Source organism: Micropterus salmoides, unplaced genomic scaffold, assembly GCF_014851395.1.
Source record: "Micropterus salmoides isolate LMB-PRFRI ecotype aquatic unplaced genomic scaffold, ASM1485139v1 Ms_hic_scaffold_2, whole genome shotgun sequence".
In the NCBI taxonomy this organism is placed as follows: Eukaryota; Metazoa; Chordata; class Actinopteri; order Centrarchiformes; family Centrarchidae; genus Micropterus; species Micropterus salmoides.
The window spans coordinates 46,305,234-46,361,311 of NW_024041150.1; the positions used below are offsets into that span (position 1 = coordinate 46,305,234).

At 40.2% G+C, this 56,078-nt stretch overlaps 3 protein-coding genes across 4 annotated transcripts in view; 2 read left to right on the forward strand and 1 right to left on the reverse strand.

Moving 5' to 3' along the window:
* Positions 1-4,016: 4,016 nt before the first annotated feature.
* LOC119911456 lies at positions 4,017-8,068 on the forward strand. 2 transcript variants are annotated; one of them, XM_038730341.1, is made up of 2 exons: positions 4,017-5,020; positions 7,211-8,068. In XM_038730341.1, the coding sequence occupies exons 1-2, from the start codon at positions 4,238-4,240 to the stop codon at positions 7,298-7,300; spliced, it is 873 nt and encodes a 290-aa protein (XP_038586269.1). In that variant the 5' UTR covers positions 4,017-4,237; the 3' UTR covers positions 7,301-8,068. The 2 variants fall into 2 exon arrangements, with proteins under 2 accessions (XP_038586269.1, XP_038586268.1); XM_038730340.1 differs by lacking the exon at positions 7,211-8,068 and adding an exon at positions 6,063-6,400.
* A 12,007-nt stretch (positions 8,069-20,075) lies between these two features.
* LOC119912009 lies at positions 20,076-23,693 on the reverse strand. Its single transcript, XM_038730983.1, has 3 exons — positions 23,513-23,693; positions 21,321-22,630; positions 20,076-20,109 (listed from the first exon to the last, which is right to left on the reverse strand). Exons 1-3 carry the CDS (start codon positions 23,585-23,587, stop codon positions 20,076-20,078), a joined length of 1,419 nt encoding a protein of 472 aa, XP_038586911.1. The 5' UTR covers positions 23,588-23,693.
* Positions 23,694-49,514: 25,821 nt separating this feature from the next.
* LOC119912010 (RLA class II histocompatibility antigen, DP alpha-1 chain-like) overlaps positions 49,515-56,078 on the forward strand; it is a gene marked incomplete in the record, with an annotated part of 12,679 nt that continues 6,115 nt past the window's right edge. Inside the window, 3 exon segments of the mRNA XM_038730984.1 lie at positions 49,515-49,578; positions 50,191-50,541; positions 50,624-50,637. Of these exon segments, the coding sequence (XP_038586912.1) occupies positions 49,515-49,578; positions 50,191-50,541; positions 50,624-50,637 (429 nt within the window).

Sequence of the window (56,078 nt, forward strand, 5' to 3'; positions counted from 1 at the left end):
CACATAAAACACGTAACATGAAAGGCACATCACAGGGCAAGTATTAAACTCTTTTAAATAGGTCAGATCCACACAGCTCAAAAGAAATATATATATATATCTGACTGGAAGCCATAATATTTATATATTTAATATAGCTAGGTCCAGATATCACTAGATAGTGTGCTTTTGTATTTTATATGGTTTCTTGACTTTACTGTATTTCAGGTCTTCTTACCACTGGATAGAGTTGGGTTGATTTCTGTTTTTACTATTCTGGTGCGGTTTAGAATCTCAAACCAGTTTAATTTGAAGTAACCGGTGGAACCAGCTCTTCTGTTTATTTCTTGTCATCGTTCAGTGTCACTTTGGAGAGCATCTGCTGCGTTCAATGTGACACCTAAAGGTTCGGTCTGGTGTTTGGCTGAATATCAAACCAGTTTGAACCGACCCACTCCTACCACTGGATCATGTCCTAGTGTGACCAGAGTATTAACAATGGCATCTTTATATCCGTCTTCTAGTCTAGAGAAGAGCAGTAGCTGGAACTTTCACTTACGGTTGTCCAATAAATCCATCTAAATTGGGCTACCTTTGTTCCATGTTCCATTTATTTTTTACACAAGTGCAAGTTCAAACGTACTGTACCCACTGGAGGATAATTTGATGTTTTCTTTTAACTTGATTTTAGACCCTTCTGACAGCATCCATCTTTTCTGTGCCCAGCATGTGTTTCTTCCACGTCTGCAGAGGATCTCGATGTCTTCGGGGTGGGGAGGGATAATCGCCCTCTGAGAACAGAGCAGAATCTGTCCCTGCAACAACTGTGGATGAAGGGGCTCCTCCTGAATCCTGTTGATGCTCCAGACCTGACAGAGGTACTAATTATTATTATTACAGTTGCTTCATTTAATTCAAATATTTTAAACACAACCATTGTGTTTAAAATATCTGTAGAACACTGTAAAGAAATCCCTGAAAAGTTACTCCATGATAAAGCTTTCATGGTGAATTACATTACTGATGAAACGTTGGTGCAAGATAATGTAAAGTTCATTTTGTAGCGTCATTATTTTATGTAATTTATAAAAACTGACTTTATGTGGTTTCCAATCATCAGTATCAAATTAATGAAAGTGATAACAGAACTCATTCTTTCCAAATTCACATTGCAGAGAGAGTTTACTAATATCAAAGTGCTTAAAATGGTTTAAAAGCTGAACAACAGCTTAGGTCGCATTGAATAAAACACAAAAGAGATGATACTGTATTGATACTGGCATCAGCATAGTATCCGCTCTGTTCACATTAGTCTTCTTTATACTTTTATAAATTTACTTTCATGTTCCCTGATTTATAAATGACTTTCTTTTTATTTTATTATTATTCTTATTATTTTCATTTCAACACTGCCAGCGAGCAAGACGTGAGCAGACCTGGAGTGATTCTTCCGTCCACTGAATGTCCTCTCTGAGCAGGACAGGACAGGCTTAACAAACACTATTGATGTTACAGGGACCATCAGAGTCCTATGGACGAGACATTTATTTGGCTGTATTGAACTATGTGCTAAATCTTGTACCCTAGATGCAAAGATGTTGTTTCAAAAACCAGCCTAACACAAATGTGTTACACAAAGTGTACACTGAACTTGTTCTAAATGTTTATTGTTGCTGACAGCAGTGAAGCTACATGGTACAAACATTATTTAACTGCTTCCCAGAGTGCTGGGCTGCAACTTGTGAGTGAGACAACATGATGCCAATTAGCCAGACATGAGATGTAAACTAATTACTTTTATGAAATCTTGTTGCAAGATTACCTTCTTAACCTTAATATGTTGGCATGAAATGCTCAACAGTACTGCTATTAAACAATAACTTAATGTTTACTCTCGACTTTCCAAATATGGACTTTGGAACACCGTATTACTAAGAAATGTGTTTCATTAATCAGAACATAAGTAAAACTGCGGAAGAGGATTAGGGCCACGTGTGAATTTTTTTTTTTAATTCTGAGATTAAAGTCAGAATTCTGAGATTAAAGTCAGAATTCTGAGATTAAAATCAGAAGTATGAGATTAAAGTCAGAAGTATGAGATTAAAGTCAGAATTATGAGATTAAAGTCAGAAGTATGAGTTTAAAGTCAGAAGTATGAGTTTAAAGTCAGAATTCTGAGTTTAAAGTCAGAAGTATGAGTTTAAAGTCAGAATTCTGAGTTTAAAGTCAGAAGTATGAGATTAAAGTCAGAAGTATGAGTTTAAAGTCAGAAGTATGAGATTAAAGTCAGAATTCTGAGTTTAAAGTCAGAAGTATGAGATTAAAGTCAGAATTCTGAGATTAAAGTCAGAAGTATGAGATTAAAGTCAGAAGTATGAGATTAAAGTCAGAAGTATGAGATTAAAGTCAGAATTCTGAGTTTAAAGTCAGAAGTATGAGATTAAAGTCAGAAGTATGAGATTAAAGTCAGAATTCTGAGTTTAAAGTCAGAAGTATGAGATTAAAGTCAGAAGTATGAGATTAAAGTCAGAATTCTGAGATTAAAGTCAGAATTCTGAGATTAAAGTCAGAAGTATGAGTTTAAAGTCAGAAGTATGAGATTAAAGTCAGAATTCTGAGATTAAAGTCAGAAGTATGGGATTAAAGTCAGAAGTATGAGATTAAAGTCAGAAGTATGAGATTAAAGTCAGAATTCTGAGTTTAAAGTCAGAAGTATGAGATTAAAGTCAGAAGTATGAGATTAAAGTCAGAATTCTGAGTTTAAAGTCAGAATTCTGAGATTAAAGTCAGAAGTATGAGATTAAAGTCAGAATTCTGAGATTAAAGTCAGAATTCTGAGATTAAAGTCAGAAGTATGAGTTTAAAGTCAGAATTCTGAGATTAAAGTCAGAATTCTGAGATTAAAGTCAGAATTCTGAGATTAAAGTCAGAAGTATGAGTTTAAAGTCAGAAGTATGAGATTAAAGTCAGAAGTATGAGATTAAAGTCAGAAGTATGAGATTAAAGTCAGAAGTATGAGATTAAAGTCAGAAGTATGAGTTTAAAGTCAGAAGTATGAGATTAAAGTCAGAAGTATGGGTACCTGTAAAGGTCCCATGTGAGAGAATCACTTGCATGATGTAAATTAGCCCGGGAACCACACACTGACCGAAGATGTCGGATTTAAGTGAGTTTTTGCGTGTTGGAGGGGTCCCAGATGAAGCCATTTCATTACTGGAAGAACAAAAGGTGAGTAAAAATGAAATATGTGTTAGTTTGTTGCATGGCGTTTGTAAAAACAAAGGAAATTCAAGGGGATGAAGGATGTGTAATGCAGGGACGAGTTAGCATGTTTTGATAGCTAATATGGTAGCTAACAAGAATATTGGCTGGTTTTTGTGTTGTTGACATTTTGGTTGTATTATCATGTTTTAAACTGCCTTCGAAGACCGAGTGAGAGCATCTGTAGTCGGTGACTAGTGACTCTTGTTGTCTGTGTTTGTTGACAAAAGAACGGACGCGGCAACATTTCAGCCAGTCGCGCCGCTTCTGTCCTCCTGTCTGCTCACTGTGTCCGAGGGCAGCTCCTCACACACAAAGCGGACAGCAGGTGAATATAACGTGTTACTGAAGCTGTTGGGTGTTTTAATGTGTGTTTTTCCTTAAGACTGTACAACTCAAGGAAGTTCTTAGCGCTCCGCCGTTTCACGGAGATACTCGTTTGGCTGCATCTCTATTTATGACGGAAGCTTCGTCAAGCAGCACAGAGCAGATGAACCGGACAGGAAGTCTGACACAGAACGGCATAGAGAATCCGGTCGATTTTCAAAATAAAACACCCTGTGCGGACTCCCGGTCGTAAATCAACAATAAACACAGTTAAAACAGACAAAAAACAACAACTATTAAACTACTTTACCAGCCTTCTATGGTAGCAGAAACGCATATTAAACTTACATCCTGAACTGAGATTAAATTTTTGTTTTTTTATTACATTATTGTACTGACCCTGCACACAAGGCTTTCCTGAAATATTTGATCAGTATTTTCCTACTAACACTTTTACTGATTTAAGGGGCATAACCTTAACATTATTTATACATTGTCTTTTCTTTTTTCCTTCTGTGCAGACTGACAGCAACGTTGTCGCGCTGATGGATGATGCAGCGCTGGCAAATTACATCCCCTCCTATGGAGACCGAATTGCCCTCTTCAATTTCTGCAGAAGTCTCCTCTCAAAATGACTGGATAGATTACATCAGTTCTGCTGCTCACAACAATGCCAGCAATGTCAGATTTGGATGATCATATCAAACTGTACTTCAGACTTTCTTTCAGTAATAAAGAAATACTTGCTATTTTAGCACATAACAATCAGACAGTAATAAGTGTCCGAACTTTAAAGAGAATTTGTAAAAGACTTGGTCTGTTCAGGAGGAAGAATCAGTCTGACTTGGAGCAAGTGCTGGCTTTTGTCCAACATGAAATCATGACCAATGGTCAGATGCAGGGTTATCGGTGGCTACATCTTCGTGCAGTTCAACAGGGATTTGTTGTGTCACAAGATACCATAAGACGCATCATCAAACTGGTTGATCCGCAAGGTGTGGAATTAAGACGAGCACGACGCTTGAGAAGACGTCAGTACAGCTGCAGAGGGCCAAATGCGCTGTGGCACATGGATGGCTATGACAAATTAAAGCCCTATGGCATTGCCATCAGTGGCTGTATAGATGGTTTTAGTCGCTATGTGTTATGGATGGAGGCCTATACCACGAACAGCGACCCTAAAGTAGTTGCAAGTTACTTCATCAAAACAGTTTCATACATAGGTGGATGTCCAGAGAGGAGACACCACCCAGACAGTTTTGCAGGGGAGAGAAGTTTCCTTTATGGAAGAAGCACAGCAAACCAGCGCATTGAGGGATGGTGGGGTACCCTCCGCAAACAGAGTGCGCAGTTCTGGATGAACTTATTTCAATCTTTCCAGGATGATGGCCACTTCACAGGAGACTTTTTGGACAAAAGTCTTATACAGTTCTGTTTCCTTAATCTTGTTCAGGTAAAAATATTTTTCCTCACCAAAATAAATATCTTAATAGAAATGCCTTCTGAAATGATTCAGTAATAAAAGTAGTATTGTAGTAGTAATAATAATACAATAGTGTTGAACTATAATAATCATAATAATGATCATAATCTAAATAGGAAATGTCAAGGTGCACTACAAGCAGGGCAGCATGCATCTTATGGATTGTTTGAAATACCGGGGAGCCAGCTCCCCTGAGAGACCAGAGACTCCTCTTAAAGCAATACAAGTATACATTTGGGCGGTTTGCTAAAATAGCCATCACCTTAAATATTTCCTAAAGTAATTTGTATTTTTTTCTACATACTATCATTACTGAAACTACAATGTTTGCATTTTCTTAAGAAAGTGTGTGTGAGAGCTGGAAGCTTTTAGCTCCTGCTGCTGTATCTCCCAGCTGCCACTGCTACCGCCACAATCTGTGCTGTGAATAAAAGCCGAAGAAATTGCTGAAGCGCAGCTAAAAATGGCTGAAGAAACTGGCTGATATTAATTGAAATGCATTTCAGAAATGTGGAAGCTGAAATGCAAAACTCGAGCTGACAGCTCAAGTGCATTAGCAGAAGAAGCTAACAGCTGAAACATGTTGAAATGACTTAACACTGAAAGAAGAACTTAATTGTATTAATATCAGACATGAAACTCACTAGCCCCCTATTAAGATACACTTACTGTCTGGGATTTATTTTGAGAAACTAGGTCCAGCCCTAGTTTCCTGTTAACGTATAGTGAGCATTCAGGGTTTTTAGTTAGAGCTGCATCCTGAGCTTCTTATAGTTACTGTGTGCATGCATCAGTACATAATCATTCTGTGTGCCCTTGCTGTTTGGTGGAGGTGCTATTGGCATATTGCTGTATATTTTTACATTGATTATTGTTGTGTGCTGTAGCTGACGGGGGCATACAATGACAATGCAGCAGCCTAGGTCTCAGTGTAGACAGGCAGTAGTTACATACTATAAGACCAGCTATATTACACGTTTGTAGTCTGTATTTACTGTATCTTTCTATGCAGGATGAACTTGACGAAGTCGTCAACTCATGGAATTCACACAAAATCAGACAACGTGCAAGTGATGACGCAGCGTCGGGTCGGCCGTTTGTGATGTACTCATTCCCAGAGTTGCACAGTGCTGAAGATAGACTCAAACCTATTGCCATGGAGGAGGTCACTTTGTGTATGGAAGAGTGTACTCCCAAAGGCCAGTTTCCATGCGATGAAACGGTTTTTGAACTGTGTTGTCTACTAATGGAGGAACATGGATGGGAGGCTCCAGCAGATCCACTTGCTGCAGCTGATCTGTACATTTTTTTAAGAGAGGAAATACAGGAAAATATTTGATGAATGGATCATGTCTGTTAGGTCTGTACTCCCACACAGTACTGTTGTGAACCTGTGTGTGTGTGTGTGTGTGTGTGTGTGTGTGTGTGTGTGTCATTGGGTGACTGAGTGGCAAAGAACTACGTAAAGCACTTCGGATAAATTATATGTAATTGTAATTGTGCAATTGTATGTATGTGCTATGTAGCCATTTACCATTTATGGGGCAATGGTTGTATAATCCAAAAGTTTTAATTTGTTAAACTGCAGGAACTCAAGATGACTGCAGCACTATCCTGACAGAACATATACAGAGAACATAACCAGTATAGAGCACAATAAAGACAAAATGTTTGTACCTAAATATCTCTTCATCAGACAAAGCCAACCCTTGTTTCGACTATCCACATTAAATAGGAAATGAAATGTGTGCAGGTACTACGACTGTACATGTAATATAGCAAAACTCAAAATACAGTATGAGATGGAAAACTGGCAGTATAGACTACAGTAAAGAGGAACTGAATACAAACTAACAGAGGTCATAAAAGATGTAAATCTTCAACCAGTATTTGACAATATAAACGTATTTATATGTAAACTTCTATATAATTATTTTGTTGCAATACTGTATGTGTTTATATTATTTTCAGCTTAATTTAACCAGCTCCCAAATAACTGTTTTCTGTAGTCACCTTGTCTCTGAAAAGTAAAAAGCTTTAATGTTTATGTGGTAGATTTATTTAATAACTGGATCTGTTTTTCTCTAAGGTATGGACCCTCCTCTTCGCCCCACTCATCACTGCCTCTCCATTCAACTGACATGTTTTGGATCACAAAAGACATCCAGAAAGGGAGGATCAGCTTCTCCAACTTCTCAGGGACCTAAGGACCATGCCCAAAGCCATGGTGAAGATGTTGGGGTGACCTGAACTGTTTGTATTACATCGTCCCAACCAAATTATTCAGCATTGCTGTCAGTTAGCTTTTCAACAGTTGAATATTTGGGATACATCTAAGTACATGAAGACATAAACGGATAATATGGACATCAAGAATCTCTAGAGAACTGTCTACTGCTATGGTGGAGAGAACAGTGTAATCTATCATTTGTTATTCATCAGCGTGATTATTCATGCGTATAACATACCTAAACAATTTTGAGTCTGAACTCTCTGTGATTCATATGATTTGGTTCCAGCCAAGCTAATATTGAAAGGTTTAGGTGAAGTTTGAAAGAAAACTACAACTACATTTTTATAAACAGGCAATAAGTGAAATATTTTTTAAGAAATACACTGATGCTAAAATGGGGACAAATGAATGTATTAAGTACTATTCTGTATGCAGTGAGGATATTTGAGGAATAAACTGTGTTCTAAAGCTTTTAAGCAGTGGAACAACTTAATTAAACATTAGAGTATTTTGCTAAAAATGTATCGATAAAAATATAGGCTTTCATATTCTATATATTCCTTAGAAATGTCTGACCCTCAGCAGCACCATTTTCAGGTGATTTTTCTGCATCTTTAAATGACTTGTTGTAAATTCAGAGCCTTATTCTCACAATGCAGTGTGTATTACTGTCCACACACTTCTTTCATAATTATTTTTATTGCCAGCTGATTTGTGTCCAATATGAATACTACAACATATAAAATGCTTGGTAACATTCTCAAATAAATGTATTTTAAACCTCATTTATCCCATCACTTTTTTTTACCTTACCTGCAAATAATTAAGATGGTTAAATCTCATAACCGGATAGGCTAGTCTGTGAAGAGCACATAACCAGAATTGCTCAATTCTGTAAACTAACATTTGAATGTTAAAAGTAACATTTAACATGGCTACAAACAGAGGATTTACTTAAGAGATTTCAACTAAAGCGATGCTAATGAGCTAAAAGTGGTCATTACATGAACAATTCTACATAATGTAGTATATAAAGGTCCATTTTATTTTGATGCATACAAAAGTTAAATGTTTATCCTTATATCCTGTACTCTCATATAGCCTCTTTAACAAAACATCTTCTACAACAGTAACCTAATGTAAAAGATCAAGACCACTTCAGGTAAAATTAGCTATTTAACCATGGTCTGTATCACAAAATACCCTCAAGAGTCATCCATAAACAGGGTGTAGATTTAAGGCAAGTGAATGCTGTGAAAGACCTGCACGCAGCTATAAAAAAAAGCTATATGCCAGACTTGCTTTTAGTAGCAAGGAAATAATTTCTGGTACTGAAATAACACAGCAGCTGAGAACCTGAGAATTAGGAACAATGATTCCTGAACAATTCCACCCCTTTGCCATTGCTGGTGTCAAATATGATGATCCACAAGGTGGGTAATAATAACACTGCATTGTATAGTGCCTGTGCAATAATAATCAGTAAAAAATGTCCAAAATTGAAAGAGAACACATCAGATTTGCTGAAAACAACAATACCTGCAATTCTGGATTTGTATGACTTATTAACCCCACTTCAGATTTTTTCTTTAGCAACAAATACTTGCAAGGGTCTGAACTTCAAAGAGAATTTGTTGAAGATGTGGTCTGTTCAGAAGGAAGAACCAGTCCAACATGAGATCATGACCAGTGACTGCAGACTGGCATTTTTGGCGTCACACATCTTTCACCTGGGTGGTGCATCATTTGCAACTTATAAAAATGAATAAAAGTGCAAAAACACAGTTTCATCATATTCTATAGCTGACTGCACACAACAGTGATGATGCATGCCATAGTCCATGCTGCTGTTGGAATGTAAGCCCTCAACCTCAATTACATGACCAAACCATGTTTCTGTCCAGTGAGGTTTGTGTTGTGCAGCTTGAGAACTTGAATCTGGCGGAGATGGATCTGGCATTGGTAACAGACAGTATACCAGTTTGTTATAGTTTGTGAATGCACCACTAAAACACATGAAACAAGGGATAATAGCACTATAGTTTTTGTAACCAAGGCTGAGCTTTCTTGAAGTGCTTATAGTAGGTCCTAAATATCTATTGCTCACCATTCCTTGCAATTCTGTCCATGTAATTCTACATAATTGGATCAAACGTGAAAAACTCTTAACAGTGGATTGTTGTGGTAATGGTTAAGTCAATCTAAACAATGTCCATTACCCAGACACTGCTTTCAAGAACTGCATTAAATTCTGAACGGAAATCTCATAGCTGTCAGCTATGAGCAGAATCTTCCCACATGTGCCCAATTGGTCTTCTCGCGAACTCTGTCATTTCTTCAAATTCCACATAGATGCTGTCTGTAACTATGAGATCAGATCCAGTGCAGAACCGCAGAAATTTCTGAAGTTTACCTTCATCTAGCTCTCTGATGAATCTTTTCAGATGATTTCCGACTTCCTTCTGTTTTGGAGTCAAATTGATGTCAAATTTCAGCAGTTTGCAGACCTTTTTTGTGGTTGGTTGCAGGTCAGAGAACAACTTGGTCAGTGCCTCTGGACTGAGGGACAGATGAGGATGGGTGATTTCCCTCCAGCAGTCAATAACAAACATGGGTTTTTGAACCAGTTCTTTGTGTGATATTTCATCAATTATTGTAGGAAGAGTCTCAGAGAGAAGTATCCAATACATTCCATCAAACTCATTTTTGACAGCTATTTCCGGTCCCCCCACCCCACCGGATGTCTGTATGTAACTGATAAGAGGGTTGCGTACATCCTTCCATTGTGTGTTTTTCATTGATTTAAAGACTTTATTAAGTAATACAACTTGAATGAATTAACTAGGAGGTGTTTGTGACAATAAATTTATCATTAAAAAAGTATAGCAGTGAGTTATAAGTAAAAGGAGGAATCTCCGGGGCCAGCAAAGGATCAGTAGGAGGTTTCTTTGGAATCAAGTCAGTCTTTATTATTAAACAAGTGAAGAATAAATTGAAATAATGACAGCAAAGCAGTAAAATGGTATAACGGTGAGTAAAAATTACCTTCAACAGCATGCAGCAAAATAAGAGTGAGTTCCAAAATTAAACTTTGTAAAATCTTTGCTAAAGCTTTGTGTGACAAACTTACCATCATTTAAGAACTAAAGAATAAGATGAAATAATTACAGTAAAATAGTATAACAGTGAGTTAAAATTAAACAGCATTTTTTAATTACCTTCAAAATCTTTGCTAAAGCTTTGTGTGACAAACTTACCATCAGTAAACAAGTGAAGAATAAATTGAAATAATGACAGTAAAGCAGTAAAATGGTATAACGGTGAGTAAAAATTAAACAGCATTACAAATTACCTTCAACAGCATGCAGCAAAATAAGAGAGTGTTCCAAATTACTTTGCTATTGCTTTGTCTTACAAACTTGCCATCATTATCACTCCAAAGCTGTAGCCTAGTCTTAAACTTGTGAGTCTTAAAACTTTAATCCTTCTAGAGTCTGTGTCTCTTCTTCTCTGTCCTCTCTCATTCTGGTGTAGCATAGGCTGTGGGGTGAATTGAGGAATGTGCTCCACCCCCCGCACCTCCCTCTGTTTTCTCAACGAGGCGTGTTGTGTGTTTAGCTGCCATCCTCAGGTAATCTTGTAGACCAGTTATTAACTTTGGTTATCTATAACCCAGACTCCGGATGTTAAAAAAAACGATCTGGTTTTATCAGACAGAGTTCGTGAGTTCGTTTTTGAAACAGGAAGCTATTTTTATCAGCCGGAGACAAGAGTTTGGAACTAAATAATAATCTGGTTGTACCAGAAGTAACGGCCCCAACCCCTCATCAGTTATCTCCCACATGCAGAGCAGCACTCGTGTGTTTTTTTGTTTTCTTACTTCTATAAGTACCCTACCAGAAATCCAGAGGTCTTCACACTAGTGACTTGAATCCAGAGCAATGACCCTTCAAAGAGAACACGGTACGCATTCAGCCTTTCCTCCACAACTAAAGAAATAGCAAAAATCGACACTTTGTATTTTCATTCCTGCGTGTTTTCAATTAACAGTTTTTGACTTGATCGACAATGGGCTTCATTCAACCGAATATCAACTTGAAGGTAAGAGGGCCTTCTATGTACTAGAGTGAAATAGAAATGTTCTAAATTTAAAAGTGTACTATCCTGATGTGTATTTTGTATATTGTTTTTACAGATTTGTACTCAGGCGAGGAAATAGGTTCTACAAGGGAGAATGGCATTCCATCAGCGCAGGTTGTAGATCTCACAGGAGAAGTCGGTAAGTAAGGTTACCTTAACTTTTAATCAGTGTGTAGGTTTTATTTATTTATTTACAAACTTTTACGCAGATGTGGTAACAGTACTCTTTTCTTTCATTACACCCACAGATGGTGCGAGCGATTGTGAACGGTACTTTATGCAGGGTCTCTCCCCTACCAATTACGAGGAGAACGGTCCGGTTCCGGAATCGGATCAGCCCTCGGCTTCGGTACCGCAAGCGTACATAACACCGGGCTCCCCGGAACACGATGAGCCGGATGTGTCCCCGGAATCACCCGTCGATGATGTAGAGCGCTCCAGTCAGGCCGCAGATGGGAGGTCACGTAACGGATCACCGGTAGAAGCGCGGGGACTGACAGCGGAGGAAATCATTCATCCGGACCCAGCAGAACCGTGTACGCCGCTGAATCAGACTGAGCCTATACCGAACAACGGACCTCGGAAAAGGGAACACCGTAGAAGGCTCATTTCAACCAGCAGTAGTAGGAGCAGTAAGTAAATTGTTATAACGCTCTAAAACCATTAACCTAGAAAATATGCAGTCATAAAAAAAGTATAGCCTATATACACAGTTTCCCGTGATACCATGTTGCTGATTATTAGGCTATACAATTAATGAGTTAAAAGTATTCCACACTATTTTCTCAAATACAACACCATGTCAAATGGTATGCACCAAGTAGTCTTATGAGTTATTCAACCTGAGTCTAAAAGCTATTTTGCTTCTTTTTCATAAAGTAGGCTATTACTGTGGTGTTTGTTTGTTTGTTTTGCACTTCTACAGTGTTTTGGTACTGATGTCTGACATTCAGGGTATTTAGTTACAAGATAATGTAAGAATTAAAAAAAATATAGTTTGCTTGTTTGCTAAAAAGTATTAATGTAGTGATTTGTAGGGGTGATGCCTGACACAAGATTTCTATCAATTTTGCAATGTACTTGTTTCTTCAATATAAATTTTATAGGATTGCACTTTATTTATTGACTGCATTACAGAAACGTCCATTGTTGGCTGGCATGTAATGACACGGAGTTCCCTCTTAGTTCCTTCTTAGCTAGCATGGAGCGACACTCCAGCATGGAGGAATTAAAGAATGGGCTATTTCTATTGAGAGAATATTGTAATCTAAACTAAATATTTAATTTTTAGTTACACTTACAAAATAAGGACAATTCTTATGTAGCAAAAAAAACCAAAACTACAAGTGTTAACAGCGTCCAAATAACTCTAAAGTCCAAGAGCTAAAGTTTGATCCTTCTACTGAGAACCAGCTGCCTTTTGCTAATTAGGGTTTATTAGACTATTACAGAGGTCATGAAATCCAGAACCCTTACCTTGGGGATGAAGTATTCAAATGCTAGTTAACTACTTTGTTGACATAACAGGACAGTAGTTTTCTGTTGAAAATAAAACAGAAGGTTGCTGTGACCTCTTTTTTGAGACCATGCTGTTTCTATTTTTTTTCTAGTGTCCCCTTCCATAGCATTTTTCAGAGACACTACAAAAGAGGAAAACAGATTGCCATCGATAACCCAAACTCTAGGGTTAACTCGCAATTTTCATTACATTTGTTATGTAGTAAATCTACAACTGCAAAGCAATTTAGTGATCCCTACCATGTAGTGATCAAATGTCAATGCTCTCTCTCTCTTCCCCATATTTAAAATGTGTAAAACTAATACCGCAAAACTCATCAGGATCAATCTTCTATGTGTAAGTTAACATGTTGCAAATTTTACCCTTGCTACTAAGAGTTAGTACAGGACACGCAACATTAGTCCTCGTTTTCCGAGCTGCTTTCTGAGCTGCTTTTGTCAAGCTTTGTGAGACCTGAAAACATTTATTTCAGCCCCACAATGTTTCTACATCACTGAAAAGAGCATGTGAAAATCTAGTTTTGGGGAGAAGTCTGTTTTTGCTTGTGATAAGCTAGCCCAAATCACACCATCAAAACTTCTAGTTTCACATTTAAAAAATCCTGCCCCCACCTTCATACTATTTACCTGTTTTGTGAAGCACATGCAGGAAGGATTGAATTACAATCAGCAGTGGTTTTACATGTCAACATTAGGTTATTGCAGAACAACAAAGAAGCCCCCTGCTGTGAAGAAGCATTTTGAGTAACAGAATTACATATCATGACAAATACATTAGTATGTACCACCGGTTGTTGTGGCACTAAAAACTGAGTTGATGGCTCACTATGACTCTGAACTGATAGTAAAACACATACTTTTGTATTTGTATTGTGTATTTACCATGGGGTTCGTGCCCTTCCCTTCTCATGTTCGCCTGTTTGTCCCTCTCGTCTGTGTTCTTGTTACACGGTGCAAAAGAAAAAATCTTATCCATTCTAACCAAGACAATACATATGTATAAATATTTACAACTTTACTACAAGTGTTATGTCAGGATACTGGATATTATAAATCTAAAACTTCAAAGCAATGTTAATTACATTTTCATTGGCTTCAGAGTTTTCTACAGCAACTGGCTAGGAGGTGTATTAAGTCATCTGGAAAGGGACATCATGAAAGTGATGGCAATTTTTAGTGAAGTTATATGTTATGGGCACTTATCTGACCAAATAGCAAGTGAAAAGGGCAAATGCTTGAGTGACAAAAACAATGCAAAGCAGGAGAGCAAGAGTCAGAGAGACCAACTGACATAGGTTTATATGGGGACAAGCAGCTGTACTGTCCAACAAAATACTAATGATGACACTAATTTTAAATTTAAAGTTTGGTGATGTTGACACTGACTTGCATTAAAATAGCTTTAAAAGCGGCTTGCTAGTTAAACATTTCTATTGGGGCATACCTGTAGAGATGTACCTTCCAGAGCGGTTCTAATATATTGGGGTGGAAAATAAAAACATGTATTAAGAATATATTTAACATAATAATTTAATAGAAATACGGTAGCTTTGCTTAGCCTACATGCAATGAATCAATGGCCTGACTCTCTCCATCCCTGCAGAATGTACAGGCTAGTATACCACCATATAGTTGATCATGTGTTATACGCTAATTCCAACATTTCTTTTCTTGATTCCCATGTGGAGAGACAAAACTTTTTAAATGACGTGTACATTTTGACTGGTTTTCCACAAATGTAGCAGTAGGTTATATTACTTACTAAAGAGGATGTCTTTAAAGACTGGATGTACTGATCGTCACCAGTTTCAGCACTATCCTTAACAGACGTGTCTTCAGTATTTCCATTAAGAGCTTTAGCCCAAACTCCTGGTACTTGTACTTGCTTCATTTCCCTACAAGTGTTTTTACTCTGTGTTGTGTTGACTGCAGTCTTAGGGTTGGACATTTTAATATTAAGTTCTTCTGAGGGTTGCAAATATTTTGAACGTCCTGCTGTGCTTTCCCATGAACTAGTCTGATTGACTGTAAGAATCAGGTACATATTCCTCCTCTGATAAATTCTATTCACTTGGACTTGTTTTTTTTTTAAAAAAAGCTTAAAAAGGTCTTAGTGAGAACATAACTTTGAGAATAATTCCGTAATGACACTTACGAGCCTACCTAACTATTAACATGTTTAAGCTTAAATACAGATTTTTGCTGTTGAAAGTAAATAACAAAACTCATTGTATCACGCATAATCTATACTGATAATCATTTAGATGCTTCATTTGGTTGTTTGTTTTGAAGCATGTGCAATTCATCGGTTGGGTTGATTTTTTCACTTCACTTTAATTGAGGTGCAAATTGACGTTTATGTGTCTCTTTGTTATTTATCAAGAAAATTTGTACTAAAACTTTGCAAAGAGGTACAAACATAAGATTCTAAAATGGGAGACTGTATAGTTTTTACATGGAAGCCAATTTGACTTTTTATATGATGTATGTGTTTAAAGTATTTCAGATTGTTTGTGAAGAAAATGGTTGCTGCAAACTTGTTGGATTGCAACCTGCAAGACTTAAGATAGTTGAATAGACTGCTGAAAGTGTTAAATATTTGTCTAGATACCGTTTGGTCCACACTGTCTTTGGTGTGCATTTTGGTGCCATCCATGTTGACTTCAATGTTCATGTGCACTAGAGTAGCTCTAAGTTCTTCACCAAATTAGAAGTGTAATTTGCTAATGAAAATGTAATTTCATAATCAATACTGTTGTCAGCACAACGGTCAACTTGAGGAGGGCTCCTCAGCAGGACCAGCCTTGGAAAATGTGCCAGATGAACCCTTTTCCCCTCTTATGTGGCGTGGTGTGAGATGTAAAGGGGAGTATTTTAATAAATAAATGTTGCATTCATGAATGCTTAACTTTAAACATAATAAGTAATAGTCTTTTATCTTCTGTTAGAATGCTATTTCAGTGAAGGTGGTAGTTAAGTGTTTTAATTTAACTTTTTTAAATCTTTGGTTCACCAATATATTTTCTTGATAAATAACAAAGAGACACATAAACGTCAATTTGCACCTCAATTAAAGTGAAGTGAAAAAATCAACCCAACCGATGAATTGCACATGCTTCAAATAAAACAACCAAATGAAGCATCTAAATGATTATCAGTATAGATTATGCGTGATACAATGAGTTTTGTTATTTACTTTCAACAGCAAAAATCTGTATTTAAGCTTAAACATGTTAATAGTTAGGTAGGCTCGTAAGTGTCATTACGGAATTATTCTCAAAGTTATGTTCTCACTAAGACCTTTTTAAGCTTTTTTTAAGAACCAAGTCCAAGTGAATAGAATTTATCAGAGGAGGAATATGTACCTGATTCTTACAGTCAATCAGACTAGTTCATGGGAAAGCACAGCAGGACGTTCAAAATATTTGCAACCCCAGAAGAACTTAATATTAAAATGTCCAACCCTAAGACTGCAGTCAACACAACACAGTGAAAACACTTGTAGGGAAATGAAGCAAGTACAAGTATCAGGAGTTTGGGCTAAAGCTCTTAATGGAAATACTGAAGACACGTCTGTTAAGGATAGTGCTGAAACTGGTGACGATCAGTACATCCAGTCTTTAAAGACATCCTCTTTAGTAAGTAATATAACCTACTGCTACATTTGTGGAAAACCAGTCAAAATGTACACGTCATTTAAAAAGTTTTGTCTCTCCACATGGGAATCAAGAAAAGAAATGTTGGAATTAGCGTATAACACATGATCAACTATATGGTGGTATACTAGCCTGTACATTCTGCAGGGATGGAGAGAGTCAGGCCATTGATTCATTGCATGTAGGCTAAGCAAAGCTACCGTATTTCTATTAAATTATTATGTTAAATATATTCTTAATACATGTTTTTATTTTCCACCCACATGTATTAGAACCGCTCTGGAAGGCACATCTCTACAGGTATGCCCCAATAGAAATGTTTAACTAGCAAGCCGCTTTTAAAGCTATTTTAATGCTAGTCAGTGTCAACATCACCAAACTTTAAATTTAAAATTAGTGTCATCATTAGTATTTTGTTGGACAGTACAGCTGCTTGTCCCCATATAAACCTATGTCAGTTGGTCTCTCTGACTCTTGCTCTCCTGCTTTGCATTGTTTTTGTCACTCAAGCATTTGCCCTTTTCACTTGCTATTTGGTCAGATAAGTGCCCATAACATATAACTTCACTAAAAATTGCCATCACTTTCATGATGTCCCTTTCCAGATGACTTGATACACCTCCTAGCCAGTTGCTGTAGAAAACTCTGAAGCCAATGAAAATGTAATTAACATTGCTTTGAAGTTTTAGATTTCTAATATCCAGTATCCTGACATAACACTTGTAGTAAAGTTGTAAATATTTATACATATGTATTGTCTTGGTTAGAATGGATAAGATTTTTTCTTTTGCACCGTGTAACAAGAACACAGACGAGAGGGACAAACAGGCGAACATGAGAAGGGAAGGGCACGAACCCCATGGTAAATACACAATACAAATACAAAAGTATGTGTTTTACTATCAGTTCAGAGTCATAGTGAGCCATCAACTCAGTTTTTAGTGCCACAACAACCGGTGGTACATACTAATGTATTTGTCATGATATGTAATTCTGTTACTCAAAATGCTTCTTCACAGCAGGGGGCTTCTTTGTTGTTCTGCAATAACCTAATGTTGACATGTAAAACCACTGCTGATTGTAATTCAATCCTTCCTGCATGTGCTTCACAAAACAGGTAAATAGTATGAAGGTGGGGGCAGGATTTTTTAAATGTGAAACTAGAAGTTTTGATGGTGTGATTTGGGCTAGCTTATCACAAGCAAAAACAGACTTCTCCCCAAAACTAGATTTTCACATGCTCTTTTCAGTGATGTAGAAACATTGTGGGGCTGAAATAAATGTTTTCAGGTCTCACAAAGCTTGACAAAAGCAGCTCAGAAAGCAGCTCGGAAAACGAGGACTAATGTTGCGTGTCCTGTACTAACTCTTAGTAGCAAGGGTAAAATTTGCAACATGTTAACTTACACATAGAAGATTGATCCTGATGAGTTTTGCGGTATTAGTTTTACACATTTTAAATATGGGGAAGAGAGAGAGAGCATTGACATTTGATCACTACATGGTAGGGATCACTAAATTGCTTTGCAGTTGTAGATTTACTACATAACAAATGTAATGAAAATTGCGAGTTAACCCTAGAGTTTGGGTTATCGATGGCAATCTGTTTTCCTCTTTTGTAGTGTCTCTGAAAAATGCTATGGAAGGGGACACTAGAAAAAAAAATAGAAACAGCATGGTCTCAAAAAAGAGGTCACAGCAACCTTCTGTTTTATTTTCAACAGAAAACTACTGTCCTGTTATGTCAACAAAGTAGTTAACTAGCATTTGAATACTTCATCCCCAAGGTAAGGGTTCTGGATTTCATGACCTCTGTAATAGTCTAATAAACCCTAATTAGCAAAAGGCAGCTGGTTCTCAGTAGAAGGATCAAACTTTAGCTCTTGGACTTTAGAGTTATTTGGACGCTGTTAACACTTGTAGTTTTGGTTTTTTTTGCTACATAAGAATTGTCCTTATTTTGTAAGTGTAACTAAAAATTAAATATTTAGTTTAGATTACAATATTCTCTTAATAGAAATACCCCATTCTTTAATTCCTCCATGCTGGAGTGTCGCTCCATGCTAGCTAAGAAGGAACTAAGAGGGAACTCCGTGTCATTACATGCCAGCCAACAATGGACGTTTCTGTAATGCAGTCAATAAATAAAGTGCAATCCTATAAAATTTATATTGAAGAAACAAGTACATTGCAAAATTGATAGAAATCTTGTGTCAGGCATCACCCCTACAAATCACTACATTAATACTTTTTAGCAAACAAGCAAACTATATTTTTTTAATTCTTACATTATCTTGTAACTAAATACCCTGAATGTCAGACATCAGTACCAAAACACTGTAGAAGTGCAAAACAAACAAACAAACACCACAGTAATAGCCTACTTTATGAAAAAGAAGCAAAATAGCTTTTAGACTCAGGTTGAATAACTCATAAGACTACTTGGTGCATACCATTTGACATGGTGTGTATTTGAGAAAATAGTGTGGAATACTTTTAACTCATTAATTGTATAGCCTAATAATCAGCAACATGGTATCACGGGAAACTGTGTATATAGGCTATACTTTTTTTATGACTGCATATTTTCTAGGTTAATGGTTTTAGAGCGTTATAACAATTTACTTACTGCTCCTACTACTGCTGGTTGAAATGAGCCTTCTACGGTGTTCCCTTTTCCGAGGTCCGTTGTTCGGTATAGGCTCAGTCTGATTCAGCGGCGTACACGGTTCTGCTGGGTCCGGATGAATGATTTCCTCCGCTGTCAGTCCCCGCGCTTCTACCGGTGATCCGTTACGTGACCTCCCATCTGCGGCCTGACTGGAGCGCTCTACATCATCGACGGGTGATTCCGGGGACACATCCGGCTCATCGTGTTCCGGGGAGCCCGGTGTTATGTACGCTTGCGGTACCGAAGCCGAGGGCTGATCCGATTCCGGAACCGGACCGTTCTCCTCGTAATTGGTAGGGGAGAGACCCTGCATAAAGTACCGTTCACAATCGCTCGCACCATCTGTGGGTGTAATGAAAGAAAAGAGTACTGTTACCACATCTGCGTAAAAGTTTGTAAATAAATAAATAAAACCTACACACTGATTAAAAGTTAAGGTAACCTTACTTACCGACTTCTCCTGTGAGATCTACAACCTGCGCTGATGGAATGCCATTCTCCCTTGTAGAACCTATTTCCTCGCCTGAGTACAAATCTGTAAAAACAATATACAAAATACACATCAGGATAGTACACTTTTAAATTTAGAACATTTCTATTTCACTCTAGTACATAGAAGGCCCTCTTACCTTCAAGTTGATATTCGGTTGAATGAAGCCCATTGTCGATCAAGTCAAAAACTGTTAATTGAAAACACGCAGGAATGAAAATACAAAGTGTCGATTTTTGCTATTTCTTTAGTTGTGGAGGAAAGGCTGAATGCGTACCGTGTTCTCTTTGAAGGGTCATTGCTCTGGATTCAAGTCACTAGTGTGAAGACCTCTGGATTTCTGGTAGGGTACTTATAGAAGTAAGAAAACAAAAAAACACACGAGTGCTGCTCTGCATGTGGGAGATAACTGATGAGGGGTTGGGGCCGTTACTTCTGGTACAACCAGATTATTATTTAGTTCCAAACTCTTGTCTCCGGCTGATAAAAATAGCTTCCTGTTTCAAAAACGAACTCACGAACTCTGTCTGATAAAACCAGATCGTTTTTTTAACATCCGGAGTCTGGGTTATAGATAACCAAAGTTAATAACTGGTCTACAAGATTACCTGAGGATGGCAGCTAAACACACAACACGCCTCGTTGAGAAAACAGAGGGAGGTGCGGGGGGTGGAGCACATTCCTCAATTCACCCCACAGCCTATGCTACACCAGAATGAGAGAGGACAGAGAAGAAGAGACACAGACTCTAGAAGGATTAAAGTTTTAAGACTCACAAGTTTAAGACTAGGCTACAGCTTTGGAGTGATAATGATGGCAAGTTTGTAAGACAAAGCAATAGCAAAGTAATTTGGAACACTCTCTTATTTTGCTGCATGCTGTTGAAGGTAATTTGTAATGCTGTTTAATTTTTACTCACCGTTATACCATTTTACTGCTTTACTGTCATTATTTCAATTTATTCTTCACTTGTTTACTGATGGTAAGTTTGTCACACAAAGCTTTAGCAAAGATTTTGAAGGTAATTAAAAAATGCTGTTTAATTTTAACTCACTGTTATACTATTTTACTGTAATTATTTCATCTTATTCTTTAGTTCTTAAATGATGGTAAGTTTGTCACACAAAGCTTTAGCAAAGATTTTACAAAGTTTAATTTTGGAACTCACTCTTATTTTGCTGCATGCTGTTGAAGGTAATTTTTACTCACCGTTATACCATTTTACTGCTTTGCTGTCATTATTTCAATTTATTCTTCACTTGTTTAATAATAAAGACTGACTTGATTCCAAAGAAACCTCCTACTGATCCTTTGCTGGCCCCGGAGATTCCTCCTTTTACTTATAACTCACTGCTATACTTTTTTAATGATAAATTTATTGTCACAAACACCTCCTAGTTAATTCATTCAAGTTGTATTACTTAATAAAGTCTTTAAATCAATGAAAAACACACAATGGAAGGATGTACGCAACCCTCTTATCAGTTACATACAGACATCCGGTGGGGTGGGGGGACCGGAAATAGCTGTCAAAAATGAGTTTGATGGAATGTATTGGATACTTCTCTCTAGTCTCCGCTGTGATTTTCCTTCTACAGCCATAGCCGTCAAGAACTTCCACAAGATCATCAGAGTCAACTGCAGAGAAATCAGTCATTGCTTCCATCAGAACCTCACGTTCTTGGCTGCTCACAAACTGCAGAAAATGTGCTTTAAGATCACTGTACACACTGTTGAAAAGCACCTGTTCAAGGAAGGGGAGTGCCAGTTTGTTTGGCAAATACTGACAATCTTGGCAACCTTTCAAAAGGATTCTGCCAATTGCCTTCCATGTTTCAGCAGGGAAATCATGGCAAATGAAGGGCACTTTAACTGTTGTACCAAGTGTGCATCGATCGTAGAATTCATGCCAGAAACAGCTGAGAACATCTCTCAGGACCCCAGATCCACTTCCTGCTTCTTCTTTGTTGTCTGGAAGTATGCGTCTCACATTCAGTGCTTTGTTCAAAATCTCTGCATCAGAGAAAGCTGTAATCACGTCATGTAAAGTGTTAGCATGATGTATGGTGATTGTTATCACTTCTTCTGGATGAGCTGGACTGGGGGGTGTAAAAAAACCCTCATAGATCAAAGTGTCATCTGTGTCTTCTTCAACACTGTAGAGGGGACCAAAGGTAATTGAGTCAACAGACATATCTAGAGAACGCTGGACTCCATCAAAATCGCCCATGACATATTCTACTTGTAGATCTGCTGTATTGATTTCATTTCCACTGTGTGCTGAGACAAGAATCACTTCAGATGTCTCGCTGGTATCATCAAGTTCTTTTTGCTTTGTTGCAATGTAAAAGCGTAACATTGTCAGCCTTGACGTCTCATACATAGTGCCAATGGACAGGCAGGTGTCATCAGTGAGGCGGTTCTGTTTGAAGTCCCACACCTCAAACTCGAAATCTGATTCTGATCCTTTAGGAGATATTCCATCAGGAAAGAAAAGTTTCTTTCCTTCTTGAAGGATGTCTTTTAATCCAGCATTAATTGCCAATTTAACTTTTCTGGTGCCACCTCCCTGCTTTGCCCTCACCTGTCTGGCTACATTACCATCACTGTGAATCCATCCTATCTCTACATTTCGGGTTGTTTTAAGCTTCTTTGTCTGTGTTGATCTTGTGTCTGCATCTGATACGTTTTCCTTGGTGCCTTCCTTTCTGACTTTCATTTTCTCACAAAGTTTTTCCAAAAGTCCTTGTTTTCGCTTTGAGATGGGCTTTTTACTTTTGCAGAAATTGAAGAGGGCAATTCGGTCTCCATAGGAGGGGATGTAATTTGCCAGCGCTGCATCATCCATCAGCGCGACAACGTTGCTGTCAATCTGCACAGAAGAAAAAAAGAAAATACAATGTATAAATAATGTTAAGGTTATGCCCCTTAAATCAGTAAAAGTGTTAGTAGGAAAATACTGATCAAATATTTCAGGAAAGCCTTGTGTGCAGGAGTCAGTACAATAATGTAATAAAAAAACAAAAATTTAATCTCAGTTCAGGATGTAAGTTTAATATGCGTTTCTGCTACCATAGAAGGCTGGTAAAGTAGTTTAATAGTTGTTGTTTTTTGTCTGTTTTAACTGTGTTTATTGTTGATTTACGACCGGGAGTCCGCACAGGGTGTTTTATTTTGAAAATTGACCGGATTCTCTATGCCGTTCTGTGTCAGACTTCCTGTCCGGTTCATCTGCTCTGTGCTGCTTGACGAAGCTTCCGTCATAAATAGAGATGCAGCCAAACGAGTATCTCCGTGAAACGGCGGAGCGCTAAGAACTTGCTTGAGTTGTACAGTCTTAAGGAAAAACACACATTAAAACACCCAACAGCTTCAGTAACACGTTATATTCACCTGCTGTCCGCTTTGTGTGTGAGGAGCTGCCCTCGGACACAGTGAGCAGACAGGAGGACAGAAGCAGCGCGACTGGCTGAAATGTTGCCGCGTCCGTTCTTTTGTCAACAAACACAGACAACAAGAGTCACTAGTCACCGACTACAGATGCTCTCACTCGGTCTTCGAAGGCAGTTTAAAACATGATAATACAACCAAAATGTCAACAACACAAAAACCAGCCAATATTCTTGTTAGCTACCATATTAGCTATCAAAACATGCTAACTCGTGCCTGCATTACACATCCTTCATCCCCTTGAATTTCCTTTGTTTTTACAAACGCCATGCAACAAACTAACACATATTTCATTTTTACTCACCTTTTGTTCTTCCAGTAATGAAATGGCTTCATCTGGGACCCCTCCAACACGCAAAAACTCACTTAAATCCGACATCTTCGGTCAGTGTGTGGTTCCCGGGCTAATTTACATCATGCAAGTGATTCTCTCACATGGGACCTTTACAGGTACCCATACTTCTGACTTTAATCTCATACTTCTGACTTTAAACTCATACTTCTGACTTTAATCTCATACTTCTGACTTTAAACTCAGAATTCTGACTTTAAACTCATACTTCTGACTTTAAACTCAGAATTCTGACTTTAATCTCAGAATTCTGACTTTAATCTCATACTTCTGACTTTAAACTCATACTTCTGACTTTAAACTCAGAATTCTGACTTTAAACTCAGAATTCTGACTTTAATCTCAGAATCTCAGAATTCTGACTTTAAACTCAGAATTCTGACTTTAATCTCATACTTCTGACTTTAATCTCAGAATTCTGACTTTAAACTCAGAATTCTGACTTTAAACTCAGAATTCTGACTTTAAACTCAGAATTCTGACTTTAATCTCAGAATTCTGACTTTAATCTCAGAATCTCAGAATTCTGACTTTAAACTCAGAATTCTGACTTTAATCTCAGAATCTCAGAATTCTGACTTTAAACTCAGAATTCTGACTTTAATCTCAGAATCTCAGAATTCTGACTTTAATCTCAGAATTCTGACTTTAAACTCATACTTCTGACTTTAAACTCAGAATTCTGACTTTAAACTCAGAATTCTGACTTTAAACTCAGAATTCTGACTTTAATCTCAGAATCTCAGAATTCTGACTTTAAACTCAGAATTCTGACTTTAATCTCATACTTCTGACTTTAAACTCATACTTCTGACTTTAATCTCAGAATTCTGACTTTAAACTCAGAATTCTGACTTTAATCTCGTACTTCTGACTTTAAACTCAGAATTCTGACTTTAATCTCATACTTCTGACTTTAATCCCATACTTCTGACTTTAATCTCATACTTCTGACTTTAATCTCATACTTCTGACTTTAATCCCATACTTCTGACTTTAAACTCATACTTCTGACTTTAAACTCAGAATTCTGACTTTAATCTCAGAATTCTGACTTTAATCTCATACTTCTGACTTTAAACTCATACTTCTGACTTTAAACTCAGAATTCTGACTTTAAACTCAGAATTCTGACTTTAATCTCAGAATCTCAGAATTCTGACTTTAAACTCAGAATTCTGACTTTAATCTCATACTTCTGACTTTAAACTCATACTTCTGACTTTAATCTCAGAATTCTGACTTTAAACTCAGAATTCTGACTTTAATCTCATACTTCTGACTTTAAACTCAGAATTCTGACTTTAATCTCATACTTCTGACTTTAATCCCATACTTCTGACTTTAATCTCATACTTCTGACTTTAATCTCATACTTCTGACTTTAATCCCATACTTCTGACTTTAAACTCATACTTCTGACTTTAAACTCATACTTCTGACTTTAAACTCAGAATTCTGACTTTAATCTCAGAATTCTGACTTTAAACTCAGAATTCTGACTTTAATCTCAGAATTCTGACTTTAATCTCAGAATTCTGACTTTAATCTCAGAATTCTGACTTTAATCTCAGAATAAAAAAAAAAAATTCACACGTGGCCCTAATGCTCTTCCGCATAAAACAGTAGCAACCGGTGCTAAACATTTATCATGCCATGACAAACTTTGCATTAACCTATGATGAGATAAGATTGTATATCGTGTCACCATTTCATTATAAAATGTCATAGCAGTTAAGCATTTCTTACTAAATGGTCTTGTTTTGCTTACTTTTACATCTTCACCGGGAACAAACGTGCTGGCAGATATCTGGGTACTGCCTGATTAGCGAAAGAAGGTCATCCAGCTGCAGGCCTCCTCTCAGATGTTCCAACATAGGCTGCAGCCTCAGCGCTGCATGGAGTACAAAGGCACTACAATAGTAGACAGGAAAACAATTGCTACAAAAAAATACCTTTTATTAGTTTTACTGTACAAACAGAAATATATGTCTCAACATACCAAACAATGGACTGTTTTTGCACTGAGATCCAGTATTTCCACAATTTATGATTTCATCAGAAAGGCCTTCAATTGACTGTTCAGTTGACATTTCAACCTGAAAATATAAATTTAATTCACAGGAAGAAAATTTCTTTCCCATGTAAACACATGAAAATATTGTATACTTGATCAACGCAGCATTTCCTTCATACAGAGGTCATACCTGCTCAGTTAACGCTCGCGACTGGACATCTGCAGCTGCATCAGTGTTGAGAGTCGCCGGGTTTATCTGGCCACTACACAAGTAACTGTAAGTCCATGGGCTGAAAAAGGCAGGGGCCGGGCCAACTCGTGCCAAACTTACTGCCAAAATCTCTCCAACAGTCCTATTTACACAAATCAAGCATTAATGTTTAAAAAAACATTTCACAGAAAGAAACCGTTTGTCCCGACTTGTATAAAAATAAACCCACTTGTACAGACTCCTCTGGTGCTTTGGCCCCTCAAAGAAACTGCTCTCAATTCCTGCAATCATTTCTATTGACACAAGTCCAAACACAATAACTGTGTTGGTCTAGGGTCTCTTATGTCAAGTAATATTTTATTATCGTGTGAATTAACTATTAGCCATTTAATTTAGACCATATTACTTTAATTAGAATCCCAACCAAGATAATAAAAATGTATTTCTATTTAGCCATTCAGATCATTTCAGTAGGGTTTGTCTAATTTGGGTTGTTGTTTTATTAATTTTTGTACATTATAGAAAACCTAATACACAACTCGAGGACAGACCGACAGACAGATATTACTAATAAAAGTGTAACATTTCTTCATGATTTGGGTGAGACTGTTCTGTGGATTCAAATATGTTTCCTTTTGTTTTACCTGTGAGAAATTCTTTTCGGAGAGCACCTGTGTGAATTTTCTTTTGACGCTGCCACTGCAGTAGCCTCTCTCCAGAATGTTTGTTCTGGAGATTTGGATGTTGAACTGTTTCTCTAGGTCAACTCTTCCACACATCATCAACACTGCCAAACCAAACTTCGAATCAATAAATAGCTACTAATGTTGACTGCAAAACCTGCAGAATTAAGATCTGTGTAGGACGAAGATGTTTATGTATGTAGACAACACAGTATTCACCTTCTGATGTGCTCCTCTCCATTGTTCTGGCTCGCAGCAGGTGTCTCAGCCATCTTAAGATTGTCCTTTTCTCTACAAAAGCACATGTGAGACATGTTAGTACGAATAGAAAAAACAAGTACTCAAGTTACATATACGTTTAAAATGAACATAAAAGTACCGCAGGTGTCATGGTGTACAGGGGGGCTGTCATTGAAACTATCTGGATCTATCTGGTCGTTTTCACACGTCTAACATTGAAAATGGATATTTTATTACTACTTTTCTCCACCTGTAGCCTTGTAGAGCAGCCATCCACCTGTCCCTCCCTGCATCTTAGGGTACTCATTTTGCAGTAGTCTAAAGAACTAAGAGAACATAACTAAGGGATGATAGATAGATAGAAAGATGCACTTAATTTAACCCGAGGGAAATTCAAGTATCCAGTAGCATACGAAACATACATCCATTAAACATACATTAAAATAACTTATAACACAGTAAACAGTGCAGATGGAGGTAGAAATTGTTCTTTTGTCTATTGTCCTCCCTGCCATGACTAGGAGCTGATGTCTCAATGCTTGAAGAATATCCTACCACTAGGATAAAAGGGTCATGTTTTAAATATAAGACGTTTAGTGCAAAGTTTAATCTCTAATACCTCCTCGTGACTCATATCCCTGGACATGGTGAGATGTCTTTTTCAAGCCCTGCTTGAGCAAGTTCAGACTCTTCAGATGAGGTTGGGGTTGTCTCTGAATTTATGTTTAACAGGTAAACAGGTTTTTGTATATGGTGTGCTATAGGTCTTTGGACTCTGTAACTTTCTCTTTCCTAGGGAACTTTTTCTTGAGAAAAATCCAGGGAAAGATCTGCATGATTTAAAACTGATTTTATTTTTTTTATTATGGTCATAAATGTTCAAATAAAATATTAACTAGTTAAATTACTTTAAAATGAACTTGAACAATAAAATTCCATCTAAAACCTGGCCATCTCTTACAGATGACGATGTCCCTGAGAGATGTTGTGTGTGAGCACGTTTATAAGACTCTCTGTCGAGTTCTGACAAACAGAGGTTAACAAAGAAAATCCACGTTAAAGGCATAAAACAACTTGAGCTAGTTACTGAAAACACTAGCTAGCTTTAGTAGGATGAAGCTAACTTAGTTCATGCTAATCCAAGCGATGCTTCATTTCCAGCTTGGTCCACTTGTCAAACTCAAACGCATTTTCCCTTTATGTGTCCCTACGATAAAATAATTAGCCACTGTGGGATAATGTCACCAAAGAATATATTCAAAACGGCCCATATATTTCACATGTCTTACCTATGCACTGGTTGCCATGGCGCCAGCGGGTTGCCATGGCGAGTGAATACAGCGGTGCGTTCATGGTCGCACGTGTAAGTGGGAGAAGTTCATTCTTAAAGTGTAGCTGCTGAACTGCACAAACTGGCACAATTTATTGCTCATATAGTGTAATTGGTCCCACGTATTGTCCAAAACAGCTTTTTAAAGGGAACTTAGTCACTGGCATTAGTCTGTTTACTGCCAATCACATGCATATGGTGGATAGAAAGCATGGAGCCACGGTTCTCGCAGTGCCTACGTCTCGTGAAGGCGACATGACTGAGGAGAGTCTTCTTCCTTCTTTGTTAGACTGTCACTCATGATTCCACGCCCCTCTCCGTTGAAGCCACGCCCCCCACGCAAAATCGAGGCCAAAAGTCTGAAACTGAAAAATACTGATCTGAAACTGAAAAATAGATTTGAAAGTGAAAAAAAAAGATCTGAAGCTGTAAAAAAAAGATTTGATGCTGTAAAAAAAAATAAGCTTTGACTTTGAAAACATAAAACGTGGAACTGAAAAATAAAAGTCCTAAAATATCAAAATATGGAAAAGTGAAAAATAAAAACAAATAATTTCTTAAAAATACTTCCAGAAATAAATCAATATTTTATTTAAACTGAAAAAAATTGGCAAACTTATTTTTGGTTTGAGTACATGGTTGTATTTTTTAAGTTTTAGTTTTTCGATTACAATTTCTTTTTTCAAATTAACAAAACATTTGGCCCTAATTTAGCTCCATAGCAGGGAGGGAGTGGGAGTTTCTCTGTTAGTGATGGGGAAAGTCTTTAGAAAGACTCCAGTCACCAACTCTTTCATTAAAATGAACTAATCTCTTTTTGTGTCATTTGGTTCATTTTAACTAGGCTGGTTATTGCGGCGCTGCAGCCTCTAGTGGGCGATTAAAAAATAAACAGAACACAAAACACACTCTTATTAAAATTGAACCAGTTTAATAATAATCTGAAACACTGCAGGTTGTTCACCAGTGAGGAGCATTGAAACAACAGCACGGCTCTGCTGATAAAGAAAAAGTCAAAGTTACACTGCGTTCTCTGGCGGACCGGATCAGCTGTTAGCTGTAAACCAAAGGGCTAACGCTAACGTTGCTACGTGGCTGTGTTTTAATGGTTTAATGTCCGGGTCCGTTTGTTTTGGAGAGGAGACGACCTCGGAGGTAATTCAGCTCCAGGTAGAACCCTGTCAGGGCTCTGAAGTCCAGAACAACTCTCATCAGCTGTTGGCTGGAAACACTAGCAGGACTAAAGTTACTGTGTTAAAACTATAACTTAGCACGACGTCACTGTGCTGTAATAATGTTATGCTTTATTAAATGTCACATAATTAACAAAATAGATATATAATGTCAGTCCCCGGTGCTGGCAGGAAGTCAGCCTGCCGAGTGAAGACAGACTCTGAGGACCCCTGTGAGCGCTGAACGATTACTTCATTCCTGCTCCACAGTAGCCGAGAGGTCACGTGACAAATGAACGACTCAAACCCAGAGACCCACAGTTATGAGTCCTGAACTAATCAGTTCTGTTTCCTGTGCTGATGGAGCCCAGCTGCTGTGTAACGAGTGAACGTAAGAGTCCAAGATCCTTCACGCAATGAATTACTCACTGAGACGACCCGTTCGTCCTGAGTCATACACACGATCAGGTCAAACGAACGACAACACGAGCCTGCCTTTGACGTGTTCACTTATCCGTATGGAGCAGGAGGTGAAGTTTCTGCAGGTTGAGGCAGAGATGTAAAGTTTTTATGGCTGTGAGTGAGTGTTGATGCATTTGTAAGTGACCGGTTTGTAAAACAGTATTCAACAGGAGAAAAGATCAAGAAACATTCTGGCTGCATTTTCAAGAAGTTGTGCAGACTGAAGTTCCTTTTGTTGGACAAGGCAGATCTGTTTCTTCTAGATTTACATGGCATTTCATGCTTTTCTGTTGTGCAAGTAGTTCTCATAGAATTTGTATTTGTTATTTAACATTTCATGTTGCAAGCTGATTTACAGGAAACTGTATAAAAGTGGTGGAGACATGTCCCCGGTGTAGAGGACACCGTCACAACCCTCATTTCAAGCTGAAAAACTGTTTCCCCATCGACGGTCAGTGTCCAGACCTGGGAAACCCATGACGCTCTCGAAGAGAGACGCTGTACACATTTACACACGAGCCGCAGCAGCATGACTTCATATTTAAATCTCCAGACAAGCCGACAGGATCATCAGGATCTAAAGTTAAATAATCTTCAACACGTCCAAAAGGTCTCACACTCAGTCCAGGTTCATACAGAGACACTGTTTGGAGTAAAGCAGCCGTCCTCCTGATCAATGCTGAGCGTCTAAACATTTCAGAAGCTAAAAGTTGAATTCTGTTTCTTCTGTCTGACCTGTCAAGTTTTTAACTATTTTTTCCAGCATAAACGTCCCACGATATTAACTGTGACATTACTGTGCTACGTTTAAATGACTGACAGCAGCAATGGCGTCGCTTTGTGTTGAAAAGTGGTGGCTCTCCTACATTCACAGCGTTGTGTTGGACAGATTTGTGCAGTGGTGTTCATGGGAGAGAGAGATACTGCACGCAGCTCTGCAGAGGTTTTCATTAGGCCTAGTAAAATAAATTTAAATCAATATGTGGCGTTCAGCGTTGATATTGAGTATAAATAAATCCATTTATGGGAACACTGTACTAGTTCTTTAGCCAACGTAGCCATAGGCTAAGGAAGGCGGCCCACCGGCCCCGAGGCTGGCTGGCCCTCCGGGATTTGTCACGGTACTCCAGATGCCCAGACTGCTACAGGACACATCCTCAATACAACTCTACGGGGAAAGCCCGTAACGGCAAAGATGGCGGTTATCCCGCCCCTCCCGCTAAAAGCCAATTGTCTGCTTTTAACAGCCAAAGCGGGAATCATATTTCAGCCAATCGTGTGGTTCTGAGACGTGAATTCAATGCGGAAGCCACGTAAACCTGCAGTCTACTGAACGGCCAGCAGGGGGCGACTTCTTGTTTGCAAAAAAAGTCCTGCTGCATCAGAAATAAAATGTTTCTACTTGTCAGCTGATTTATTCCCTCAGTAAACTCTTTCCTGATGAGTTTATGGTCTCAGTCGCTAGTTTCAAGTCTTCTTCAACACAGCATGATGTTCATTTAGTAAATTATGGTCCCATTTAGAGGAACAGAGACCAGGAAGCAGGGGGGGCTTTAGGGCGGGGCTACAAGCTGATTGACAAGTCGTTACCATTGCGACCTGTCAATCAAGCTAGAGTGACTCGTACCCTCTGCGCTGTGTAAATTTAACCAGCGGCGTAGAAAAAGCTTATTAGGAGTCGGCTGTTCACTTTGTCTAGTGAGTACATTTAGTTTTAAGACTGTTGTTCTCTAGAAAAACTAACAGCCTGTTAAAGAGACAGTTAACGTGAATTATGTGACAAGTTAAAATAGGACATATTAATAATCTGAACACAAGATAATTAAATATAGTAAATTCATGGTCTGTGATGTTAAAAAATGGTAATTCATTAATCTGCAGAAGTTCATACGAATGGAATAAAACCATAAAAGTGGGTAATGTAGTCAGAATATCTGATTTAAATTATCACATGGTTTGTGATTAAAAAGTGTTAATCTACGAGGTGAAGCTGGAGACCTTCCGTCTCCGCCCACATGCCTGGGCATGTCGCGGTATTTTCTTCATTAGAGTAAAAGTTCTCGCTGAGGAAACGTCTCTTTTCTCTCTCGTGATTACAGATGCACCAAGCTAAGCAAGCTAGCTGTCTCCACAAACGGCCGTTAGCTCCACCGTCCCGGCCGCCGCTGAAAGTCGTGTAGTCTGCAGGAGCCTTTACTGAATGCACAGGAACACAGTCTGTAGTGACAGCAGGGACCTGCAGGGGGAGCTGCTGTCTCTTTAACAACTTGAAGTTATTGATCCTCAGAGCCGATCAGAACATCAAAATATATATTTATATACAAACAAACCAAAACCAGCTAATAAAAGACTGTGATCGGGTTATTGATCTCAGATACTCAACAGAGCAGTAAACAGTACTAAACTAATAGTAGCTGTAATACCAGATGTGACCAGCAGGTGGACTCCTGCCTCTCTGCTCCCCTGTCTGTCTCACCAGTCTCAGAGTTCAGGTTCAGGCTTGAGGTCTGCTGCCGGAGACTGATGACTCATCAGCAGCTCTGCTTCTGATTGGCTGCTGACTCAGTAATAAACTGAAGGTACCTGAAGAACCAGCAGGGGGCGTCTGAGCTCCTCCTCCCTGCTGCTGTTCTCCAACCAGCTGCTGCTGCCGGAGACTGATGACTCATCAGCAGCTCTGCTTCTGATTGGCTGCTGACTCAGTTAGAAACTGAAGGTACCTGAAGAACCAGCAGGGGGCGTCTGAGCTCCTCCTCCCTGCTGCTGTTCTCCAACCAGCTGCTGCTGCCGGAGACTGATGACTCATCAGCAGCTCTGCTTCTGATTGGCTACTGACTCAGTAATAAACTGAAGGTACCTGAAGAACCAGCAGGGGGCGTCTGAGCTCCTCCTCTCTGCTGCTGTTCTCCAACCAGCTGCTGCTGCCGGAGACTGATGACTCATCAGCAGCTCTGCTTCTGATTGGCTACTGACTCAGTAATAAACTGAAGGTACCTGAAGAACCAGCAGGGGGCGTCTGAGCTCCTCCTCTCTGCTGCTGTTCTCCAACCAGCTGCTGCTGCCGGAGACTGATGACTCATCAGCGGCTCTGCTTCTGATTGGCTGCTGAGTGAACACAAAGTAAAGTTGGGACTTTCCAAAGTTGTGCTGAGAGACGCTGTGGATCAGAGTCACGTTACTGAAAACACTTTCACATCAGTGTTTGTGTTGTAGATCAGTCTGAGGCTTTTACTGCTGAGGTCAGGATGTTCCACCTCTCTGACTCTCAGCTCTCTGTCCTCAGTTCACTTTTAGTGAAACTCAGTCAGTCAGTCTGACTCAACTGGATCACTTTCACTCAGTGACTTTCTAAAACCCATCACCACCAAACCTCTGTGTATTTACAGCACATTTTACATTGTTACACAGAAATTTACCTATAAAACTAAAGTAAACATTAAATTACAGTAAATCAGACTCCCTGCTGCTGCACCTCCATCACAGAAGAAAGAAAATACATAAACTCCTAACGAGGACACCAAGGCCCTGTTTTTATTTGTTGATGACCTCATTGAGAGACCTGTGCCAGGTGAGGAGAGGGAGGCAGGTGTGAACTCCTCCTTCCTCATGCTTTACTAGAAAACAAACAGTGATTTAGTGCCATGTGGAAAAGGGTCAGTACACTAGACACACTCTGAGGCAGCCTTCTCTATAAAGAGCTGTGCTACAGACAGAGGGCATTCACAGTATCTGAAACATCTGCAGCAGCACCTGTTTCATCCTCACAGAGACACAAATCACACAGCTGTGCAATATTTTAATCAAATAAAGACATGCAAGTACAATTAACAGCAGCAGCACAGTCACAAACACATATTCCTGCTGCCTTCAGTCCTTCATTACTAACAGTCTCACTCCCAGCTCCTTACAAATGGACGCTTTGGGCAACACCCCTTGGCGTCACTTTTTAACGCCCTGGATAACCTTCAGTTTTTGTACGTGTACAAATCAGCGGTCAAGGTAGAAACAATAAATATACACCGTCCAGTTAACAAGTGTTTCACGTTGTGAAACACGTTACATTTTGTTAAAACAATTTCTTAGGACACTTTACTTACATGAAGTGACGTGATGTGTGACAATGATGACTTTTTGTTTCAGAAGGGAAACGAACATTGGTCTCCTGGCTGAAATCCTACTTAATCTGTTTACTGGGTGTTTGCACTGGACATGTCGGCTGTGTTATTATAACACTGACTTCTGCAGCTGCATTGCAATACTTTTCTATAAGCACTTTCAAGAATGGATCACACTAACCTGATCTGATAAAGGTCACTGTCCCCAGATAATAACGTGAAACTAAACTCAGGGCCAACAAACCATTTCAACCATTCTGTTGGCACAGTTTCACCATTTGCCAGTTTCCTTATAAACAGGGTTCTGGAAAAGTACCTCTTTTGGTCTTTGTGTTGTTTTTCTGAGGGAGAGACATCTGCGTCTTTGTTTCAGGTCCACGCTATAGAATCTGGACATTTTCCCTTCGGGGTGTCCTCACTTTTGTTGCCAGCGGTTTACACATCAATGGCTGTGTGATGTGTTATTATGAGGAGACAGCTAATTTACACTGTTATACAAGCTGCACGCTCACTACTTTACACTGTTATACAAGCTGCACGCTCACTACTTTACACTGTTCTACAATCTGAACGCTCACTACTTTACACTGTTCTACAATCTGAACGCTCACTACTTTACACTGTTATACAAGCTGAACGCTCACTACTTTACACTGTTCTACAATCTGAACGCTCACTACTTTACACTGTTATACAAGCTGAACGCTCACTACTTTACACTGTTCTACAATCTGAACGCTCACTACTTTACACTGTTATACAAGCTGCACGCTCACTACTTTACACTGTTATACAAGCTGCACGCTCACTACTTTACACTGTTATACAAGCTGTAGACTCACTACTTTACACTGTTATACAAGCTGCACGCTCACTACTTTACACTGTTATACAAGCTGTAGACTCACTACTTTAATTCAATTCAATTCAATTCAATTTTATTTATATAGCGCCAAATCACAACAACAGTTATCTCACAGCGCTTTTCATAAAGAGCAGGTCTAGACCGTACTCTGTGATGATATTTACAGAAGCCCAACAGTTCCCACCAAGAGCAAGCACTAGGCGACAGAGGCAAGGAAAAACTTCCTTTTAAGAGGCAGAAACCTCGAGCAGAACCATGGCTCAGGGTGGGCGGCCATCTGCCTCGACCGGTTGGGGTGAGAGAGAGAGAGAGAGAGAGAAGAGAGAGAGAAGAGAGTGAAAGAGAGAGAGAGAGAGAGAGAGAGAGAGAGAGAGAGAGAGAGGGATGTAAGGAGAGAGAGAGGGGAGGGAGGCAGCCTACACAATATACACACAGAGGTACAGACAGCGAAGGTAATGTTGCTATAAACTAAATGAAAAATGGTACAGATATTTATAATAGTGTTAATGGTAACCATCGTAATGTAAATGATTATAATAACAATAAGACCAGCGACAACAGTCGTTGCAGTAGAGGGTGTCGAGCAGGAACACGGGGGCAGCAGGTGACCCGCAGCCACAGATCCAGACTCCACAGCTCCAGAGCCAGAAAACCTGCAGGAAGTGATAGGAGAGAGGAGAGACGAGAAAGCACAAGACTACCAGAAAGGGGAGAAGTTGTGTTAGTAACATGCAATAATGGGATGAGGTTGCATACAGAGGGAGAGAAAGTAGAGGAGAGAGGAGCTCAGTGCATCATGGGAAATCCCCCAGCAGTCTAGGCCTATAGCAGCATAACTAAGGGATGGTTCAGGACTACCTGAGCCAGCCCTAACTATAAGCTTTATCAAAGAGGAAAGTCTTAAGCCTACTCTTAAATGTGGAGATGGTGTCTGCCTCCTGAACCCAAACTGGAACCTGGTTCCACAGGAGAGGAGCTTGATAGCTGAACGCTCTGGCTCCTAGTCTACTTTTGGAGACTCTAGGAACCACAAGTAACCCTGCATTCTGGGAGCGCAGTGCTCTGGTGGGGTAGTAAGGTACTATGAGCTCTTTAAGATAAGATGGTGCCTGACCATTAAGAGCTTTGTAGGTAAGAAGAATGATTTTAAATTCTATTCTGGATTTTACTGGAAGCCAATGCAAAGAAGCTAAAACAGGAGAAATGTGATCTCTTTTCCTGGTTCCTGTCAGAACACGTGCTGCAGCATTCTGGATCAGCTGAAGAGTCTTAATGGACTTTTTCGAGCAGCCTGATAATAAGGAATTGCAGTAATCCAGCCTAGAAGTAACAAATGCATGGACTAGTTTTTCTGCATCATTTTTAGACAGGATGTTCCTGATTTTCGCAATATTACGTAGGTGAAAAAAGGCGGTCCTTGAAATTTGCTTAATGTGGGACTTAAACGACATGTCCTGATCAAAGATAACTCCAAGATTCCTCACAGTGGTGCTGGAGGCCAAGGCGATGCCATCCAGGGAAACTATATCTTTAGATAATGCGTCACGGAGGTGCTTAGGCCCCAGAACAATAACTTCAGTTTTATCTGAGTTTAACATAAGAAAATTACAGCTCATCCAGGTTTTAACATCCTGAAGGCACATTTGAAGTTTAGCTAACTGATGAGTTTCATCTGGCTTGATCGATAGATATAACTGAGTATCATCTGCATAACAATGAAAGCTTATGGAATGTTTCCTGATAATATTGCCTAAAGGAAGCATATATAAAGTGAAGAGGATTGGTCCAAGGACAGATCCTTGAGGAACTCCATGAGTAACTTTGGCGTGCATGGAGGACTCATCGTTAACATGTACAAACTGAAATCGATCTGATAAATAGGACTTAAACCAGCTTAGAGCGGTTCCTTTAATGCCAATGAAATATTCCAGTCTCTGCAATAGGATCTGATGGTCAATGGTATCAAATGCAGCACTAAGATCTAATAAAACCAGTACAGAGACAAGTCCTTTGTCTGATGCAATAAGGAGGTCATTAGTAATTTTCACCAGTGCTGTCTCTGTGCTATGATGAGCTCTAAATCCTGACTGAAAATCCTCAAATAAACTATTGCTCTGTAGAAAGTCACACAGCTGTTTAGCAACTGCTTTCTCCAGAACCTTAGAGAGAAATGGAAGGTTAGATATAGGTCTATAGTTTGATAAAACATCTGGATCAAGTTTGGGCTTTTTCAGAAGAGGTTTAATTACAGCTACTTTAAAGTACTGTGGTACATAGCCTGTTGATAAAGATAGATTGATCATATCTAGTATAGAGGTGCTGACTAAGGGTAAAACATCTTTAAGCAGCCTAGTCGGGATGGGGTCTAAGAGGCAGGTTGATGGTTTAGATGAAGAAATTATTGAAGTTAGTTGGTAAAGATTGAGGGAAGCAAAACAGTCTAAACATGTATCTGGTTCTACAGCTGTTTCTAAGGTTCCTGAGTTTAGAGATAAGTCGGTGCCAGTTGAGGGCAGGTCTTGGTGAATTTTGTCTCTAATAGCTAGAATTTTATCATTAAAGAAGCTCATGAAGTCGTAACTACTGAGAGCTATGGGAATACTTGGCTCAATAGAGCTGTGACTCTCTGTCAGCCTGGCTACAGTGCTGAAAAGAAACCTGGGGTTGTTCCTATTTTCCTCTATTAATGACGAGTAGTACGCTGCTCTGGCATTACGGAGGGCCTTCCTATAAGTTTTAAGACTATCTTGCCAAATTAAACGAGAATTTTCCACTTTGGTGGAACGCCAATTCCTCTCAAGTTTCCGTGATATTTGCTTTAATTTGCGAGTTTCAGTATTATACCATGGAGCTAACCGTCTTTGTTTTAGTATTTTCTTTTTTAGAGGGGCTACAGAGTCGAGTGTCATTCGCAGCGAGCCAGCAGCACTATCAACAAGATGATCGATTTGGGAGGGACTGAAATTAGCATAGGAGTCCTCCGTTACTTTGTGACTAGATAATGTATTTAGAGCTGATGGAATCGCATCCTTAAATTTAGCTATAGCACTATCAGACAGACATCTTGTATAGAAATTTTTGCCCAATGGCGAGTAGTTCAGCAATACAAACTCAAAAGTTATCAAACAGTGGTCGGACAAAGAGGGATTCTGTGGGAACACCACTAAATGTTCAATTTCAATACCATACACCAAAACAAGGTCAAGGGTGTGGTTAAAACAGTGAGTCGGTTCATGAACACTCTGAGAGAAGCCGATGGAATCTAACAAAGAGATAAACGCAGTACTGAAGCTGTCATTCTCAACATCTACATGAATATTAAAATCCCCTACAATAATAACTTTGTCCGTTTTAAGGACTAAAGTTGACAAAAACTCTGCAAATTCAGATAAGAATTCAGAATACGGGCCAGGTGCTCGGTACACTATAACAAAAAGAATTGGTTGCAGTGATTTCCAACTTGGGTGCGAAAGACTAAGAACAAGACTTTCAAATGAGTTATAGTTTAGTTTAGGTTTAGAGCTGATTAATAGGCTAGAGTCGAAGATAGCTGCAACTCCACCTCCTCGGCCTGTGCCTCGAGGAATGTGAGTATTAATATGACTGGGAGGGGTGGATTCATTTAGGCTAACATATTCTCCATCACCCAGCCAGGTTTCAGTAAGACCAAATAAATCAATATCATAATCTGATATTAGTTCATTTACTAGTACACCTTTAGAAGAGAGAGATCTGATGTTTAAGAGTCCACATTTAACTCTCCTATTTGTTTGCACTATTGCTCTTGTGGTTTTAATTTTTACAAGGTTTTTATGCACAGCTCCTCTTCTGTTTACCTTTTTAAATAATTTCGATGGTCGGGGGACAGACACCGTCACTATAGGGTTTTCACTAAGTAACTCCTGAAATGGAGGAGCAGAGAAGTGTGTTAGACTGCGACTCTGCGTAGGGTTTTGGGTGGGTAACTGCTGAAAAAGAAGGGCAGAGAAGTGTGTTAAACTGCGACTCTGCCTCCTGGTCTCAACTCTGGGTTGTCATGGATTTGGTCCACTAATAAACTTGGCCAGATTTCTAGAAATGAGAGCTGCTCCTTCCCAAGTGGGATGGATGCCGTCTCTCCGGATCAGACCAGGTCTTCCCCAGAAAGTCTGCCAATGATCAACAAAGCCCACATCGTTTGCTGGACACCACCTCGACAACCAGCGGCGGAATGACGACATGCGGCTATACATGTCATCACTGGTCAGATTTGGCAGGGGTCCAGAGAAAACTACGGTGTCCGACATTGTTTTTGCATATGTACACACCGACTCAACATTAATCTTAGTGACCTCCGATTGGCGTAACCGGGAGTCATTACCGCCGACGTGAATAACAATCTTACTGTATTTACGTTTATCCTTAGCCAGCAGTTTCAAATAAGACTCAATGTCGCCCGCTCTGGCCCCAGGGATGCACTTAACTATGGCCGCTGGCTTCGCTAAATTCACGTTTCTCAAAATGGAGCTGCCAATGATCAGAGTTGGTTTCTCAGCGGGTGTGTCGCTGAGTGGGGAAAATCTGTTAGAAACGTGAACAGGTTGATGATGCCCCGTGGACTTTGAATGCTTACTATTCCTCCTTCGGACAGTCACCCAGCCCCCCTTTCCTGGCTGCACAGGAGATGCCGGAGGACGGCTACCAGAGGCTAACTCAGGCCGTTCCGCACCGACTACCGGGGACTGGCTAGCTACAGTAGCTAAAGACTGATCTACCAGGGTGCGGAGCCGGACTTCTAACTCACTGAGCCTCGCCTCCATGTCTATAAATAAACTACACTTATTACATGTACCATTACCGCTAAAGGAGGCAGAGGAGTAACTAAACATCTGACACACCGAGCAGGAGAAAGTAGGAGAGAGAGAGGGAGAAGCCATCGCTAGCTGCTAAGCTAAAGTCGCTAACGGCTAAGCTAAAGTACTGTAGCGTCAGTTACCAAAACTTTAGAACAACTATGAGATTGAACAGCAGTCACTAAAAGATGGAAAGAACTGTGAGTGCTTAGGCAAAATTACTGTAAAGAATAAGTGTTTAGCGAACAGTTGGCCGCTGTAATCTAACAAATGTAACTGTTATTTAGCGAGAGCAGCACAACACGGTACCAACACACAAGCACCGGAAACGGAAATGAGTCGACACGCTTACCGCAATACGTCACTACATACAACACTACACTACTACATACAACACTTTTATACAAGCTGCACGCTCAATACTTTACACTTTTATACAAGCTGCACGCTCACTACTTTACACTTTTATACAAGCTGCACGCTCACTAATTTACACTGTTATACAATCTGAACGCTCACTACTTTACACTGTTATACAAGCTGCACGCTCACTACTTTACACTGTTATACAAGCTGTAGACTCACTACTTTAAACTTTTATACAAGCTGCACGCTCAATACTTTACACTTTTATACAAGCTGCACGCTCACTACTTTACACTGTTATACAAGCTGCACGCTCACTACTTTACACTGTTATACAAGCTGTAGACTCACTACTTTACACTTTTATACAAGCTGCACGCTCAATACTTTACACTTTTATACAAGCTGAACGCTCACTACTTTACACTTTTATACAAGCTGTACGCTCACTACTTTACACTGTTATACAAGCTGCACGCTCACTACTTTACACTGTTATACAAGCTGTAGACTCACTACTTTACACTTTTATACAAGCTGCACGCTCAATACTTTACACTTTTATACAAGCTGCACGCTCACTACTTTACACTTTTATACAAGCTGCACGCTCACTAATTTACACTGTTATACAAGCTGTACGCTCACTACTTTACACTGTTATACAAGCTGTACGCTCACTACTTTACACTGTTATAAAAGGTGTACGCTCACTACTTTACACTGTTATACAAGGTGTACGCTCACTACTTTACACTGTTATACAAGCTGTACGCTCACTACTTTACACTGTTATAAAAGGTTTGCGCTCACTACTTTACACTGTTATACAAGGTGTACGCTCACTACTTTACACTGTTATACAAGGTGTACGCTCACTACTTTACACTGTTATACACTGTTATACAAGCTGCACGCTCACTACTTTACACTGTTATACAAGCTGTACGCTCACTACTTTACACTGTTATAAAAGGTGTACGCTCACTACTTTACACTGTTATACAAGGTGTACGCTCACTACTTTACACTGTTATACAAGCTTCACGCACACTACTTTACACTGTTACACAAGCTGCACGCTCACTACTTTACACTGTTACACAAGCTGTACGCTCACTACTTTACACTGTTATACAAGCTGCACGCTCACTACTTTACACTGTTATAAAAGGTGTACGCTCACTACTTTACACTGTTATAAAAGGTGTACGCTCACTACTTTACACTGTTATATAAGCTGCACGCTCACTACTTTACACTGTTACACAAGCTGCACGCTCACTACTTTAAACTGTTATACAAGCTGCATGCTCACTACTTTACACTGTTATACAAGCTGCACGCTCACTACTTTACACTGTTATACGCTCACTACTTTACACTGTTATACAAGCTGTACGCTCACTACTTTACACTGTTATACAAGCTGTAAACTCACAACTTTACATTGTAGGAAAGAGTCATTTCTTCAGTGTTGTCACATGAAAAGATAGAATCAGATATTTACAGACGTGAGGGGTGGACTCACTTTAGTGAGATAGATTGAACTGTTGATTGGAACAGGTGTATCCACCATCTCCACATTCTGCACGACGGCATCTATCCACTAAGGTGAGATGTGCTCTGTGATGTGTTTCTGACTATCTTTGCCTAACAACGGACTTGTTGAGACAAGCTGTGTGCATCAGGCTGCAGTCGGTCTTATTGTCTGCTACAGAGTCCCAGGTGTGTGAAGCCAGTCGGGGACATCACCACGTCTGATATGTCTGGACTTAAAATGAGCTGTTTCACTTCAGATTCAGTTTTCTACTGCTGCGTTTGAAGGAACAGAAACACTATGATTACAAAAGTAACCTCTGTTAAAGCTAACAGATAGCATTAACTGCTAAGGCCAACTGAGCAGTAGTAGTAGGGTTTTATGTGCCTCTGCATATGTGTGGAAAAACAAGAGCTCTCTTGGTTCACTGTTGATGTCCTGAACCGTGTTGGAATGACTTTGTTTTCCTGAAACAAAAAGCAGCTATCTTCCTCCTGGCAGGTCCTCTACATGTCCTAACGTCCTCAGCTGCTTGGACTGGATGTGAACTTGTGTTACAGAATCATCACACGGCTCTTGAACAAGCTTGCGGTGGCTGCTCTGAAAGCAGGAAAGAAGTCCCTCACACACTGATTCCTTGGTTTGTGGAGAACAGCTGTGGCTGCTAGAGTCAGATGAACGGTGCGTGGACGGCGTCTGGCTTCACCACCACATGTTGGTAGTCATACAGTTGCATTTAACAGCAGCAGCACAGAAGAAGGTCACTTATTAGGCTTGTTGGGGAAAACTTTAACCCATCTGGTGAACATGGCAACAACTACAAGACTGTTTTATCTATCCACACTGTGTTGATTCACTACAAGATCAGGTCTTGACCCAAACCTCTGAGAGATTTTGAGTTGGACTGTAGTTGTTTTGTTCCACAGTCTCTGGTCAGACAGCTAACTGTCTTCTGGTCAAAGGTCAGGTCTTAAAAGTCCACGAGTACGGCGGACTATAGAGAGCCTCTTTAGTCAGTGATGAATCATGGGAGAGAGATTTATCTATTTATTGGTAATTAGGATCCTTATCTACAAAACCTCTTTATGGTGTTGGAGTGGAGGGAAAAGGCTTGTGTGCATTGGGAGAGACAGATTTACTCAAACTGTGATCACATGTCCCAGGTTTATCCTGCCTCTCTGCTCCCCTGTCTGACCAGACTTCAGGTTCAGGTCTCGGCTTAAGGTCTGCTGCCGGAGACTGATGACTCATCAGCGGCTCTGCTTCTGATTGGCTGCTGACTCAGTAATAAACTGAAGGTACCTGAAGAACCAGCAGGGGGCGTCTGAGCTCCTCCTCTCTGCTGCTGTTCTCCAACCAGCTGCTGCTGCCGGAGACTGATGACTCATCAGCAGCTCTGCTCCTGATTGGCTGCTGACTCAGTAATAAACTGAAGGTACCTGAAGAACCAGCAGGGGGCGTCTGAGCTCCTCCTCTCTGCTGCTGTTCTCCAACCAGCTGCTGCTGCCGGAGACTGATGACTCATCAGCAGCTCTGCTTCTGATTGGCTGCTCAGTGAACACAAAGTAAAGTTGGGACTTTCCAAAGTTGTGCAGAGAGACGCTGTGGATCAGAGTCACGTTACTGAAAACACTTTCACATCAGTGTTTGTGTTGTAGATCAGTCTGAGGCTTTCACTGCTGAGGTCAGGATGTTCCACCTCTCTGACTCTCAGCTCTCTGTCCTCAGTTCACTTTTAGTGAAACTCAGTCAGTCAGTCTGACTCAACTGGATCACTTTCATTCAGTGACTTTCTTAAACCCATCACCACCAAACCTCTGTGTATTTACAGCACATTTTACATGTTGTCAGAACTGTTACTGACATTCAAACCACACTAAACATTAGGTGACTGTAAACTAGAAAAGAAGGAGCAGCTGCTCCTGTACAGAAGAAGATCAAATGTCTGAATGAAACCTCCAATCCAGTTCTGCAACAAGTCGATCCATGACGACACTGAAAACAGTTTGAACTTGTCTCGGCCTGCTCGCTCAGGTTCAGAGGATTCACCTGCTTGTCTTGTCCTTTTCTGTGCCTCTCTGTCCACTTTGTGGAGTTGGGACACAATTGGAGACCCTAAGCTGTCAAAATCCTCCTTTAGACGGACCACACGAGCGGGGGAAAGTCCCTTTAGATAAAAAAGCTAAATGAATAAATCTAATTTAATTTTGTTGCTTGCGTGACTGCTGACCATCCAGCGTCTGAAGGAACTTACAAAGTCTCTCTCCTGTGGTCATTAGGCCCTAACACTGTACAAAACACAATTCCTCCGTCTCAAGGCGGCAGCTACACTGTTCAACTACACAGTACCCACTCAGCCAAAGGGTTAATCTGCCGCTGTAAATACGGGACGTGTTGGCTGTGTGACAGTAACACTGGCCTCTGCAGGCAGTGATATCGCTGCCTAAGTCTTGTAAAACACCAAGAACTGACCTCAGATGACCCATATCACATGATGTCTGTGTGTAACACATCTACAAGTACTTAAGCAAAAATGCAGGGAGGTGATGGTGCAACGGACAAGACACGTGCCTTTGGTGTGAAAGACCCAGGTTCGATTCCCACTGTGACCCATCCACTGTGTCCCTGAGCAAGACACTTAACCCCTCGTTGCTCCAGAGGTGTGCGACCTCCGACAGGTACAGCAATTGTAAGTCGCTTCGGATAAAAGCATCAGCTAAATGTAATTTTCATCTGACTGATTGTGTCTGAGGAAAACTATACTTCCAGGAATTGATCAAACACCCTTAAAGTTCCTGTTCTCAGGTTGCCCAAAATATCCCTGTGTCACCTGAAAGGTTTTCCTTGCTCTGCTGAAAAACTTCCACACTGCAAACCACCCTCTTAAAATGATCAGTCCTTTCCCTGTCAAATAGTTTCTTTAGTTCTTTAGACAGCACAATGCATACCACGAGCAATCATAGCCTTTCTATGACTCCCTGATCCTTCATGTTCAGCCAGTCACTATAGTATATTTCTGTGAGTGCAGACTGAAGATCCCTGTCCTCAGATAATCTACATGTGAAACTAAACTCAGAGCCTTTAGAAGGGGAACAAAGAACCATTCTGTTGGCACGGTTTGCTTTTAAACAGGGTTCTGGAAAAGTAGCCTCCTTTGGCCTTTGTGTTGTCGGGTGTGATGATGGCGCATAGATAAGATGCTTGCCTTTGCCACTTAACCCCTCGTTGCTCCAGAGGCGGGGGGTTAGGGGTTAGGGTTCAGACCTTATGAACCCTGGGCCAGCTGATTGGGTAGGTGTGGCCCACATGAGGAGGTGAGGAGAGGGGCCAGGGGTGGAAAGTGGAGATTTACCAACTCTCAGCAGGTTAATTAGTATAACAAAGACCCACCTGATCCGTTACAATTCAGAGAAAGTAATATTGTAATATAACTAATTACTTTAAAATGACCCTAACTAGTAATCTATAACGTGCCCAGCACTGTTCAGCAGCCACATTAAGACAATTACAACCTGCAGAATATATCAAGGACCTGGAAAAACTTCTCCATGCATTTATCTTCAGTGGACTCGACTACTGTAACAGCGTCCTTACAGGCTCCCTAAGAAATCCATCAGACAGCTGCAGCTGATTCAGAACGCTGCTGCTCGAGTCCTCACTAAGACCAAAAAGGTGGATCACATCACTCCAGTTCTGAGGTCTTTACATTGGCTTCCTGTCTGTCAGAGAACTGATTTCAAAATCCTGCTGTTAGTTTATAAAGCACTAAATGGTTTAGGGCCAAAATACATTTCTGATCTTCTGCTTCGTTATGAACCATCCAGACCTCTCAGGTCGTCTGGGATCAGGTCTGCTTTCTGTCCCCAGAGTCAAAACTAAACAAGGAGAAGCAGCGTTCAGTTATTATGCTCCGTATATCTGGAACAAACTCCCAGATAACCGCAGGTCTGCTGAAACTGTCAGCTCTTATTTTGACTAATATCTCCACAGCACTGGAACTTTTATCCTGTTTTATTTCTTCAGCTGCTTCAGCTGCAACGTGTGACTGAAACACTAAACACATACTGAATGAAACCTGACTGCTGTTTTATTCAGCTCCTTGTTGAACAGCTGGAGCAGGAGTCAGATGAACAGCTCCTCCTCGGCCCTCCTGCTGGTGGCGCTCTCACTGACCTCTCAGCTCCACCAATGAACCACATCGTCTCTGCAGTTCAGCAAGGTGCTGCCCTGACAACTGATGAGTCGCCAGCAGCTGCTCCTCTCATTGGCTGCTGGTCCTGAACTGAAAGTAAAGTCGGGACTTTCCAGAGAGGCTGCTGCTGCGTTCAGGTGCTGCAGGAAAACTCCACGCTCACTTCAGGTAGACCAGGGTCCTCAACTACTTTTGTTCAAGGCCCAGAATCTTCCCAAGCAGACGCTGCGGGGCTGCTGGACAGTCTTTAAAAACTTTAATGATAACTACAGACCTGCACCAAGGAGGCTGTTCACTAACGAGAGATGGTGAAAATCTGTAACTGTTAAAGTAACTAAACTCTAAGAGTAACTAAAAATATTAATCAGTTAACTATTGTGCATCTGCGCTGTTATAGTGCGTGAGACACCTGTTGTTACTATGGTAACAGCAGATGTGTTTTAATACTACAGGTCACAGAAGACCGGGGCAGTAAACAAGCTACTGTCAGGTGTTCATTTCCTGTGACTCCTTCAGAATAAAAGTCAACTCGTGTTCCACCAGTTAGATGCTTTTAATGTGAAGCTTCAGCAGCAGGAAATGTTCAGTTTCCATTAGCGGTAACTTAAAACAGCATTTTATTGGACTGTTGTGATACTGCTAATATATAAATACTGCAGTACCTTCATCAGTGGCCACGCTGTGGTCTGAGAGTAAACAGGTGAATGTTTGTCTTTATCAGACAGGACAGAGAGTAAACAGGTGAATGTTTGTCTTTATCAGACAGGACAGAGAGTAAACAGGTGAATGTTTGTCTTTATCAGACAGGACAGAGAGTAAACAGGTGAATGTTTGTCTTTATCAGACAGGACAGAGAGTAAACAGGTGAATGTTTGTCTTTATCAGACAGGACAGAGAGTAAACAGGTGAATGTTTGTCTTTATCAGACAGGACAGAGAGTAAACAGGTGAATGTTTGTCTTTATCAGACAGGACAGAGAGTAAACAGGTGAATGTTTGTCTTTATCAGACAGGACAGAGAGTAAACAGGTGAATGTTTGTCTTTATCAGACAGGACAGAGAGTAAACAGGTGAATGTTTGTCTTTATCAGACAGGACAGAGAGTAAACAGGTGAATGTTAGTCTTTATCAGACAGGACAGAGAGTAAACAGGTGAATGTTAGTCTTTATCAGACAGGACAGAGAGTAAACAGGTGAATGTTTGTCTTTATCAGACAGGACAGAGAGTAAACAGGTGAATGTTTGTCTTTATCAGACAGGACAGAGAGTAAACAGGTGAATGTTTGTCTTTATCAGACAGGACAGAGAGTAAACAGGTGAATGTTTGTCTTTATCAGACAGGACAGAGAGTAAACAGGTGAATGTTTGTCTTTATCAGACAGGACAGAGAGTAAACAGGTGAATGTTTGTCTTTATCAGACAGGACAGAGAGTAAACAGGTGAATGTTTGTCTTTATCAGACAGGACAGAGAGTAAACAGGTGAATGTTTGTCTTTATCAGACAGGACAGAGAGTAAACAGGTGAATGTTTGTCTTTATCAGACAGGACAGAGAGTAAACAGGTGAATGTTTGTCTTTATCAGACAGGACAGAGAGTAAACAGGTGAATGTTTGTCTTTATCAGACAGGACAGAGAGTAAACAGGTGAATGTTTGTCTTTATCAGACAGGACAGAGAGTAAACAGGTGAATGTTTGTCTTTATCAGACAGGACAGAGAGTAAACAGGTGAATGTTTGTCTTTATCAGACAGGACAGAGAGTAAACAGGTGAATGTTTGTCTTTATCAGACAGGACAGAGAGTAAACAGGTGAATGTTAGTCTTTATCAGACAGGACAGAGAGTAAACAGGTGAATGTTTGTCTTTATCAGACAGGACAGAGAGTAAACAGGTGAATGTTTGTCTTTATCAGACAGGACAGAGAGTAAACAGGTGAATGTTTGTCTTTATCAGACAGGACAGAGAGTAAACAGGTGAATGTTTGTCTTTATCAGACAGGACAGAGAGTAAACAGGTGAATGTTTGTCTTTATCAGACAGGACAGAGAGTAAACAGGTGAATGTTTGTCTTTATCAGACAGGACAGTAGACAGAGAGTAAACAGGTGAATGTTTGTCTTTATCAGACAGGACAGAGAGTAAACAGGTGAATGTTTGTCTTTATCAGACAGGACAGAGAGTAAACAGGTGAATGTTTGTCTTTATCAGACAGGACAGAGAGTAAACAGGTGAATGTTTGTCTTTATCAGACAGGACAGAGAGTAAACAGGTGAATGTTTGTCTTTATCAGACAGGACAGATAGTAAACAGGTGAATGTTTGTCTTTATCAGACAGGACAGAGAGTAAACAGGTGAATGTTTGTCTTTATCAGACAGGACAGAGAGTAAACAGGTGAATGTTTGTCTTTATCAGACAGGACAGAGAGTAAACAGGTGAATGTTTGTCTTTATCAGACAGGACAGAGAGTAAACAGGTGAATGTTTGTCTTTATCAGTCAGGACAGAGAGTAAACAGGTGAATGTTTGTCTTTATCAGACAGGACAGAGAGTAAACAGGTGAATGTTTGTCTTTATCAGACAGGACAGAGAGTAAACAGGTGAATGTTTGTCTTTATCAGACAGGACAGAGAGTAAACAGGTGAATGTTTGTCTTTATCAGACAGGACAGAGAGTAAACAGGTGAATGTTTGTCTTTATCAGACAGGACAGAGAGTAAACAGGTGAATGTTTGTCTTTATCAGACAGGACAGTAGACAGAGAGTAAACAGGTGAATGTTTGTCTTTATCAGACAGGACAGAGAGTAAACAGGTGAATGTTTGTCTTTATCAGACAGGACAGAGAGTAAACAGGTGAATGTTTGTCTTTATCAGACAGGACAGAGAGTAAACAGGTGAATGTTTGTCTTTATCAGACAGGACAGTAGACAGAGAGTAAACAGGTGAATGTTTGTCTTTATCAGACAGGACAGAGAGTAAACAGGTGAATGTTTGTCTTTATCAGACAGGACAGAGAGTAAACAGGTGAATGTTTGTCTTTATCAGACAGGACAGAGAGTAAACAGGTGAATGTTTGTCTTTATCAGACAGGACAGAGAGTAAACAGGTGAATGTTTGTCTTTATCAGACAGGACAGAGAGTAAACAGGTGAATGTTAGTCTTTATCAGACAGGACAGAGAGTAAACAGGTGAATGTTTGTCTTTATCAGACAGGACAGAGAGTAAACAGGTGAATGTTTGTCTTTATCAGACAGGACAGAGAGTAAACAGGTGAATGTTTGTCTTTATCAGACAGGACAGAGAGTAAACGATTGTTCAAACGATGCAGTAAAGACTCTTCCTTTTGTTGTGGAAATTATATTCCTGAGCAAAGAATTGAGTAACAACCAACTGTTGTCTCTGAAGAATTTATTAACACAGAGAAGAACTAAAACACACATACAGCTGGTCCAGAGACCTGCCGCTGAGGGCGGCTCCGGGCGTCTGGCCCCGAGCAACGGGATGATAAATAAAATACACAGTCCAGGTTTCTGTGATCCTCTCCAGGCCTTGAATGAACTTTCCAGGAGAGGAACAACAAGACAAGACAAAACAATCTGACAGCTCCGACCTGGTAAATGTGGACGGACCAACGTAAGGAGCACAGGAGAGGAAAGGTCAGGGATAAAAACAACATCTAGAATAATGAGAATATTAAAAGATCATGTGTAAAAGATTAAATATAAGAGGACATACATGGAGCAAACACTCTAGCTACTGAACTAACCCTGTGGTCAGACTGGATTGGAGGAAACTGATCACATGACTGAGACAGGAGCAGTTTGTACTGATGCGGCCTGAATGTTGCATGAAGTATGCAAACAACTCTTAAACCTGCCGTCTGCCAAAAATACCCAGAGGTCCTTCTGATTTAAAACCTGGTCTGCATGTCTCATAATGCGGCGCTGCAACCATCACAACAACGACCCACTGCTGAAATACAGAGAAGCAGCATCACTGCGTCAGAGCGGCTGCTCCTGAAATCACTTCACAAAGATTCATTCATTCATTAGTTACTTTATTAACAGATTTACTGAGTTACACAGAGAAACATAACAAAAACTTTATTTATACAACATTTCAAGGCAAAGTTACAAAGTAAAATACTGCGTTACTGAAGTCTTTCTAAATAAAGTCCGACACGTGAACCGGAACGCCTGGACCTGACGGAGCCGGAGACCTGATCCATAATCAATACTGCGTTACTGAAGTCTTTCTAAATAAAGTCCGACACGTGAACCGGAACGCCTGGACCTGACGGAGCCGGAGACCTGATCCATAATCAATACTGCGTTAATGAAGTCTTTCTAAATAAAGTCCGACACGTGAACCGGAACGCCTGGACCTGACGGAGCCGGAGACCTGATCCATAATCAATACTGCGTTACTGAAGTCTTTCTAAATAAAGTCCGACACGTGAACCGGAACGCCTGGACCTGACGGAGCCGGAGACCTGATCCATAATCAATACTGCGTCACTGAAGTCTTCATGTGTTTCAGCAGCAGTCTGTCTACCTGGTTACTGATGACATCATGTGATCTCTGCTCTCTGATTGGCTGCTCTGTGTTTTAGAGCTCAGCTGCTGCTGGAGTTTCTCAGTCTCAGACGGGTTCAGGTCTACAGAGAGTCTCAGGCAGGTTCAGGTCTACAGAGAGTCTCAGACTGGTTCAGGTCTACAGAGAGTCTCGGGCAGGTTCAGGTCTACAGAGAGTCTCAGGCAGGTTCAGGTCTACAGAGAGTCTCAGACAGGTTCAGGTCTACAGAGAGTCTCAGACAGGTTCAGGTCTACAGAGAGTCTCAGACAGGTTCAGGTCTACAGAGAGTCTCTGACAGGTTCAGGTCTACAGAGAGCTGTGATGATGATGAAGATGATGAAGGTCCTGGTCCTCGGTCTCTCCTGGGTCCTCTGGGTCTCAGCTGACGGTAAGTTTCATGTTTCAGATTTAAACTCTGAGGCTTCAGATCAAACAGACAGCTGATCCTCCTGGTCCTGGTCTCTCTTCAGGTCTACATGAGGACATTGGGATCACTGGCTGTTCAGACTCTGATGGAGAGATGATGTATGCTCTGGATGGAGAAGAGGTTTGGGTCGCAGACTTCATCAACAAGAGAGGAGTCGAGCCTCAGCCCCCCTTTATAGATCATATCAGCTATGTGGAAGGAACTTATGAATCTGCTGTGGCTAATCAACAGATCTGCAAAGGCAACCTGAAAACAGATATGGAGGCCTATAAGAACCCTCCTCTGCAGCGCGGTAAGAGAAACATTCAGATATTCTGTCACTTTGTCTGCAGATATTTGTTCTGCTGATTAAAACTGATTGTAGATGTTAAAGCTTGAATAGTATTTAACTTCACTTTGGTAAATCACACTTTAGACTGTATGACTGTGTAAAAATGACATCATTTAACTTAGTTTTTATTATCTATAACGTTCTGAGAGTAAAATCTAACTGTATAATTAATATCAGGTGAGGATCCTCTCACAACAACGTCAAACTTTTCAGGTTAAGTTGGTTTATAAAATTAATAAAATTTTTGTTTTATTTTCACACTCATCAAGCTTGGATCCATAAATCTACTATCATTATTTTACTCAGAGGAAATGGAATTAGATATTAACTTGTTTGAGCTATATTAATGTAAGACAGTGAATATTTAATTTAATTCAGAGAGAGATAGGGAGAGAGAGAGGGAGAGAGCAAGAGAGAGAGGGAGAGAGAGCAAGAGAGAGAGAGGGGAGAGAGAGAGAGCAAGAGAGAGAGGGAGAGAGGGAGGGGGAGAGAGAGATAGGGAGAGAGAGAGGAGAGAGCAAGAGAGAGGAGAGGAGAGAGAGCAAGAGAGAGAGAGGGGAGAGAGAGGGGGGGGAGAGAGAGAGGGAGAGAGAGGGGGAGAGATTGGGAGAGAGAGCAAGAGAGAGAGGAGAGAGGAGGGGAGAGAGAGATAGGGAGAGAGAGAGGGAGAGAGCAAGAGAGAGAGGGAGAGAGAGCAAGAGAGAGAGAGAGAGGGAGAGAGAGAGAGAGAGAGAGGGGGAGAGAGAGAGGGAGAGAGAGAGGGGAGAGATGGGAGGAGAGAGAGAGAGAGAGAGGGGAGGGGAGGGAGAGAGAGAGAGAGGGGAGAGAGAGAGAGGGGGAGAGAGAGAGGGGGGAGAGAGAGAGGGGAGAGATTGGAGAGAGAGCAGAGAGAGAGAGAGAGGGAGAGAGGGAGGGAGAGAGAGAGAGGGGGGAGAGAGAGAGGGGAGAGATTGGGAGAGAGAGCAAGAGAGAGAGGGAGAGAGGGAGGGGAGAGAGAGATAGGGAGAGAGAGAGGGAGAGAGCAAGAGAGAGAGGGAGAGAGAGCAAGAGAGAGAGAGAGGGGAGAGAGAGAGAGGGGGGAGAGAGAGAGGGAGAGAGAGAGGGGAGAGATTGGGAGAGAGAGCAAGAGAGAGAGGGGAGAGAGGAGAGGGAGAGAGAGAGAGGGGAGAGAGAGAGATGGGAGAGAGAGAGAGGGGGGAGAGAGGAGAGGGGAGAGATTGGAGAGAGAGCAAGAGAGAGAGAGAGAGGGAGAGAGGGAGAGAGGGGAGGAGAGAGAGAGGGGGGAGAGAGAGAGGGAGAGATTGGGAGAGAGAGCAAGAGAGAGAGGGAGAGAGGGAGGGGAGGAGGAGGGGGGAGAGGAGAGGGGGGAGAGAGAGAGGGGGGAGAGAGAGAGGGGGGAGAGAGAGGGGAGAGATTGGGAGAGAGAGCAAGAGAGGAGAGAGGGGGAGGGAGAGAGGGAGGGAGAGAGAGAGAGGGGGAGAGAGGAGGGGAGAGATTGGGAGAGAGAGAAAGAGAGAGAGAGAGAGGGAGAGAGGGAGAGAGGGAGGGAGAGAGAGAGAGGGGGGGAGAGAGAGAGAGGGAGAGAGAGAGAGAGACAGAGGAGGGAGGCTTTAAACATTTTTATTTTATCATTTATCATGTCATTCCAATATGTCATCCAAAAAACCTCCAAAAATATAAATAAATAAATAAATAAATTAAAACACAATACAATCAATACATATTGCAGCTCTTACATTACATCTTTAAAATCAACGTTTCACTCCCCAACCTCACACAAAAACCTCCCCACTGACCATATTGCAGAAAAATCCATAATATTGACTAATTTGAAATAACCAAACTCAATTTTAATTCGAGCAGCCACCATCCCCTTCAGAACTCTCTGCATCAACTCAACCAGTTCCTGTTTTTTCACGTCTTCCAAATTGCCATCTTGGCTGTTCCCACAAGGTAATTTAACAAAACCACTTTTCTTCTATTATTGAAGCCCCTTTATACAACAATTGGATCCATGAAATAAAACATTTCCCAAACCCAAATGATTCCAAAACTTTAAAAATGTACTCATGACCCAGCCGATCAAAAGCTTTCTCCTGATCAATGGACAAAAATCCAAGGTTACAATTCTCATTAATAGACACATCAATAACATCTTATTAAAAACAGATTGTCCATGATTGTACGACCCGGAATACAATAAGTTTGCTCTCCTTTTACCACGATATGTAAGTAGTTTTTTAACCTATTGGCTAAAACCTTTGCCAGTATTTTATAGTCCGAGCACATCAAAGAAACAGGCCGCCAATTTAAAAAAAAAAAACAGATCTCCACTTTTTGGTGAAAGAGAGATCACAGCCCTCTGACAGCTAGTTGGTAACAATCCCTTTTCAAAACATTCGCAACAAACTTCACAAAAATCTTCACCTAAAACAGTCCAAAAGGTTTTATAAAACTCAGCAGGCAAACCATCTATTCCTGGCGCACGCCCTGTGGAGAGTTGGTGAACTGCATCTGAAAGTTCATTAAGGCTGATCATCGTGTCGAGCTCTTTCTTATCCCCAGGTTGCAACTTTGGAAGTCCTTGTAATAATTGTGCCATGTTCTCAGAGTCACAGTCAATATGTCCAAAAAATCAGCATAAAAATCCATAGCCATTTTCCTCATCTCTGTCGGATTTGATGTTAAAGTTCCATTTTCCTTGCGCAGGTGAAGTATGCGCTTTTGTTGTGCAACTTTCCGCTCCAGATTGAAAAAATAAGAAGTGGGAGACTCAATGTCCTTGATAGAAGAAATTCTTGCTCGAATTAAAGCGCCCTTCGCTCTTTCCTCTAAGACGGTTCTTAATTCAAGTTTCTTGTTCCTTAACTCATTGGATACACCCAAAACATTTACATGATCCATCACATTTTCCATACCAATAATTTCTTTCTCCAACTGCTCAATTTTCTTTTTAACACACACACACACACACACACACACACAGTAGTATTGTAAAAGTTTTGACAAAAAACCTTTATCTGTGTTTTCCCCACCTCCCACCATTGTGTTATATTTTCAAAATTACCTTTATTCAACTTCCACAATTTCCAAAAATCATCCAACCTATCCTGCAACAATTTAGCATTGAAATGCCAGTGAAACCTTGGGCGCGCTAAAGTAGTAATGTTAAAATCTATGGTTGCAATATGATGATCTGAAAAACTGTTAGGGAAAATGTTAGCATTAGATACTCTATTCACACTTGTTTTACTTATATATATGCTATCTAATCTTGCTCCAGTTACATTAGAGTCTAGTATTTTAACCCATGTATACTGTCTAATTCTCTTATTCATATTCCTCCACACATCCACCCACTCAAACTCTTTAATAATATTCTGAAGAGCATTACTAGACGGTGGATGAGACTCCTCTCTGTTCCTGTCCAAAAGAAAATTTATTCCAATTCCAATCTCCACCCATTATTATGCAAGAATCATTATCACATTTTCTTAATGCACTCTGCAACTTCCTAAACACTTCCACACGATCTGAGCCATTGTTTGGAGCATAAACGTTTATGAAAATAACTTTTAAGTCATTTATTTCTCCAGCAACCATTAAAACTCTCCCTTTTCTATTTCTTCAGTTGACAAAATTTTCAAATTCAAATTTTTGAAAAAAGAATTTCAAATTTGAGCCGTGACTGAAGACGCTCTCCCCTCCCACCATCTAGACCACTCTACTTCATTACTACAGTCTGTATGTGTTTCTTGCAAAAAAGAAACTTACATTCTTAATATTAATTAATTCTGCCACCATTGCTCTCTTGCTTGAAAATATAAAGAGATAGAAAAGAGTGACAGAAAGAAACAAAGAGTGTAGTAAAATCATCCTGAGTGATATGTAATCCATTAATTCAATTATTTGAGTTTACGTTTTATACGGGTTTTATCCCTTCGCAGTTTTGCAAGAATCTTCTTTAAACAAAATCTCTTTCTCTGACTGAGTTCATCTTTTCCAACCTTCCTCTGCCAATAACGAACAGAAGTCTCAAACCTCTTCAGAAAAATAATTCCGTACATCTACAGATTTTCCAAAGGTTTCATCCAGGAATTTATTTATTTCATCTAGTGAATAAACCTGCTCACAGCTCACTTGCGAAACATCTGACACATCTGAGAAATCAGACAACCCACCATCATCATCATCATCATCATCTTCCATTTCCTCATCAAACATGTCTGATTGCACCTTCTTAATCAAAGATACTATCTTTCCTCTTTCCAAACTTACCTTTCAAACCGTTTGCGTCACTCATTCGTCTGGCTTATATTCTCTGACCTCTCCACAGTATCACCCTGCCCAGACCCCTGTACCACAGTGCTTCTCTCAACAGCCACATCAGTTACTGCATTAACTCTTCATTCTTTCCTGTTTTGTCTTACTACCAGAAGCTTCCTCTGTATCTTTTTCAATATTAGGGGATGGATCTTCTAAATTCGTTCCTGCCTTCAGATTTGAATCCACATTCTGACCTTCATTATTCACCACTGCTACTTCATTTGGTACATTACTCTTTAGCACTTCATTTTCCTTCCTCTTATCTGAAGCATTGCTAGGGCCTGCTTCATTCTCAGATTCAACTCTACATGTCCAATACTCCCGCAATCAAAGCGCCGCATCTCTCCCGTGCTCGCGTACATCATGTACGACTTGCCCTCAAATACACAGCGAGAGGAGATATTCAGCGTCGGTTCATTTAAAAACATGTACACCTGTCGCCTAAACGACAACACATTTTTACAACCAAGTGAAACCTTCTAATTCCACTGGCAAGTTTTCCAAATCGAGAAAGCTCTCGCTCAATGTCTGCATCAGGAATAAAAGTCGGAACACGTTAGAAACCGTCACCTTCGTCGTGATTGAAACTAAAGGTTGAACAGAAACAAATGTGCCACTTACCGATATCCCGCTCTCAATCAAACCATCAAGCAGATTTTCTTCCTTTAAAAATATCACTACGGCCTTGTTCATCCGAGACGCCAACATGATGTTCTCATGGCCCAGGCGCTCTGCCACGTCCAGTAACACATCTTCTACCGGCACACCTGCCTGGATCACACACCTGATCCCATGCCGGAGCGACAGGCCTGACGTCTGCACACTCGCTTGAGTGTGAGAC

Bases quoted from the DNA above. Each gene is read 5' to 3' on its own strand.
- LOC119912009 (XM_038730983.1), bottom strand. From the start codon at position 23,587: ATGTCGGATTTAAGTGAGTTTTTGCGTGTTGGAGGGGTCCCAGATGAA. The intron at 22,631-23,512 runs GTGAGTAAAAAT...TCTTCTGTGCAG, and splicing joins CATTACTGGAAGAACAAAAG to ATTGACAGCAACGTTGTCGC. The intron at 20,110-21,320 runs GTATCCAATACA...TACTTCTATAAG, and splicing joins ACAGCGGAGACTAGAGAGAA to TACCCTACCAGAAATCCAGA.
- LOC119911456 (XM_038730340.1), top strand. From the start codon at position 4,238: ATGCCAGCAATGTCAGATTTGGATGATCATATCAAACTGTACTTCAGA. The intron at 5,021-6,062 runs GTAAAAATATTT...CTTTCTATGCAG, and splicing joins GTTTCCTTAATCTTGTTCAG to GATGAACTTGACGAAGTCGT.